Here is a 71,930-nt window from a genome sequence, read left to right on the forward strand (position 1 = left end):
TTGCTGACCAGGACCCAAGCTTCAGCAGAACAGTTGTTAATTAAATCTTAATAGCAGTCCATGTAGGTAGGAAATGTTGGGGATGATGGATTAGCCAGAGCTCAAAAGAACCAGTTTGGACTTGCATTTATGCAAAGAGGAGGTTCAGGGCAGTGCAAAATTACAAAAGACGGAAATGGCTTGACAAAAACTGTGCACACTGAAACAAAGCATTGAAATCTGAGGAAGTGAGACACCAGTAAAAATCAGAATCACAGTAAGATATATATTGGAGGGACTTTGATGGTACCTCAGGACCAACCTCCTGCTCAAAGAAAAGCCAGGAGGTATGAGAAGCCAGAACTGAGAAGCCAGAACTAGAAAAGCCAAGCTGAACAGGAAGGAGCAGTCCAGAAGTCCAAGCTGTGAGATGTAAAGAAAATATTCTGTATTACTCAAAAGTCCTGAATCAAAATGCTGCAAAAGTGCTACTGGAAATGAGGAAGGGGGATAGAGGCAGATTTAATATCTGAATTTACCTGGCTGTTTGTGGTGGTACTCATCATTCAGCAATGGTGTTTCAGAGCCCAGTGTGCCTGCTTGCCTTCCTTCCTGCCGCTTCCCACACACACACACACAATACTGCAAACTGGTATGTTAAAGGCACAAGGATCTCTGAGGTTTGGCTGTGGCACCCACCTTACCACAGAGACATGGTGGAATATTTACCTGTGCTTAAATAATCTCAGCCAGAAATAGCTCCAGAGCTCTCTCCAGACCCTGCAAACCACAGCACCCCTGATCACAGGAATGAAACCCAGAAACCCCAACCCTCCCTCAGCATGGCTGACAGCATCCAAACAAGCTCTCAGCTGTTATAATGTGCAAGAATAGAAAACAGTAGATATGCCTGGTTTAACCTGGGGAATGAAGCCCACAGAAATATTTTCCATTTGATGTCTGAGGTCAAAACACTCATAAATTAAATGCACACAAGCACAGCCTCACAGATCCCTGTAACTGTGATCTGTGATCTAGTCCCATCAAATGCACCATTCAATTAAAATTTCTGGGTGTCTATAAGTACATGGAGACTTCTTCTACTAATCCTGTAACAGGATTCACACAGGTGCATCCTTTTGCTGCACTACAGAATTCAATGAGAAGTTCTGGGGAAAGGGATATATATTTGAGATCAGCACAGTGAGAAAGACACCTCCTTCTGAAGAGTTTCCCCTGGTCAGGGCCTGAACTTGCATCAGTAATTCAATAGATTGAGCCAGTGCTCCTCAGAAAGGCACCAACATATTCATCTGCAGCCTCAGGGCATGCAACTCTTCCATTTTTCAATTTTCCACATGTCTGCATTTCTGCAGAATCAATCTAATTACTCAGCTAAGAAAATGTGGTTTCCATTACCTTTGCCCACTGGCAGAGGGCTTTCACCCTGTAGGATGCTGTGCCATGGAACAAAGCATTTAAAGCCCTCAATGTTCCTGCTAAGGACAGCAGAGAACCCAGTGGGGATGCTGAGCCTCATCCTGCCGCTGGCTTCACTCAGAGCTGTGCCTGTGGCTCTGCAGCTGCCCTGGCTCTCAGGGACCTGCTCCCCATCACCTCCATCAGCCCATGGTGAGAGCAAGGAGTGCCTGCTCAGAAATACAGTGCACACCCTGAGGCTTCCACTTCTGCCTGCAGCAAAGCTCTGCAGCCTGGAGAGCAACAGTTTGCACCGAACAGCCCCAAAAGACGCAGCTGGGATCATGGAGCCCCTGGAAGACTGATGAAATGTAAAGCACTGCCCTCAGCCCATATAAATCACTCTGGTTTAGTGCCTGTCCTGTTTAAAGCCTCTCTTTTCTCAAACCAGTGGCAGATTTCCATTCTTTGTTGGCTGGTACATGAAAGGCCATGTCAGAGAGGCTGCTCTGGGTGGCAAGAGAAACACAGAGACTCGCAAGTGGGGAATGCAGCAAGCCTCAGCTCATTTGTTAGCTTGTCCAATTACTTTTCACCTTGAGTTTTGTGTTTGCACAAGTGAAAAGGACCCTGAAGAGGAGACTGTAAAGCCATAAAAAAGCAGCAAAAAACCCCTGGGCTCTGCTCTCTTCCCCTCCACAAACCCAGGCCACCCTGTCATTCATTCTTCCTGAGCCACTGAACTATGATCCAGAGAGGATCATAATGCAGAGCTGGCACATAACAAGAAATATCAATCCAGACTGGCATAAACTCCTGCAAGTATGACAGTGCTCAAAAAATAGACACCTGAATTGCCTTCCTGTTTTCCTCAGCAAGCCTTATGAATTTTTTATGAGCTGCAAAACTTCCAGTGCCCGTGTGAAACCCTGATGTATTTCTAATAGGGACTAAAACATTCTCCTCTCCCATACCTCTGACCCAGTGTGTGTATATATATATCCCTTATTTGTAAGGTCTGGTTTGGCTTTTTTTTTTTAACCTAACTAATAGTGTTCCTCCTTTCTGGTGGAGCTTGGCCTGCATGAATTTCTGCTGCAATATTTTTGTGTAGGGCTTTCAAATAAGAGTGAGGAGCTGAGGCCCTGACAATCTGTAGCCCAGAGGCTTCCAGCAATCCAGCTGGGATTTTTCCAGATTTTTCCCAGGTTTCACAACACTGACCTTGTGACAGTGTAAAGTGGCACAGAGCCAGTGCAAATGTTCTGGGTCTGCTGGTCAGACCATCTGATGACCACAACGGTGATAAACAACAACACTTTAAAATACTTTAAAATACTCAACTGCACAGACCTCCACTGGAAGGTTTGGGACCACCAGTGGGGTTGCAACATGCAGCTGAGCTTTTCCTGCTTTTCCACGGTGACAAGTGGCTCTAAAGAACTCTTCCTGCCCAGGGACATTGGCCAGCACCAAAAGGACTGCCCAGATAGTTAATGTTTTCCAAACTATTGTGAAAATACAAATAGGAATTCGGCATGCCAGGATTGCCACTGACTGTGGGGAGTCACTGGGAACATAAGAAGGAATGCAATGTACTCAGAGGAGAGGGAAAGGGGGGAAATCGTTTATACTAATGGAACAAAGTCTATTATTACACCAGTAGTGAAACAAGAACGGGAGCAGGCCTGCAATTTCCTCAGTAATAATCTCACTCCCTCCATGGAATAACAACCCTGCCTTTGGCTTGGTAATTTATCCACCAGGGTACCAGCCCACCATAACAGAGCAACCTCCTCATTACCCCTGAATGAAAGCAAGTGCCCCCACGTTATTAATGAGCTGCCAGACCCCCCAGCCTCAGGAGATGGGGGGGATCAGCAGCAGCAGCTCCTGCTCACAATGCTCAGCCTGACAGGGAGGCAGGCAGAGAAAACACAGGGCCCAGCTGCAAACATGGGGGAAAGGGATGACAGGGTCCAAACCTGCAGCCTTTCACTCTCTGTCATGCCAGAAGAGGCTTGGGTAGCTCATGGTTTGGGTGTTTGTGTCAGCAGGGTGTGGAGAGCTCCTGCTCACCCTCTGAGCCCTGCTCCTGCTGCAGATCCCTGGAGAATAACTGCTGGTACCTGCTCATCATGAAGCCTGATAATTATTAGTCTCAGCTGCTTGGTTCAGGTTTGGTTTTCACCTACATGGGCTGAGAAACCCACAGACCACAGAGCCTTCCTCAGGCAGTGCTGCTGAGGACAGCATGGCCACAATGGGGACAGTGGCAGTGAGTACATACCCCAAGTGACAACCACAGTCTCAATTGTCCTCTGACAGAGCAGCTTCCAAAGACCTGTCCACACCTAAATCACCCAGATGCCTTCTATTAGTGGTACCTTACATTGCAAATAATCAATTTTAAATAAGGAGGCTGAAATCCAGCACATTCCGCAGCAGCTCCACAGCTAGGCTGGCCCCAGAGATGACTCATTTGCTTCCTCACAGGTGAGGAGAACAGCCAGTTCATTTAAGGAGTAATGGCTGCAGCTCCAGCACAACCCTTGTGAGGTGATTCATAAGCCAAGCATGGGAGAAATTGTCTGGACAGACATTATTGATTCATCAAACTGGTCAGTCCCGTGTGCCTGGGCAGGGCTGGCACTGCATTCACTGGGAAGGTAGGGAGGGCAATGATGCACTGCAGAAATCCTCCCTCCCCTGCACCCACCAAGGGTGCCCTTGGGAGCACAGGCACCCTGACCTCCCACCTGAAACTCTGGAACTTGCCACGGCAGCAACCTGATGTAAAAAAAAAATAATAATAAAAATAAGAAGAAGAAAAACAAAGCAGACAAGGCCCAAACTTCAGAAAGACAAAGTGCTCTCTTCCTTATCCAGCAGTCTTATCTGATCAGTGCTCTGGCATTTCAATTTCCACATTACCCAGCTCAGATGCTGCTCCTGCAGTGCAGGAGGAGCCACAGACCAGCAGGTCCCAACCTGGGGCTGTGGCCAAGGTCCTTTGTGTCACTCTGAGTTTAGGCAGTTAAATCACCTCTCCTGCAGAGGGACAGCACTCAGGGACAACCCCAGCTGCAGGTTTGGATCTCACCCTGCAGCAGATCACAGCTCAGACCTTCACGAGGTCACAGCATCTCAGTGTTTGAGCTGCTCTCCTGTGATTTCTTTAGCTGCCCTTTTGCCCTGGCAGGACCGCTGGCTGCGATCCCTTCCATCACTGGAATTCCAGCTCCAGGACAGGAGCTCCCTGTGTGGAAACCCAGAGCACTGGGAATATTTCTGTGTCTGCTCTGGGGTGCCCTGATCCCAGGGAGCACTGAGTTGGACCCTCATTCATGGAGAAAGTTTCCCAGACTTCAAGATAGACCAGAATCCACAAAAGTGTGAAATAGATTATAGAGAGCAGTGTAGGTGTGTCACTGGGTGAGAAATTGAGGTTTTGGGATTTTTAGTATGTTGTGGATGGCAGCAAGATGGAGGGCACAGGATGTTGTCCTGAATTTCTTCTCCATGCTTCTTCTTCCTCCTTCTCCATGGGTTTGGGCGGCATTTTGTAATTGGGCAGAAAAGTCCCCATTGCAGCTCTTTGGGATCAGTTATTGGGTTAAAAGGGAAAAGAATCCAGATGTGAGCTCTTAATTGGATAGTTTAGTCTTAAAAGACCTTGTACCAAGAGATTGCTGGCCATTTTGTGCCTTCTAATGAAAGGCTGCTGAACTCACAGCAGTGAGACTGTTTTACTGATCAGAAATAATAAACACCTGAGTCCAAACATGAGCTACTGTCTTAGTGCCTTTAATCCAGACCCAGAGAAACCCACAGCTGGCACCCCCACATGGCTGAACATCCATTCCTGGAGGTCAGCAGCCCCTGGTTACCACTCTTAACATTCTGCTCCAAACCTGGCCCTGCCTGCTGGTGCTCTCCACAGGGCTTTGCCCACCCTGGGACCCTGCATTGACCAAGGGTTCAGTTACACTGCAGAGCCCATCCTGGGGCACTAGAGGATAACAGAGGACCACAGGTCCTGCTTTCCAATTCCACTGCAATGCTCTGGGACAGGCTGGCATCTGGGGGAAGAAGTTTTCACATGTTTGAATTCCAGTTGGGGGGAATGGATTATAACTTACTCCTTGGCTTAACACCATTAACAACCCCCCAGCCAAAACTCTTCACGTCCTTCTCCCTAGTTCTTATTAATCTTGGTTTTTATTAAGACTATCACATCTCTATTACTGCTGCCTGGTGACCTTGGTAGCTCCAATGAAGGGCAAAATGATAAAGCTTTGTGACCAAGTCCACGAACACAGAAATATTTCACCTGAACCTACAGTGCTATTATTGCTTTTAAGTAGAACAGAGCTATTTAAAAAAATAAAAAATACAAGCCCACACGTGGTGACCTTGCATAGCTGGAGTGCTCTCTGAGAGTCAGGAGAAGTATATGAACCTGCAGCACCATCCATTACAGAAATCAAATCATTCCTCATGCAGCTTTCTTATCAAAACCTGGGGTTCTAATGGCACTGCTACCCAGGGATTGCCCCTGCCTGGGGAGGATGATGGGGTGGGACTCCCAGAGATGGAGAGGGTAAAGAAAAGGTGAATTCCAGCATCAGGCAGCTCCAGGGAGCACCTGGCAGGGCCTGGGCCAGGATAGCAGGATGCTGGATATCCACAGCACTGTGAATAAACAGAATTATCTTCCTCCTTTTGTTCCAGCCTCCACAAAATACCCAGGTGGGAAAGCAAAAAGGGAAATCCTGGTAAAAGCCCCACTGGAGAATGAGTGTTTGTTGAACCAGCTGACACAGGTGAACATAACTTTGTCCTTGAAAAAACCCACCTCCCTCCCATGCCTCAGTTTCCCCTTTTAGTGCTTCACAGCCCTTTGAAGGCAGCTGAGATGGGTGGGGAGCCCTGGGTGGGGTTTTCTGGAGGCAGAGGAGGTTTTGATAGAGCCTGGACCGGAGCAGGAGAGAACATTGGCAGCTTTGATTAAGTTAAAAACTGCAGAATCAAACTCATTATTAATATAGCTTTATGCCACTGCATGTTGTAAGGTTCTTTCTAAACCTGTCACTGCAATTTATCATGCTAGCAGTGTAATAAAATACAGCTATAAAATTTTGGATTAAATGTTCAAGGTCAATGGTGGACTTTCAGCTTCCCTATCTCTTCCTTGCTGCTTTAGCAGATGCTCTATTAAGCACTTACAAGCTCTGGGAGAAAGTTTTTTTTTTTGAGGAAAAGATTTAGTTGTGGAGCATTTCCAGAATTAAATCTTCAGGTAATTTGATCTTCACCAAATTACAAACCAATAAATAACAAGACTAATAAACACTGGGTGGTTTCAGGTGGAGGCTTTTTTACCAGAAGCACTCTCATTTTTATTGTGTTTACAAAATGTGGCTCTCTGCTGCTGTCTTTGTAAAATGGACAGAGATTCTTTAATTTTAAGGGGAATTTGGATGTGAGAGAGCAGCACCCTGGGGATTTTGGGGGGAGTTTCACAGCAGGGTATAGCAAAACTGAGACAAGGCTCCACTGCAGCACATTCTGAATAAAAACAATGATGGTGCTGATGCCAGGAGCCTGAGCTTTCTATGTATTAAAGGGCAACAGAAGCAGCACATATTTACACCCACAAGCTGTACATAAACATGCACAGTGATCACAAAATAGTGAAATTCTCTAAATTACTAAAAAGAAGCTCCAGTGTGCCCTGGTGTAGCCCCAGCTATTCAAAGCAAGCAGCTGAAATGACTCTGCAGGAGGATCTGCTCTCTGAGCTCCCCTTGGATGATTCCTGTTATTCCATTATAAAGATGGAGGAGGCATTTGGCCACACAGTCACCATTTTTAAAAAAATTTAAAAAAGAAAATGCAGATCCTGTCCTGGTATTAAATTATTCTCTCCATTCTGGCACATGTGCCAGGAGGCTGGCTCGTTGCTCCAGCTCTAACAGTTGGCCATAATAAAGGATATTACTTCTTCCCACCATCCCTACCTCTCTTGCAGCCTCACAGGAGACCATAAGAGCTACAAGAACATTACTGCTATTAAATTAGTGGCATCACTATTTCTTATTTTCAGAACATTTGGCTGTTTCCCCTGACGCTGAATAGGACAACTAATTTACTAGCAAATTAATGCTGCTTTATCTTTTCTTTCCTGAGAGCTCTGCTGCTTTCCCTGCTTTCCCCAGGGACACCTCTGTGGCCTAGCTTGAAATTGTCACCCTCAAAAGTGGGACAAGGGCAGCTCAGTTTGGTGAACCTGGCACCACCACACAGCCCAAATCAGGAGGTGCCAAGGCCAAAGGCTTTTGGCTTTGCAATGAAATTGTTTCCTGAACAAAACTCACCCCTATATCTGAGGAAAAACCTTGGAAATGTTGGTCTTGTGTGGGCCAGAGAATCATTAAAGGACCTCTAAGATCATTGACCAGATCCTTTTTCCTTTTTTGTTCCCATGCATCAAAGACTCTGCTCTGCAAAACCTTTCTCATTTGGGGTAAGGAATGAGCTCTTCACCCATGACAAGAAAGAAAAGTAGAAACACTGTAAAATAAATCCTTCTTTATCAGATTGATAGGGCTTCAGCCTGTGGGATTTGGGCAGAGAAAAGCAATGTTCCCTCCTGCTCCTCACTCCCAAACCTCCCAGCCTGCCCTGTGCAATTGGAAATGTGGAATTGCTGAGCAGGAGCTCTGGCAAGAGCTACAAGTACCCCATCATAAAGTCCAGGCTATCCACTTTACTGCACAGTAATCTGTTTTACTGCTTGTATTACAGTGACAGAATTGTTTTCTGCAACCTAGTTCAGATTAAGAAACTGGGGGATAAGACACATTAACTTCTGTAATATATATTGCCAGAGCCCTGGCTGGTGTAAAACAGCCTCCTGGGGGAATTCAGCAGAAAGCAAAGGGCAGAAACAGTCCTGGCTGCTGATTTTCAGCTTTAGTCTGAAAAACTGGAGCTCCTTTGGTGCTACAAGCAAAGCCTTAGGTGGTCACTGTAAATCTGCAACCATGCTGTCAGAATCAACACAGCTTCTCCAGCGGAGATTTGGGTTAGTTCATGTATTTTCAGAAAATAAGCTTCATTTGCATTATTTATGAAATGCAAACGCAAGCTCTGCTACAATGTGAGCAGCACAGTCCAAAACCAAGTCCTTAGACCAAGGAGAACACCAAGGAAACCAGGCACTGTGTCACCACCAGCTGTGGCCAGTGGAAACACCAACCTCTGAGTGCCCTGCAGAGCACCAGGCTGCCCTGGGGCTGCAGGGGCGGGGATGGGGCAGGGATTGCCCTCCATGGCCACAGCTGACACTGCAGATTGGCCCCTCCACACCCCAGGGACATGTCCCCCCCTCCAGGGACATGTGCCTGATGCTTCATGTGCTCAGTGTCCCCAGTGTCCCCATAGGGCTGCAGACAGCATCACCTGCACAGCCTGTGGCCCTTCTGCCTCACTGGGGAGAGGAAGGGAAGGGATGGATGTGCTCTGGCAATAATCATCTGGTTTGGTAGCTCTGTTAGCTGCTCAGGAGTATGTTGAAACCTTGGTGGTTTAAAAATTTCTTATTTTGGAAAGATGAGCAAAAATGTGTTCTGGTTTTTCAGCAGGGTAAATCAAGCCTTGCATGCTCACAGTTCCAACAGGCACTGCCACAGAGCAAAACCAGAGGGTTTCCAAATCACTGGAGTCATGCATAAGCTACACCCACTGTGGTGTTAAATGCCCACTCAGTCACAGCAGAGTGTCAAACACACTCTTGGACACTGGTGTTTCACTGCTCCAAGCTCCAGCAGCTCCCACCACGCCCTGTCTGCACCACCCAGCACCTCAGCCAGGGGCACAGGGAGCATCCCAAGCACCCAGAGCACAGGAGGGGAGGCTGGAAACTGGACTTAGAGCAGCTGCAAGCAAGAGATTGTACAAAGAGATTGTTTGGAGGATTTTTCACTAACAGGATGGGATGCTGGGGTACGTTCCTTGAGCTTTTATTGCAGCATCAGTTTCACTACATGGTTGAGACAATAGAAAGATGACAAAAGCTCACATACAACCAGCAGCAGCCAAAGATTTCTTTGTTACAGAGCATTTTTAAAACTTTCTGGCCAATAGCATATTGCTAAAGCTTATAAACAATTGTTCTAGCCAATCACTAAAAGAACACATACACCTGCTGCACACAATGCTTCCTTGTATGCCATCTATTAACAACATGTAATACACTATTATTAAGCTTAAAACCTTCTACTATCCTGCTAAGCATATTTTTCTACAGCCTTAAGGTCTGTCTTAACCAAACTTTAAACCCAAGCTATTGTTTCATGTCCTTGCTTGCTGTACTACTGCAACTTCTTCTACTTTCAGACTTTGCAGCTGCAGCTAGTTCTATGTTTTCTGCTCTTTCTGTTTCTAAAACCTACTTTTACAGCTTTCTAGAAATCATTTTACCTTTACTATTTCCCTCAACAGTCACCTGCAATTCAGCTGTATCGTCCCCCACATCACTGTGTAACAGCATCAGGGAGAGTGAAGCTAAAGCTCCTGCAGAAAGGCAGGAGATGCTCAGCTAATCAGGATAAAAGTCCTCTGCAACATCCCAGGTACAGAGCACACAGCACTGACTTGGAACACTTGGAGAGACAGAGAAGAAGGTGGGCTGGAAAATGAGCAGCTGGAAGGAGGCAGAGGGATCAGAGCAGCATTTCACCTGCTCCAGCACCTCATTTGCCATAAGCTGAACCCCAAGAGGCTCAAGCTCCCCATTGAAATCCCTGTGAGTAACTTGAGGTGCTGCCAGGTGCAGGGTTAATGTGCCTCACTTGGTCATGGTCAGGCACAAAGCATCTCTTCCATATCAAAGGAGGGGACAACATTTTTTTATTGGAAGACACAGCAGCGCTGGCAACAGCTCACAGAGGCATCCACGGAGCCCACAGGTAAATACTTTGGCGCTTTTATTGCAGTGTAATGGGACAGCCAATGGGACAACAGCACTGGGACAAGCAGAGCATTTCTCTCTCTAAATGACTGCTTGCGTTCTGCCCTCCAGGTGCTCCATTTGTGGGTTCTTATATAGGAACTAATATAGGAGCTTTAGAACTATAGGAACTTTGCAGAGCTCATCTCTGTAGGACCAAGTCTGGGTTACAACAGAGTGGATTACAATAGGTACTGACTCAAGCCTCACTTCTACCCTACAAACTTACACAAAGCAACTTTATTTTCATTAGCAACTGTGCTCTTGCACTATAGTGCATTATTAAGGGAAAAATAAAACCATCTATGTAAAAACAAAGATTATTCTCAGAATGTCTTTAATAGACAGGATAAATATTGATGAAGCTTCCTGCAATTGCAGAGTGTGGTTCCTGTCCACCTCCAGCTGAAGATTTAATCAAGGGCAGCCCATGTATTTCATTCAGTCATGAAAGTGATATTGAAATCATAAAAAAGAGCAGAGTTACAAGCACTGCTTTACAACTGATAGGGATGACTGGTGATTTCATTGCTGTCTTAACCAGCTGCCACAATAAACAAGCAGCTACTTCATTTATTATTCTACTCCACACTTAGCCCTGGCTGAAACCCAGACCCAGTTATTTCACACCAGCCTGTTCTCAGGGCTTTTTCCCTGATGCCCATAGAAAGTTTCACAGGTAATCTTCTGATTTCTGGTAGGAGCCCCTCAGGCTCTACCTATGACTTGTCTGCCTAAACAAACATTTGGAAACATGATCAGAAAGTGAATCTGTGGATGGTGGCCATAGAGATGGACACTTGGTGGCTCTGCTCTGGCCCAGAGTGGAGGTTTCTGGCTGCTCTTACAGGGCTGGTGCAGGAGCACTCACCTGCACCGTAGGTCGTGGCCAGCATGATGGACGAGACCCAGGCGATCTCGCTATAGGACGTGCCAAAGAAATCCTGGATTTCTTTGAAGAAGATGGCCAAGCCTTTGGGGAAGGCGTAGGCGAAGCCGATGGAAACGAAGGCGCCGAGCAGAACCATCCATCCCCAGCCGCCGTCCGGCGGGCCGGGGACACGCCCTGCCTCGGCAGGGGCCGGCATGGCCGGGGATGGCTCGGGGAGCCCTGAAACAGAGGGGGCCACAAATAGTTCTGGGCTCAGACCCGGGATGCTGCTCCTCCTTTGGAACCGCTGTCCCGGGATGCTTGCTGCTCCTCTAGACCCCAGTCCTGGCGTGCTGCTCCCCAAAACCCCGCAGTCCTGAGATTCTGATCCCCTGGACCCCCAGTCCCGGTATGCTGCTCCCCTGGACCCCTTCATCCCAAGATACTGCTCCTCCAGACCCCAGTCCTGAGATTCTGTCCCCCTGGACTCCCAATTCTGAGACTCTGGATCCCCAGTCCCAGGATGCTGCTCCCCTGGAACCCCAGTTCCAGGATGCTGCTCCCCAAACCCTCAGTCCTGAAATCCTGCTCCCCTGGACTTCTCAGTTCTGAGACTCTGGACCTGCAGTCCTGGGATGATGCTCCCTTGGACCCCGTGTGCCAGAATACTGCTCCCCACATCTGTAGTCCTGAGATTCTGCTCCTCTGGACCCCCACTCCCGGGAGTCTGCTCCTCTAGACCCCCAGTTCCAGGATGCTGCTTCCCTGGAACCCCAATCCTGAGATTCTGCTCCCCTGAACCCCCAGTCCCAGGATTCTGCTCCCCTGGACCCCCAGTCTCAAGATGCTGCTCCTCCAGACCCCAATCCTGAGATTCTGCTTCCCTGGACCTGCAGTCCTGGGGTGCTGCTCCCTCAGACCCTTTGTCCCAGGATTCTGCTCCCCACATCTGTCAACCTGAGATTCTGCTCTCCTGGACCCCCCAGTCCCAGGATGCTCCTGCCCTGGAACCCCATTCCCAGGATGCTGCTCCTCCAGACCCTCAATCCTGAGATTCTGCTCCCATGGACTCCCAGTCCTGAGACCCTGGACCCCCAGTCCCAGGATGCTGCTCCCCACATCTGTAGTCCTGAGATTCTGCTCCTCTGGACCCCCCAGTCCCACGATTCTGCTCCCCTGGACCCCCAGTCCTGGGATGCTGCTCCCTCGGACCTCTAGTCTCAGGATTCTACTTCTCCAGTCCTCAGTCTTGGAGTGCTGCTCCCTGAAACCCCAATCCCGGGGTGCTGCTCCCCCCGAGCCCCCTGCCCCCCGCACACACCTCGGCTCAGGTGGGTCCCGTGTGCTGCTGCGCCGCCCCTGAGCCGCTGGGGCTGCGCCGGGGCAGCGGACGGGGCAGGAATGCCACGTGTACCGGGGGAAACCTCAAACAGCGGCTGCAACGCGCTGCTCTGCCCCGCCCCGTGCCTGCCGAGCCCGGGGACACCGGCGGGACACGGGTGGGACACTGCAGGGACAATGGCGGGACAATGGCGGGACAATGGTGGCACCCGCGGCCGGAGCGGACCCAGCTGCGGAACGCGGCTCTGCCTGAGCGGGACCGGCTCCGAACCCCCCGGCTGTCACATCCCTCACTCCAGCTCCTGTCCCCTCGCCTTTCCTCGCCCCCAGCCCAGGCAGCAGCACCCCTGACCCCGCGGGCGTTAATTAAACCACCCTCAGTTACTTAAATGCAAATTGTTCTTTTTTACTTCCCTGTGTTTCCATCTACATCCTTCCTCTTTGCCGTACTTTTCCGTTTCCATCTACATGCTTCCTCTTTTCTACCCCAAACCAAGTTGTTCGCTGCTCTCCTGCCCCTGGACCACATCATCATTACAAAAGAAAAAGGAGAGTGATTTTTTACACCCCTGCCCCTGGACCACATCATTGTTATAAAAGAAAAGGAGAGTGATTCTTTACACGGGTAGATGCTGATAGGACAAGAGGGAACAGATTTAAACTGGAAGAAGGGAGATTTAGTTTGGGTGTTGGGAGAAAATTCTTCACAGTGGGTGTGCCAGGGCATTGGCACAGGTTGCCCAGAGAAGCTGTCTCATCCCTGGAAGTGTCCAAGGACAGGTTGGACAGGGCTTGGAGTAACCTGGGATAGGGGAAGGTAGCAGGGGGTTAGAATGGGATGGCCTCTAAGGTCCCTTCCAACCCAATTCAGAATTCTGTGGTTCTGTGATCACTGCAGACTTCTGCCCCCCGTTCATGCTCACCAGTTTGCTGGGTATTCTAGTTTTCACATGGGGCTCTGCTTGGGAAAACATTAAGCAGTGTTTGCTCTGGCTGGGAAGGTGCAGTTTCACCATAGACCTTTTATCTTTCTCAACCTTGCCTCCCCCTGCCTTAGCTAACAGTTAGCCCTGTGTGTGCCCCATTTTTCTACTTGCACCATGAAGCAACTGAGACAGGAAAAAACCAGGGCCTTACTCTGAAGTTTACCTGGCACAGTTAATCTGGAGCTTTGAAATCTCCTCACAACACAACTGTAAGATGCTTTATTACTGCCATTTCTCTCTTCCTATAAAACTGTGTAAACTCAAAACGACCAGACACCTTTACCCTCAGCTGTGGGGTCACAGTGTGATGACTTGGGGAGTTTTATTTTGGTACAGCCCTGGCCAACTTCATGGGCTGTGAGGATACCAGCATTCAGTTGCTTCAGTGTTCTGTTAAAAATCAAAAATAAGGCCAAAATGGAATAAACACACCTAAGACTGAGCTTGGCACATCCTTAGCAGGAGCAGGGAAGGTAGGAGGACACATGGAAAGCTCAGGGAGCAGAGGGATGGAGGAGCAGGTACAGCTTCAGCCATGGAAGCTGCAACAGCTCTCAGCTGAAGATGAGAATTTCCTCCTCCAGAACTACTAAATTGTGTGTCATGCTAAAGAATGGCCCCTGCAGCCAGCCCAGCAGGGCACCTCTGGGTAAACTTTCGCACAAACTCAGAACTGGAGCAGGACAGCAGTTGCAGCAGGTGATATTGGAGGCAAACAAATGATTTCTAAAGATGTCAAATGTGGTGTTTGCACTGCTGCTGCTGCTCTGAGGAGGATCACAAGCAAAGCAGAACAGCCTGAGGGCAGAGGGCGGCAGTGACACTGGAAACCTGGGCTCAAAGGTCAGAAAGGATTTCCTGGCAGTTTGGGAGCCTTGGGCTGCTCTCAGAGCAGCTGCCTGTGCCAGGGCTCCCATCCATGTGGGGAGCAGGCTCTCCCCTGGGACCAGGCTCTGCTTTCTCATCCACCGACAGCAGACACTTCCTGGAGGGCAGGTTTTTTAATTTGCTGGCAAGCAGCAACAAAATTGATTAAAATTGCAAAACACCTTTCCAAATGACTCGTTTCCCTATCACAATATTCCATGTAAATAAGTGCCTGCTATTGTAATTCCCAGTGCTCCAGAGCTGCTCAAAGAAGAGGGGCATGCAGGAGCAAAGCAGAATCTGAAACTCTTCCTCTCCCCCCATCTTCCAATCTTCACAAAGCTTTCTGTGACAGTTCCCAGGTGAGGATTTTCTAATCAAATGAACTCACAGCCTTTACTTATTGAAGCCCAAGGTCTGAGGGGCAATATTTAAAATTAGAGAACCACAGAATGGCTTCAGGGAGCATCCCCCTGGCATGGGCAGGGACACCTTCCAGCAAACCAGATTGTTCCAAGCCCCATCCAACCTGGCCTTGAACATTTCCAGAGATGGGGCAGCCACAGTTTCCCCGAGCAACCTGTGCCAGGGCCTCTTTTCACTTTATCCACATAGTAGAGCACTTAAGTTCCCCCAAAAAAAGTGACTAGTGAGGACAACTTGAGTGGTTTTTCTTGTTTTGGAGAAATTGAAAAAAAAAAAACAGCGTCAGGAGAAAACCTCTGGACCCCCTCAAGAATCAAAAACATTTCTATTTGTCTTCAGTGAACCACTTTGGCACTTGGAAATAATTTCATTCAAAGCCTTTTATGCAAAGCAGTTTGTAGCAGCCAAAGGTAAGAGCTACAACTCTATAACTCCAACAGAGTTTTTCCTTCATGGAGTCTTTGGAAGTCAATTAAAGACTTTAGAAATTGCTTCCACATTACAAAAAAAAAAAAAACAAAAAAACCAAAACCATACCTAGCTCTGCTGCTTGAAAACAGCATCTGGTAAATGCCAGAAGAGGTACCTCTGCACTTCTTTAAAGGGCCTTTAATGGCACACCTCATTTCTTAAACCTGCTCTATTGTCATGTTCCATTTGCTCATAAAGTGCAGCAGCACTGAAATCCAATCCACAGCCAGCTAAAATGGAGCTCCTGAATTAATGGATGAGAATATAGACAGCAATTTTCTGCAAAACCAAAGGGCTGGACCCATGTGATAGCATCACAGGAAGATGAGAATTCCCTTCTCCAGGAGGGAATGGCACATAAATTGGGTGTCATTCTAGAGAACATCCCCTGCATTTGCCTTGTGTGACCTGTCCTAGGAGAGAGACATCACATCCTCAAAAAATAGGCCCATTTATTTGTGCTCCTAATAAAATTCTTAACTTTTTCCAAGGGATCAATCCATACAGATAGAGAGTAACACTCGAGAATAGATTTTAAGTCACCAAAATTCTTGGCTCTGGACTCCAAGCTGATGCCACCACAAAATGCCAGCTGGGGGACAAAGCATCACTTCCCTTCCCAGTAGCACAGAATTACCCTTGTACCTTGTGTTCTCCCCACCTGAGCATGACCAGGCTGATAAAACACATTCCTCTGTGTTCAGCCACAGGACTCCAGCACTCAGGGATTTACCGCTAATATTTCCATGCCTGGGTTTTCAATTAAAGGGAACCAAACTCTGAATGGTGGCTCCTGGGGCACTGAGCAGCAGGAGGGGAGCAGGCAGCACCCAACCAACACGTTCCAAGTGGCATCTGTTGGTCAGACCTGGTCAGGCCACATCCCCTGGCATCTCTTTGGCTATTTGGGAGGGGAGGGAACGTTTAATTTCCATGCAGCCTCTTTACTGCTGTGTGAGAGGTTCTGCTGCAGGCAGAGCCACCAGCCCCTCACCTGGTGATGAGGTGACACTGCACAGAGACAAGGGACATCAGTGCTGGCAGCAAAACCACCTGAGACAATGGCAGAGCCTCCTGGCTTTGTTTTTCACTGAGCAATATGTTTTACAAAGGGGTCGAGGAGAGGCTGAAATAGAAAGTTATGAAATATCAAACTTGCTTTTTGCTAAACCCCAATATTAGTAACAGACAGTAGAGGGATTCATGACATGAAATAATTTTCTCCAGAGCCAGGAAACCTCTCAGACAGCCCCAGCCCTGTGTCTGTGCCATGAAACCAGCTAGGTGCATGAGGCATCACTGCAGGATGTGCTGGTTTCCTGGAGAAATCAGAATAAACCGAGCAATAACATCACTTCTTCTGTTTTTCCCTTGTTGCAGGAGTTTAATCAGCAGCTCAAACGAAAACATTCTTGTTGGTAAAAAGATGGTGACAATTAATCTAGATCTAATAACTGGAATGCTTTCACTGGGGAATTAAAACAAATTATTCCTTTGCTATTGCATCTTTGTCTCATTTACATTTTAATCCCAGAAGGATCTTCCTCTGTTATATTTGGCAAATGGCTGCACAGAAAGGGAAAAACAACATGGTTGAAGTACTCAGAGATGCTGCAAGAATTTAGCTACTAACTTTTATGGCAGAAGTGTGGTTATGCCAAGTCCTAAATGGCTGAAAATGAGGAGAAATACTGCGCTTTTTCCAAACACTGCTGAATGCAGTGCCTGAAGGCATTTAAGATTGTGCACACAAAGACAGGCAAACAAACAGCTGGGGCAGGAGGTTGTGTTGAAGGTGCAATTACACATTAGCCAGAGCAGAGCAGGTCACTCTCTGTACTGAAAATAAAGGGGACTCCACTGGTGACAGGGGGAAACCTCTGCCTTCCCCACCCTGTGCCTCCCCAGGTCCACACTCAAGCCTTATCCTTGCTGTGAGGTTTTAGCACAGGATAAGGAGTCCCTGCATTTTTGCCCAAGGTAAACACTTAATGAATAAAGATTTCTTAGTGTGCCAAAGTAAAACCAGTGTGGATCCCACCTTGTTCCAGCCTGCCTTACCCTCCCAGCCTGCCTGTGATTTCTGGTGGGAGTATTTTTGTGAGGGTTTCCTTACTCCCTTCAGTGAAAAAGAACCAGGTTAGCAAAGATCTGAAACTTAGACAGATCTAATCTGGAGAAATGTGGCACATCCAACTCCTCCACCAGCACCACATCCAAGGCATGGCCCTGAGCAGCTGTGGCACATCTGGCAGCAGGAAACCACTGCGGTCTCCAGCAGACTCCCAAGGAGCTGTCAGCAGGGCAGAAAAAGGATCAGCTGCCTCAAGGCTGCCTGAATAACTCTTCACCACGCTGGAGAGTTTTAGATCTCATTAAAGCCTCATGGTGTCTGAGAGAGGAGAGATGCTGCAGGATCACCCTGCAGAGTGAGCCCCACTCCAGAGCAGCAAAACCTGGGACTGCACAATGCTGACTGAGCCTGAATTGGGGGTCAGTGACCTGGGGACAGGGGGAGGTCACAGCAGTTTCCAAGCAGTGTCTGGAACACCATTGTTTGCAGATCATAGTACTCCTAGCCATTACATAATCCAGGTATTTTCCAAAAAAATTACCCCCACCTCAGCCAAGTTTTAAGATGATGGAGGGATAGTCAATTATAAGTACAGAAAAATATCATAAAGAGGCTTTGGTGTGGGTTTTGGTACCTCACCAAATAAAATTGTAACTCCACAAGGGTGTCTCCTCCTGACATGAGCTTCCCCAGGAAATCTCTCTCTATGACTGCAGTGTTCTGGGAGCAGGAGCTGCTGTTTGCTGCTGCATTTAGGACACCTTTGGTGTGCTCCAAGGACAGGCATGGTGTGAGCAGCAGCCAGTCTCAGCTGGCACCTCACAGTGCTGTCACCAGCGAGCTCTGGGCAGGGCAGGAGGGCAGGTGGGAGGCAGGAGAACAGGATCCAGCCTGCAGCTCCTTGGAACACAACCAGCTCCTCCTGATGGGGTGGAGGAAAGCCAGAAGCTCCTCATTACCCTTCAAATCCAGTAAAACACTGGGATGTGGAAACAAGAGACAGAAACAAACCTGGGAGGAGCTGAGTGCAGACTCACAGGGTGCAGGGAGCTGTGTGACACCTCTGTGCCCTTCACACAGGCTGGTGCAACTCTCAGGATTGCTGGGGGTGAGCCCAGCAGGCTCCTGGCTCTGAATTCCCCTCTGGCAGACCAGCACAGTGCTTTAGCATTAATTTTCAAGGTCTTACACAGAGAGTTCTTAAGGAACTTGCTGAACCTCTGACATTGTACATCCCTGTTACACCACAAGGACAAAAACAGGAGGTTTTTTGGTCCAAGTGCAGTGTTTACTCAAACCTGCTGTAATCCCAAGTTTACAGGCTGGCCAAGAGCCCCCTGAGTTCCACAGAAATGACTCCCTGTAGGATGTGCTCCAAAGAGGCACCTGTTACCTGGGTAAGGTTCACAGGGCACTCCATTGCTTCCTATTCCTGAAGGCCTTTGTGAAAGCCACTTTTCCCAAAATGCTTGAGGCTGAAATTTGCCAGGCTTCCATTGCTCCAGTTCAGCAGGTCAAACTCAGCAGCTGAAAGAGGAAATCCTGGCTCCACTAAAGGTGATGGCAAGGTGCCTGATAACCTCAGTGCAGCCCAGGCTTTACCCAAAAAATTATACTCAATGTTTGTTGAAGCTTTTTTTTTCTATTTACTCTAGTGCAGGCTGTCCTAAACAACTGTTTTTTATATATATTATATATTTTTTAATATATATTTTTTTATATATATATTTATTTATATATGTATATCTCGTGTATATATATCTAATATATTTAATACATATACATTATATATTATACATCATTATGTGTGTATATATATATATATATGTCATATATATATATATATGTTTTATACAGATAGCTGCAGCTTTCCTTAATGCTGTAAAATAAAACCTGGTGTTTGAAGGGATCCCCTGCATTCCTCCAGCCATTCTGGGCAGGCTTTGTTGGTGCTTTCCTCCTTCCTCAACCACAGCATGCAGCTCCACTGGATGCTACAGAATTGCTGTAGAGTTATGCTGCTATAGCTGAAAGGAAGATCAAACTGAGTATTCAATTACTTATGCACTCAAAGGTATTTATTCCCTGAGATGAAAGTCCTAAATCTGTTATTATTGCCATTCCCTCTTCTGTTGCTATTAGCATGCTGCTGCCTTCAGATCTATGGAGATGTCAACACCAGTTACTGGCAGCAAAACTGAAAGATGAGAACATGACAGGGAAATGTTTAGAATTATGAATCACGCTCAAAAACAGATGAGACACTTGATCTCCCTTAATTCTAGAAGAGCACACAGGGATTTTTTCCTCAGATTTATGTTTTTCCATTATCTGTTAGGGATGCTGCAGGGATTTAAAAGCTGAGTGAGGTGGAGAGCAGCAGGTACTGCCTGGGGGACAAACCCCAGAGAGGAAAGGTGCTCTGGGAGCAATGAACACAGGGGTTTGTGACAGGGACAGGACCCCCTTCCCAGCACTGAGCTCTTGGCCCAAAGTCTGGGTGAATATAAATACAATGCTGAAAAGGAAAAGTTTACTTTCTCTACAGCATCTCGTATTTTCCTGCTTGTGCTGCACCCTCCTGTTGTTACAGGTGGCATCTGGGAAAGCCAGGCACTTGCACACACAGTTCTGGTTTATAGTAACAGCTCTGCAGCAGGATGGTGTCAGAAAAGTGTATTTAAAGATGGGAAGATCAGTGATGAAAGCCACAAATCTGATAGTGTCAATACCACAGCCAGCAGTTCCCTTGCTGTCCTCTCCTCTGTTTCCAGCCAGATGTCAGGGGCCCTCACTCAGGGAATGTGGAGAATAAAACACCAGAAATCCCCACCACTCTGAGACATGTGCAGTGTCTGGTGCTCTGTTTCAGACCTGCAGCTTCCAGAGGGCCCTGAGCAGCCACCCTAAGGAAATAATCCCTCTAAATGAATCTCTCTCCGGTGTCTCTGCCTCTGTCAGCCCTTCCCAGCTCCTGACATGAAACCACCAGGGCCAAACAGCAGCCAGAGGACACACAGCCATTGTTTCAGGGGGAAATCAGCATTCAGTGGAGCTGCTTTTACTTCCAGGGATTTTAAATCCAGGGATTGATTCCCCTTGGAGGTGAACCCTTCTGTCCATCTGCAGCAGAGAGCACAGGGAAAGAGCCCAGGGACTCTGCCTCACTGACAGTCTGATCCACTCCAGCCACACCTGAAGAGGCTCTGTCATCCCTCACACCCCTCTGGTCACACACATCTCCTTTCACCTTAATCCATCCCACACCAGCTCCTTTTTTATTGCCATGTAAAACCAGTTTCTAAAGGGTGAGCCTTCTGTGCCCAGAGTGTACCCCTGATCTTTGCAATGGGTGACCCAGGAAGCCTCCAAACCACCCTGTCCTGAAGGTCGGAGGGTACCAAGAGGACCCCTCCATCTACAAATTTTTTTGCAATAGCCTTCCCCAAAGAATGTCAGAGATTTTTTTGGGGAGAATACAGGTTTGGGGAGGTATGAGGTCACTCACACTTGGGTGGCCATTCTTGTGCTCTCCAGTGTTAATCCTTTTACCTTTCACCCTTGCAAAACCAGCCCAGAACCAGCAGGATCTGCTGAGAGCCCAGCAATGCCTGCCAGCAGCTGCACCTCACAGGCACCAGCAGCCTGAACCAGCTGATCTCCACTAACCATTAACAGCAAGATTGACCTGCTGCTCACATCAAAGTGGCAGACTGATAACCTGGAGACATCCCTCAGGGAACACCCATTTGATGATTTCATTATGAGGACAGGACATACCTTCCCACAGCACCAATTTTTGCAGCCAATGTACAGATACCCAGTGAACATTTTAATCTGAAGAAACCAGTGAATGTATTTGTTCTTTTAGAAAGATTCTACAGAGAAAAGTCTAAAACATCATCCCTTACTTATTTGAAGCAAGATTTTAGCAACAGATTTAGGGAAAAACCATATTTCAGTGTTGTCTCAAGATATACATGCACACATTCCATGTCTGTACATCAGCAAAACTTGGGGTTTGAGTTTCAGTGGTTTCTCTGCAATCATGAGTACAAGTCACACACTTTTTGTTTCAAAAGGAAAGACAAGAATAGGAGCAGAACAAAAGACTAAATATACTGAAGTAACTGCCCAGACTCAAATAATTCCAAGCCTCCACTCACCCACTCCTAGCAAGATTTCTGATGAAATAATAATTGATGGCTTCATATATGTTGGCAATAAAAAGCTCAGCACTACTGGTTTTCTCAATTTTGCCAATATGTGTCATCAGAAAACAGAAAGTCAGACTTAGAGCTTCCCAGGAACTTTCTCAAAGAAATGCATTCTACCCTTTTGGTGTAGAGCTCAGTGCTTCTCTTTCCAAAGGAAGATCCAGCCTTGCTTCACTTACCTCCTCCGTAGGTGGTGGCGCACATGATGGATGTTGTCCAGGCAATCTGGCTGTAGGAGATGTTGAAGAAAGCCTGGATCTCTTTAAAGTAGACTGTGAAAGCTTTGGGGAAGGTAAATGCAAACCCAATGGAGATGGAGGCTCCAAACACCACGGCCCAGCCCCATCCTCCATCGGGGGGGACATAGCCCAGGTCTGACAGCACTGGAGGAGCCATGGTCAGGGCAGGTTCCAGAGCAAACCCTGCTTCCCAGTGTCCTGCAGGGCAGAGGAGAGGTGTGTTGTACACATTGCTCATAACATGTGGTCAGGCATCATTTTAAAGCAAATTAAAATGATTTAGAGGTACAGAGAATCACCTGCTCTTGAAGCCTCAATCCTTTTGCTGCCTTTTAACAGTTGTACTGTTCAATTCTAGCACAACCAAGATCACCCTTCCCTCTGCAATAACCCTGTCCAGCTCTTCCACCTGCATTTTAAATACATACCCTCAAAATGCTCCTATGGCCCCCATGTCCAGGAGCAGAGCTCCGTCCCAGGTGAAGTCAGTGCCTCCACTTTGTGCTCTGTGCCACGTCCAGCCTGTGGCTCTGTGTCCCACCTTGGGAGATGGCTCCTGGAGGTCACTCCTGTCACAGTCCCTCTGGAGAGATCCCAGTGCTGTGGTTGTACCTTTTTCAGGGTGAATCCTTCATTGTGTATTTCTCAGACATGGGTGGAATCCTTATGATTTCAGGTGATTCCTGCTGGAAAGAACAATCCCCATCATGTACGCAGCAGGTGAGCAGCCCCAGAGTGGGCCCAGCTCCCCTGTTCTGCAGGGCCACAGGGCTCTTCTGGCTGTTGCTTCCCTCAAACCACAACCAGACTGAGAAACTGCTTGCAAAGGGGCTGAGGTTCCTTCCTGCTTATGGGCAGCAATTCCACTCGTGCCTGGTGCCTGCCAGGTTAGCAGATTATGCTCAGGAACAGCCCAGATCAAAGAGGGCATTCACTCATTTGCATTCTTCCCATTTTCCCTGGTCATTAAAATAAAATGAGGATAAAAAAGAAAAATAAATAAAACATAGATGTCTTTTCTGTCAATCAGGGATGAGTTTTGGAATCCCTTTGCAAAATAGTCAGACCTCCATTGAAAACTTTGTCCTGTCCTGAATGACAATCACTGATTTTTGTTCTTGCCATAGCTTCTCTTCACTCTCTTTTTTTACTACAGACCAAGACCACTCATCTCCACTTATTTTTAATTGAAGGAAATTTATGTAAGCCCAAGTTCAGTGCTCTAGAGGCCCTCAAAGGGTGAGAGGTTACACTGGAAGAGGATCTCCACCCCTGCTCCATCCTCACCCTCATCCCTGGGCGTCCTCTCCCAGCCTCTGTGGGTGAGGAGCCCTGGTCAGACCCAGCCTAACAGGGATTGATCCACTGAGAGCCACGAGAAGATTCACTGCCATTTGCACACAATCCCAGAATGGTTTGGGTTGGAAGGGAGCTTAAAGGTCATCCAGCTCCAACCCCTTCACAACGATTTCACTAGAACATGAGAAGAACTTGACTGTAACTGGAAAAATTGCTAGCCCAAAATGCTAATATTTAATAAATCCACTCTAATTTCTATCTGGATAATATCCAGGATTGCAAGTTGTTGGGTTTCCTGAGATTTCTTTGCTATATCAAGAGGTGACCAACTAAGTCTTTTACAATGAAATTATAAATAATAAGGAAAATGTTGCATTACACTGTGAAGGATGCTATGTTTTAATTTCAGGATCAGCGAGATTGTACTTGCAAAGTTTCTCTTGCTCTGATATTAGGTAATAAAGTGGTCTGATAGGTATTCATGAAACATTTTTTTCCCTTACAGTATATGGAACATTCTGATGCAGAGTTTGTTATAGCCCATCATCTAAGCCTTTCCATAAAGGGAAATAATTTTCTTTTTAGAACTACATTAACTCAACTTCATTACTGTGGGGTGAGATTTTAAAAGGAAAATCCAAGTTAAAAAGTAATAGTGGTGATGTTGGAATGCCTGTCTGTTGATGTTTAAGAGATCTTATTATTCATCAAATTGCATTTCACTGCACTGCTTCTTTCATTCATGGTTATTCTACCCAGTTTAGGCCATTCAAATATTATGGAGAATACCAAGCTCCTAAAAATATTGACATATACTAGTGCTTCTGAAATTAGGCAAAATAAAACTGATTAAGGGGTGGTTAGAGTGAGGACATGTTTCCCTATTTAACATTATGTTTGCCATTCAAATTTAGGATATGCAAAATTCTCAGGCCCTTCAATTTCAAATTTTTTGGTAGTCCTTTAAAAAAGTTAAACCTGAACATTATAAATGGGATTTAAAAGGCTATTTTTTATTACCACCAATTCTAAAACTGTGACTAATCATACACCACCTTTAGAAGTCTTACATGATGAATATATTTGTGCATTTAATTTGATTTTTTTGTTTAATGAGAAATATATTGAGAAGACATTAGCATAAAATCAGACCATGGTATCAGATCATTGTCAAGCTTTTCTATATCAAGGCAAATAAATACAGTAAACCAAAGAGAGAAACCAAAGTTAAATGAAAATGTAGTGTACAGTCAAAAATAAAAATCACACCAGCTGGCTCTTACTTCTCCAACTCTAAAACAAGGCTTCTAGAGGAAGATTTAGGGGAATCCAATTTTGGGATTATGAAATTTGGGATTATTTTTAGAGGGTTTAATAGCCTGAGCAATCAGCAGGCAGTGATGTGATACAGTCCCAGTCTCCCCTCATTTCTCCTTTGACATCCCCTGAGGTTTGTGAGACATCAGCACCAAGGAGGGCCCAGGACCATTCTCCCACAGGCATTACCCCTTCTGTTAACACCTCTTAACCACAACTTTTTCATTTTGAAGAAAGAGTTGTCTGTCTGGCACAAATTTACTGGTCAGCTCTCTCACTTTGTCCCAATTTCCTTTTTGTGAAGTTAAAGTCTGGATATTCTATTTCTACACTTAGCACTCCCTCCAGGCTTCCTGCTTAATTTCTGACAGTTTATTTAGACTTATTCTTTAGACAGGTATTCTGGATCTTTTCTCCGCTATCATTCAACCCTCTTCAAGAATCTCTCTGAGGCCACTAGCAACAACTTGGAAATAAAGGAATTCCAGCTCTCTTGCACAATCAAGGCCCTTACATCTCAATCCAGTTGACATTTACCATCCTCTTTCCTTGATTTATTGCACCAACAAATACAATCACAACCTTCATTCAGTAACCCAGATCAACTGGGGCCATTCTTGGACTGTGCAATTTGCTACAGCGCTCGTTTTACTTGGTAGGGGCTGGGTTTTCTTGCTAGATGACAGCACCTTGAAAAATCAAACCTGAGTCTAATGAAGCTTCACCTGCTGATCCAAGGGCTCCATGGGGCCAAGATTCCCTCAACCCCAGCACAGCATCACACACAAACACTCACTGACCACTGGGCTGCTCCCTCTCCGGCTCGGACGCCGTCCCTCTCCGTCCCTGGCTCCTCTGGGAGCAACCTGCTGCCTTTTAAAGCCATCTGCTGACCTTGTCCCCCACCCCAGAGGAGATCAAAGGTTCTACTCTCACTTGGAACAACCTCTGCCACCTGTTGGACCCAAAGGCTGCTGTATCTCACATTAACTCCTCTTGAATGGGGGTGGCCCTCCACAGCAAACTCTCCATCCGCTGTGCTTGGAATGCTGGCATGTCTCAGCTGCCTGTGGATGTTGATGAATTATTTGTCAGATATCGGTTTTCCTTGTACATATTAACTTATTCTTTCTTTAAAATGTATTTTTGCAGGCTCTGCTCCCACTCTGCTCCAGGGAAATTTGCATATGGAGGTCTTTGCCCATCCTGCTATGGGCGTTTTACCCCTCTGCCCAAAGTTCCCTGCATGACTTCTGGGTCACCCAAAATCCTCCAAAAGATTGGTTTTGATCACCCAATAAATGAAGGAGTTGGCAAGACACAGCAACCCTTATCCAGGGGTAAATATCACCCTGGAGTGAGGGGAACAGATACAGAAAATTCCTGAATTTTTTACCAGTAACCAAGCAGTTGACTAGGACTATTAAATGAGCAATGTCCATGCTTTGTAAAGGTTAATGTAACCCAGTTTCAGCAGGAATGTTTCCACCAGACTTATGTTGCAAATCCCCATTTGGGGGATTTAAAACATTCCCCTGCGGTGTTTATAATCCCAATGCTGCAACACGCTACTGAAGCACAAAAGAAAAATAGGAAAAATATTGATTTTAGGTGGGCCAGGGAACTGTTTTCAGCCAATCTGAGTAGAAAATTAATCAGAAAGGTAAATGGAGATAGGAAAATGATACATCCCAGTTAACTTTGCCAGTCAGCATCTCCTGTAGCCTGTATTTCCTGTAGCCACATGGAGTTGTCTACACTCTTCCATAGCAGATATATCTTCCTTGCAAGGACACAATTAGTGTCCAAACCCACACACAAGTTCCCAGTTTGCATCAGCACAAAAGGCTGCAAATGGTGCTCTCCCAGCCAGCTCAGATGTTCTTCTCACAACACAGGACACACAATACACATCTCCCATTTTAAAAGATTTTTCTACCAGGCACTTGTAACAGCTTGATAAAAAAAGTCTCCAAGGCTCAAAAGACAGCAAGATAAATTCTGGGGAGAAATTCATTGAGGGCTATTAAACACAGAGATGTCACCTCTGGCATTGCAGATGGCAAATTGCTGGAGCTTGGGGAGTATTGACAGGCACTCCACGCTTGTCTCCCCAGGCACTCACCATTAGCTCAGAGTCAAGGAACAAATTCCAATTGCACGTTCCTTGGGCTGATCGATCTCGTGGTCCTGCTCTTTCTGCCTCACCAGCCATGGCTCCTACCAGTTATTCTCTCTAAAAATGTTTCACAGCCAGAAATCTAACAAGCATACCTGGTGCCTTTTCTGTCTTCTGAAATGAGTAAATCCTTGAAGGCAGTTGTGGGTGCTGTGGGGATTTGTTGCAGGTTGCTGGAGGTGCATGTGGTCCTCTGGGAGGGCACCAGGAGCTGCCTGTGGAGGAGAATGCAACCACTCCAGACTTGGAGTTCATGGGAGTCATTCATTCCTAAAGGTGTGGTGTTGGAAGAATGCTACTGTAAAATAGAATGGCATTGCAAGAGATGAAATTCCTCTAGACTTTCAGAATTAACTCACTCTACACTTCCAAAGATGTACTTTCTGTTTTGCTTGTGGATACCCAGCAGTTCCCTTGACACTGAGCCATTTTAGACTGGTGCTTTACCAAATCAAAACATGGATTTGCCTTTGTTAGATATTGTCCCTCCTTCCATCTCTGTGTTAACAGCAACTGCGTGATTTATAGAGGTTTTTGCTGATAGTTACTGGCTGTGACCATTTCTAGTGCACTTCAGACACAATAGCAACTCACACTATTGAGACTGCTCTTCAAAATCACTTCAGAAAATCTTGGACACCTCCCTTGTGGCTGAGATGGACAAAAGCAGCAGAAACTCTACTATTTCAAAACATATGAAAAATTGAACTTAAAAGACTAATCCAACTGCTCTTCTTAACACTTCCTCTCCATACACTAGCTTTGATATAAAATGTGGCATAACTTTTACTTAAAATGTAAATGTTCAGAATAAAAACAATTTCAGCACTTAATTTATTGGCTGTTGGAGACTGTTAATTTGATATTCACCAATTATTCCTGCCCCTGAACTTTTCAGAATCTATAAAGAAATCTGTTACTGAAGGAACAGGAACTGAATCAATCTGGAAGGGTTTAAGGTAATTCAGAATTTACCTGCAAATCTTTTTCTGCAACTGATGTGTCACACAACATCCTGACTTCAAAATAATTGATCTAATGGAGTTTAGAACTGAGTTCTTAGATAATGAAAAATTAGATATTTATCATTAAACAAAAGGATGAAAAGCTGGCACAAAGTGAGCCTACAGTTCACAGTCCTTACAAGTTGTGTGACAGTGAGGGCTGCAAAGCAGAGGTCATGTACACATCCTAAGGAGACAGAGGGCATTCCTTAAAACAGATAGATTTGGTGCCATTTAGGTTGATGTTTTACAGGTATGTTTTCATTGCTAGCACTCAGTGACACTTAAAGGTCTAAACAGGCACATAGCATGGTAAATTGTGGAGCTGATCTGTTAAAAGACAGCAGCCTGAGGTCATTTGGGCACAACCTCCAGCCCTGTTACCCTGGAGTGCCTTTGGGACCAGGCTGTGCCCTGGCTCACAGCCACAGAGAGAGGGAGGGCAGAGGAGAAAGCTGTGACACACTTGTATGAATTACACAGAGGTCCCTCCATGATGGCAAGGTCTCCCCATCATCCAGGTACTACAAAGAGTAGGGCATAATGCTTCACCTATTTTCCTTTTGTTCCTCTTCAGGAAGATCTAGGCCTTCTTCAGTCAAAGCTTGTGACATGCAGGAATACAGCAAAATCCTTCAAAAAGTCAAACCCAGCACTTTTTCCATGAGGAAATACAATATTCAGGATTCTGTCCATGTGCTTGATCACTCTCACTGTCTGCTTACTGCCTCCCAACTCCTCAGATGGAGGTTGCTTTAAATTGCATTTTTTAGAGGGTCAAAGAGACCTCCCCCAGCACCTTCTGAAAGAGAAAGCTGACAAATGCCTTTGTTGTACTTCAGAAATTCCTCTTGGAGAGATGCTAGAAATCAGCTGGTTTTGCTGCACCTAAACTTGATCACATAATCTTTGTACAAGTTAATAAATACCTGCCTCTTAGAGTACCTATTTATACCATTATTTGTGTAAAACACAAAAACCAGCAGGGAGGCACAGGGACCTTAGTGAGATATTAAGAAATGGGGGAGGTTCCAGCTTTGCTGGTCTCACTCTTCCATCTTTGAGAGGCCCAGGGGGGAGAACATGTGCAGAGAGATAAGGAGAAATCAACATCTGGATGGTTATTTCCCCACCTCTTGGCTGCACACGAGTGCCAAGCTGGCAGATATTCCCCTGCATGCAGCATGCACTGCACAGCTCTGGGGCACAAACACAGTGGATAAATTCATTTAATTAATGCTGTTTTGCTTTAGGGGGTGTGCAGGGGTTTGTGTGTTTCTGTCCTTCAGCAGAAGCTTCTAAAATAACTCGCTTCTAAAAGGAAGTCTCTGAAAGAAAAAAAATGCCCAGCAGATAATTCCATCCCCAACCTGCACACAGGAAGAACCTCTCAAGGGCTCAGCTACTTCTCTCTTCAAAAAAATACACTGGAATTTACTTTAGTATCCAAAGAAGGAAAATCCTTATTGACCCTTAGAAGAGTATAATCACTTGCAAGCCTGTGTCTCCCCAGCCCCCTCAGTTAGCTGCTCACCCTCTTTGCACCTGAGCAGGTTAACCTGACCCTGCCAAGTCATCCTCCTCTGTTACAGCATTGGCATTGTAGCACTGAAAGGATTTCACAAGAGCTCCACAGGAACTTGGGGCACTGGGGGACAACCCAGGTATCTGCTCTTTGCCATGACAGCAGAAGAGAAATTAGGGAATCAAAGAGCATGGTTGAAACACTCCTGTCCCTCTCTTGTTCTGATCCTGCTCCCATCTCCAGTGTATTTCCTGCTTATGCAGGAACTGAATTCCTTTTTCCCTCACACAAGTGTCTTGCCCCTTTTACCCAATTTCCTGTTCACCAGCTTGCATCACTTTAGACCCTGAAGGAAGTGATCCTTTAATATCAACCAGCTCTCTTGGACTCCTGTTCCCTGCAGGGCCTGTTCCTATGGGATTGCTCCAAGATCCCTGAAGAGGCTGCATGGAGAAAACCTCACGCTCTTGTGCTCAAACACCCACAGCAGGTCAGACTGACCAGACTGCCCTGAGCAGAGCCCTAAGTCTTGACTCACTCATCACCCACCTCAAGACACACTTTGAAACATCCCAAGTGCTGCCCCCAGATCCACAGTGCCTCCCTGGCCTGGCTTTCCCAGAGTGCAGCCTCCAGAGCACCATCCCAGGCACAGGAGCCATCACAGCCCTGCAGTCAGAGCAGGATCAGAGCCCCTGATGCACAGAGACAGTGCCTGCAGAACCTGACAATGGCAGCACTAGAGAATCAGCACAATGTCCCCAGCAAGAGAATCCCACGGTGTTTTCCCAGGCTGCCATGACTTGGCATCTCCTCTGGTCATGAGAGCCTCTGGAAGGGAACAAAGGCGCTCAGCCAACCAGTACCATGTACAAGCAGTTCTGCTGCAACCATCACTGCAGCAGTTTTGCTTTGCTTTGATAGCCAGGGGCCTCCAGTTCTCAGCTCTGCAGCAAGGGTGCTGGGAAATTCAGTGCAAAGGGGTTGGGGTTTCCCAATACAGTGTTCTCAGGCTGGAAAGCCCCACTTGACACTCCTGCTGGAATGCCAACTGCAGCCAAAGGCATGGAGAAAGGGAAGGCAAAGACCACGATGCCTGTATGTAAACAAACCAGAAGTTACACCTGAACAGCCACAAGGAATGAGACAAAAGAACAAAGCACCTTCCACATTAAAAAAAAAAAAAATGACATTACACACAGGTGAGGCACAACTCCAGAAATAGAAGAACTGAACAAACATCAAAAGTACATCAGATTAATTTTCAGAAATTTACTAAAATGCACACAGATTTGCCACAAAAACAGTTAAACTCCACTGTATTTCAACAATAGGTTTATTTTAAGAAACATAACATGACATTAAGTAAAAATGCAAAATTGTGCAATTATGGCAAAATGTTTAAAAATCCACACATTTGCCCTCATAGGACTACAGTACTTCTTACTAACATACCTGAGCACTGAATGTTGGATGTCACTTCTCAACAGCCTCGCAAACAGGGAGCTCTTGGATCTCTTGTAGAACATACACACACTGCATGTCTGGTGCACCAAAACTGCTCTGAGTTATTCTAAATTTCATTGATGGAAGCAAGTGGAAATTACAAAATGTTTCCTTCTAAAGTAACTAATAATTTTGGAAGAGATTTACACTCACCTAAGTTCTTACAACACTAGAAATTCATTTCATAAAGGGAAATAAACAAATGCAAAAAAAAAACAAATTCCAAATGAGCAAAATGTACAGATCACTGTTCAATATTATCAGTACCTTTGGTGCAATTATTTTTTTTTGTGCTGTGCAAGTTTACTTAAGCCTGACTCTAAAGCAAAACTTTACCAGGAATCTGACTTTCAGCATAACGTAGAAGCATTTAAGAATTGGCAAAATGTCACAGCTACATTACTGTCTCAACAAACTCCTCATGCAAAAGATTTAGTATATTCTACTCCCACAGCAATTTCCAGGATTTAGCTTTCAAACACACGACAGACTTGGATCACACCCTCAGTTTGAATGGTTAAACAGAATGGAGATCTTCGTACTTTAGTGCAGATAAACAAAATTAACAAACCTACTGCAGAATTAACCACAGCATATTGTACTTCTATACATCACATGACCAGTCAACTGCTAACTCAATTCTATTTCATAGTTTCAAGTAATATATTGAAATTTGTTCTACTAAATAAATATAGATTGTCAAAAAGCAGCAAGAAATCTTGTAAATAGTCAACCAAGCTAAAAAAAAAAAAAAAAAAAAAAAAAGAAACACAAACAAAGAAACAAGGAAAAAGTTACATAACACTTTGCAAAAAAAAAAATGGTTTTCCACACAAATGCAACACTGTTAGGGAGGGTGCTTCAGAAAGCTTGCAGCTAGAGCCTACAACAGCGCAAAGAGAGCTAGCCAAGGACTAAGGATCATTAGTTAAACATTAAATTAGATGTACTTTTCAGAAAACCCCTTATTCCTGGCTATGCATATAGATAAAACTACCCAGAGGAAGAAAACTAAACAAAGAAACAATACACCTCAACACTGTTGGAAAATGCAGTCTTAGCAAGAATTGCCAAATTCAGGAAAAAAACCAAAATGCAGGTGCTCGCATTGGAAGAAGAGTTTGGTGAGTCTCTGGAAGATGAGGTATGTAATGCAAAGAGGCATTTTTATTTTGCCTTTCATTTCACAGTTTTTTGTTTGTTTTTGCCTCTCAAACATTTTGTGCAAGAATTAATAAATAGAACCAGGCGAGTATTTTCATGTGTTAGGAAGATTCCATTTGGGAACAGGAAGACCACGTAGTAAACAAACATTATCCAAATCCTCAGCCATGCCAGGGGGATAAACAATGAGCTAAATATTTGGCTGACTGAAATATCAGCTGCTAAGCCAGATAATGGTAAGCACTTTCAGGCAGTGATGGCCAGTGCCATGTCCAGTTAACTGGTTTACTCAGGTCAACAGGAAAAACAGCAAAGAGTAAGATAACTTAAAGCTCTGCAAAAAGTAGAGCTGTAAGAAACCTGGTAAATTACAGCTGATGCAAGTTTTAGGAGCCCTCTTTTCCCTTTTAAATCCAATTTTTACTACTGAAGTAGAGGCTGAAGGTCGAAGTTATTTACTTTTTAAAAATAAGTTAAATGTTAAATACATAAAGACAAGTGTTGCAATATATTCCTTACTCTGTATTTCCCCTAAGATCATTTAAGCCATGGATGCTTATTGTCAATTTTGCTTTAATACACTGGATAATGCTGACAGCTCAGTAGTGCAACTTTTCACATTATAGATCAGAAGGAAAGAGAAGAGAGTTGGGGGCTTGACTGCAAAGAGAAAAGAAAAACAACTCGCAAAGTTAAACCACACTTTTCCAAATCACCAGAGCACATGCCAACTCTGCACATAGCACTGTACTGTAGTGGAGACAGAATGAACACTCCACACAAAGAGCAAAATGAAAGAGAATCAGTATTATTAAGGCCATATCCTGTCACCATTCTGTGCAAGAACACCACTGCAGTAAAAATGTTATGTTAGAAAAGAATCTGATGACAGGACAGGGCCTGAAGACAGACACACACTCCATGGAAAATAACAGGCTGTCTTAAACAGTAGCAGAAGGCTGGCCCAGTTCAGACAAACAAGTATTAAAAATGTACTAGCACCATCAACTTTTGGGTTAAAGCCCTTTACGGGGTGAAAAAAAAGCTTTAATCAGTGTTAAAAAAAAAAAAAAAAGTTTTTACAGCACTACACCTATGTGGCAAAAAACAGGTTTGGGGGTATTTTCCCCGCTATCATTAAGCTCAATCTCAACAAAAATCCACAGACAGGAACTGGTACAACAATATGAACAGGCCTCCATCCGGGGCAAGGTACTCCACAATCCAATTCTGACTTGAGTTTTTCTCCCAAATTGCAGTGCACAAACAACATCACAAACATCTTAGCAGACTTCAAAAAACAGTACAAAAAGAAGAGATCATTATGAATCAGGATCTACCATTCCTTTCTATGTACTTTCAATCTAAATTAAAAAAAAAAAAAAAAGCAACAAAACTTAGTGATATTGCCTCAAATTTTACCCGTATTAAAAAAAAAGAGAAAAAGAAGAAAAGTCACTTCAACACATCTTGGACATCCTTAACTATTAATGCTAGATTTTCTTTCACTGTAGTGCATAGTTATCCTGGCTCTTCCACTTAATTTGCTTTTACCACAAAAAAAACCTTTAGTATGACATGATTAAGTGTATACCAGAAAAAAAATGCTGATAATTGCACTTTGTAACCTCCTTCTCATTTCCCAGGAAAATACCAGTGAATATGAAACTGAACCAACAAGTCCCTCCCCGGACTGCAACCTTTAAAGAGCACCCATCCCCATATACAAAAAACTGTCTGTTTCATCTTACAATAAATACTGACAGAATTTCTTTGTTTTCTTTTAAGACATGTTTTCTCTAGCATCAAATTACCACTGAAATCACTAAGGCCTGTTACTGAAAAAAAAAAAAAACCCAAAAAAAAAAAAAAGAATTTAAATAACTTTCTGAAGACACTGCGGATACAATTTAGCAACAACACATTCAAAATGCCGGCCTAAATCCCAGAGCCTGTCTGGAGTCTCGTAGACTTTCTGCCACTGGTCAGTGACCTCATCGTACTGGTAGAGTGAATTCTTCCTGCTGGTTCTGAAAACGTGCTCTTCAACAGTGACTTGAGTAGCTCTGACAAAGAGATGGAGTTTGTTTTTGAGGAGAACCAGTTTGATGTAGGGATTGATGGACTGGTCACAGGGGAAGTCTTTCTTTCGAGTCCACTTGTTCTGCTCGATGTCGTAGGCCTCGACGGTGAACATGCGCTGGTGGTTCCCGCAGGTGCCCGCGATGTAATAGATGGAGTCGTTGTACACTGTGGCCAAGCCTTGGATTCTAGGCACAGTCATTGGGGTCAGGAATCCCCAGTAATCCTTCTGAGGGTCATAGCAAAGGAAGAACTCCCCTGGAGAGAGAGGGAAAATAAAACATAGCTCATGCTTTGTTTCCAGACAACAGTTCTGCGGTAATTGAGCTCTCAGGTATGTCCTTCCACAGACAGAACACTCTCAGTTTTGTAAAGCTTGGATCCCAAAACCAACACCCCAGCACCATCAGCTGCTCTCCTTTTAATGCCTTACAAAAAGATTAATAGCATCACTAAAACCTACTTTGAATTTCTGATTCAGCTGAAGCAGAGAGACTTTGAAACATATTTTACACAGAAATATGTGCAAACAGATATTACAGTTTACGCAGTGTCTAGGTATCCTAGAAAGAAACACCTTTTACACAGTTTCCAGGTATCCTAGAAAGAACCACATTTTACACAATTCCTAGGTATCCTAAAAAGAAACACCTTTTACACAGTTTCCAGGTATCCTAGAAAGAAACACATTTTGCACAGTTTCTACGTATCCTGTATCATTTCTAAACCATGCTTTTTAATTTGAGAAAAAACCTTTCAAGATTCCAGTCTTGAAATATCTGAAGTACATTTGTTTCACCCTGTAACATCTTCACAATGTGTCATCTGCAGATGGGGAGTCTCACAATGATTTGCTCAGGTTTAGCAGCTTTCAAACCCTGAATTCTGTCTTATTCTGCACTCAGATTTTGGAGCTACTGTATCAGGTGGCTGGGTTACACATTCAGGCTGATGTGCTGAAATGGAGGCCAGGTGAGAACCTGCATGAAGCTACTGATTCATGGTTTGTGGTTAGGTTATAAAACACTTCTGCTGCTCAGTGCACAGAGCAGCAGCTACAGACTGCAGATAAAGGAAGTTCAGGTGACCAAAAACTCATGCTCTGTATATTTAATGAAAAGAACATGGATAAAGACTTCCTTGACTTTTGTAAAGTCCAGTGGGAGAAAGGCAATAGCAGCAGAATTAATCATACATGATTTCACATGGCTATCTCAAGAATTTTAACCAAGCTGTTGTGTGACCAAACACCTCCAGAATAACAAAGAATGCAGAAGTGAGACAGTAAAATTGGTGGAACAGAGTTTAAGTCTTACAGATAACACTAATTTTGATTATCTAGTTTTGTTCCACAGTGCAATCTCCTGTGACTGACCCCAGCATTCCATAGGCATTTTCACACTCTCATTGATTCGTATTGACTATTTCTAACACAGGAGTTTTCCCTAGAAAAATTACTAAAAGCTGACCTCTTTGTACTACAGCACAGCTCAATGTAGTTTTTTCTAGCCACCCATAACACCACTCTTTAGAATTTGCTGGTTAGCACAGGAAGCAGCTTATTTGTGTGAGCAGTCAGTTGTCACTTAAAGCACTGAAGCACAGAATCAGAGCAGCTAAAACTTGTGAACAAGGTGCACTCTTGTTCTATAGGATATAATATCATCCACCTTTTATCAGTTCTAAGAAACACTAAAAGAACAAATACTAAGTTCAGTATTCTTCAGCATTCCTTTCTAAACACCTAAAGCAGACACCTGACCCAACAGAGATTTAAAGAACTTTTCAGCACAACAGAACTAATTAAGGCCACAACCAACAAGAGTAGAACATGATACAGAAACAATGGAAGAAGAAAACTGCAAGTCACATGGAAGATCATGAATGCAAAGTCAAGAAATAATGTTAACTTCTTCAGGTAAATAATAAAGATTTTACAGTATTCTCTGTTTTTCTCTGTGATCCAGCTTTGTATGGAAGTGACCCAAGAAGGAGCTGGTGTGCATCTGAGACCCCAGCTCTTGCAGGTGTTTACAGAGGTGGCCCTCAGCAAAGCAAAACTGGGACACCTCCCCCTCCTTCCTTCTTTCCCACTTTGTGGGTCTCTTACCACAGCCTCAGAGCAGCCTCAGCACTTTTCAGTGTGCACTGAGTGTAAAGGCAGTACTGTAATTACTGACCAAAGGAACAGAGTTAGCTAAGAGAGGTGCTTTATCTCCTTCCAGTTTCTAACATGACTTCAGAAAGTGGGGTAGGACAGGACATGAAGGCTTAGAAGTCATTAATCAACTTTTACAAGTCACTAAGAATAAGACACCAGGAATTTTCTCAGCTTTAGCTAAGTAAAATGCAAAGTGCTTTTTTATAGGTCAGTATTTTTTCTTCAATGTTGGTGCATTTCATCCAGGTAAAGATTTAATGAAGAATTTTCAGAGTTAATTTAAACACAGAATACCACCAAAAATGCCATCTTTGCAATAACTCAGCACTACACCTTAGTGACACATTCCCAGGGCACGAGGATTCAAACACCAACCTCCCTCTTCCTAGTTCCCCCCCTCTTCCCAAGGGATTTTTCCAAATTGCTAAAGAAAACACAGTCAGTCAGAATGAACAATCCCCACTTCCAATAAAGCACCAGAGAGGCAGTCACACCACCTTACCCTGTAAAACATAGATGTTATCCTTGTACTCCACAGCGCTGTGGAACTCCATGGCCACGGGCATGGGGCACACGGCCGTCCAGCAGTTCTCCCGGCTGTCGTAGCACTCCACAGACTTGAGGGAGTTCCTCCCATCTCCTTCATACACTCTGCCCCCGATGGCGTAGAGCTTCCCACAGCAGTGAACCAGCTTGCAGCCTATCCTGGCCCGCAGCAGGGGAGCCTTGGGAATCCACCTATTGCCAGAGTGATCGTACATCCAAAAGTCACTCTCGGCCCGGTGGTCGATGGAGACCTCGCTGCTGCTGGGCCTGTACCCGCCCGCGATGTAAATGTCGTTGTCAGGAGACACCAGAATTCCCACCTCCCTCAAGTCATTGGGTGGCTTGCATAGTTTGAACACTCTCCCTGTGACCGAATCTAAACAAGGCACTGTTTGCTTCTTTCCTGAGTGTTTGTGGGCAGCATCGAAGCAGATGATCATTTCGGACGCGGTCATCCCGAGCCGCTGCGTGTAGCCATTGGCACTGGGCTGTCCCTTTTGTACACAGCTTTTGGCCATCGCCTGTGCAAACGCGGGAGGGATTTTCTCTAAAAAGGTCTCGTCCAACAGAGGCATACGGATGCATTTGGCAAATATTTCTGGAAGGTGCGCTTCTCTCTTATTTTGTTCGTGCTCAAACCACCTTATAATGCTCTCATAAACGTGTTCTTCCTTATCTACATTTAAATCATCACTGTTGAGGATACTTATCAGTTGGTCTTTTCTCAACTGAAGAAACTCTTGCTCTTTGGTGACACTCAGGAACTTCTTGCGAATGTAGTCTTGCGACCTGTCCTTGAGTTCCTGATGACCATAGTGATCAGCAAAGATGAACACCCCGATGGAGTTCTGTGGGTCCAAGTGACTGATCATGTATTTAGCACACTGGTCTTGGATGGAAGGGATCTGGAAGATACTGGCTGCAGTGAACAAAGCTTGAACGTTGGCCTCTGTCAGCACTACTCTGGAGGTATATGCATAGTTCAACACTAAATGCATCGACTCTGCCTCGACGCCAACGATCCGAACTTCCTTCTGCGTGCTCTCGGTAAGGCCGCTCGTGAACATCGATCTGCAAGGCACAAACACCCAGCACCTTGGCTGCAGTTACCTTCACCAGCCTGGCTGCAGTTACCTTCACCAGCCTGGCTGCAGTTACCTTTGGCTACAGGCATAAAATTAAACATATTGTACAGCCAGCCCCAATGCGTTTGCCCCTCTGTCAGCACAACATTTATCACAGGTGTTACACTCTCCTGTTGGGGTACCTCAATGTAAGATCATTTCTACACTCACTGGAAGAAAAATGGAACTTCTTGCTTATCACTAACTTATCACAATTATCTCACTAACCCCTTGTTAAAATTCACTGAGTTTACCAGCAAAGGTCTTGACATATCCAAGTCTTTGCATTCAACCTTCAACAAGTTATTTAACATGCATACTTCAGCATGCTAAAATATGTAACTTGAGAAGAAACAAATAGTTTCAATATGTTCTTACTGTATCTCTGATACTCTCAGTACTAGGGGCAGTTTTGCTTGGCTTAAAATTGTGTGACATTGTCTCCAATGAGACTTTCCTTTGAGAAACAGACACTGTTAATTCATTGACCTTAAGAGAACAGTAATCTTTACTTGCTAGGTGCACTATATTATCTATAAATACACAGAACTCATTTTCATTAAATGAAAATCTTAAAAAAATCATACCTATACTAATAGTCTGTCTGCTTTGATCCCCACTAGAACAAGGGATGGCTGTACCTGAAATAAGGACTGATTGCAGCAAGAACATTCCTATGACAGGAGAATGTTTTCCCATGATCCACTTCCACCACAATGTCTGTCAGCTGTCCTTCATCATACATGGTCTTCAGCTGTTGGAGAATACTACAGGCATGGAAGGGGTCCATTCCACTGCTGACTTGGTTTGAGGGAGGGACTCCGTTCAGTGTTTGTGAAAACTGACTTGGTTCTACAAAGCAAAATTGAAACTTTTACAGACAACAACCAATAAAAAAAAAAAAGCCTCCAAAAAAATTCATACACGAGTCAAAAACCCCATGCCTGACCAAGAATTAGCACAAACTGATATTCCATACTTCCTCAGCATCATCATCCTTCAACAGCAAGCCAAACATTGACAAGGGTGAGTAAATACATAAAGTGACCTCAATACTTTTTTTTCCATTTCACAGTGTCAGTTACCATTCAACTATAAAGTTTATACCCCTATAAAGTTTATCTCCATTAAGGAAAAAAATACAAATACTTCATACAACTGGGGAAGGGGAAATCAAGTCAAAAAACATAACACTTATTGACCTGTAAAACAAAAAGGGACACAGAGGAATGAAATAAGTCCCCAAACCACCCCATCATTACACAAGCCTGTATGTAAATATTTAACTTCACATTGAAACAGGAACTGGCTCCTGCCTCACACAAGGAATGGTTGGAGCTCATGAAGAAACAGCCCTACAATAAATCTAAACTTAAACTTCCATAAATTTGTAGATACACTTACATGTTTTCTCTGCAAATAAAATAGAATTTTAATTTGAAATTTCTCAGGTGTGAAGGAGCTCATATATCACCGTGGAAACATATTTAGCTGAGCATATGCTACTAAATAACATGTGATAAGCCTAATGAAGTAAATCCCAAAGTGAAAATTGAGCAATAGCTCGAGCACAAAAATCTGTTTCGTAATAGCACCAACATTTTTACACAACAAAAACAACAAAGGAGAGCTCAAAAGAAAAACATTAGGTGGCCAGAGCTGCAAATCAGGTAAAGCTGCTGACTGCAACAGAGTGCTTCCAACAAAATTTAGGCAACACAAAGGGGCAAGGAGGAGAGAGAGCACACCCATTTTCAAGGAAGCCTTTCATCAACCCCTCTCCCTCTCCCCTCACACAGCAGGGGGGTCCCTCCCTCACCCTCACGGGACAGCCTCACCCAGCACAGCCCCTCTCCCGCACAGCCCCGCTCCCCTCACGCCATCACTCCCACAGCCCAGCCCCGCTGCCCTCGCAGGGCGCCCTCACAGCCCGGGCACCCCGAGCCCCTCACAGGGCGCTGCCCCAGCGCAGGCCGAACCCCCTCACAGGGCGCTGCCCCCCAGACACCCCTCAGGTCCCGGTACCCTTCACCAGGACCCCCCTCTCGCCCCGGGCGCTCCCCCGTGGCCCCGCACCGACCTCCCAGCGCTGCCATCCTGGGCCCCGCTCGGGCAGCGGCTCCGGGGGCGGCCCGGCAGGAAATGTCACCGCGCCGCTTCCCCCGCTCAGCGCCGGCCGCGCACCCCGCAGCACCGGCAACACCGATTGGTCACGGCCCCCGCTGCCTGCCGGGATATGTAGTGCGGGCCGGCAGCCCTTGGCGCGCGGGGCCTGCCGGGAGTTGTAGTCCCTGCGGAGCGGGATGCCTGGGAGTTGTAGTTCTGAGGGGGAGGCGGGCCCTGCCGGTCGCGTAGCAACGAGGAGGCGGCGCCGGGGCCCAGCCGCCATTTTGGGCCCCGGGGCAGAGCCCGTGGGCAGCGGCGGCGCGTTGTCCCGGGGTTTGGAGCTTGTTCCCTCCCCACCAGGGACACCCGGCAGAAATGGCCTCTCCAGAGGGGTAGATTACCCCCTCCACCCCCAATCCCTGCCGTTCTCCTGTGGCAAGCCTTGCAGGTGTCCCCCGGAGGTGCTCGGCGGAGCTGGCGCCGCCGGCAGAGAGGGGCACAGCAATGTCTGCCAGCGTCCTGGTGCTGCAAGGCAGTGCTGAGGGGCAGGATGAGAGACCCACAGCTGTGCAAGGCTGAATTCACCTTTAACATAAACCAATAATCTCCTACTTGGTCTGAAAGCTTATTACACAGGAATTCTGAATTTTTCCAGGGTTGGTAACCCCAGCACGCTGTGGGCAGCCCGATCAGCCCTACCTGTCCTATAGAGCTGCTGAATGGCTGCAGACACAAGTGACCATTTTGTTGTCCTTGACCCTTAATATCACATTTCTCTCTCCATCCCAGAGGTCAGATGGATGACAATCACCAAGTTTTCCAGTTTTCTAAAGCAATTAGCCACTGGTCTTATTTTTGGGGATGGTGTCATTATCAGGTGTTTGCTGTGGAAGAGGTTTTGAGGTTTTTTTCATTTGTGAAACACAATAATTAAATAATGGAAGCATTGCAAAATCATGTCTCTTTTTCCTGGTTTTATGCAAAATAGATTTAATACAGCTTCACAGCTTTTAGCTGGGAAGTTTTGTTTGGGAAAAAAAGCAAACAAAACCAATTTGGATAATATTTTTAAATTCATTTCCCGTTAACTCCCAGAAATTAGTAACCTGACCACTTCTCCAAAGCAGGTGAATTTAAAGGCAGTGCCACCCCACTAGTTTTACCTTTGCTTGCAAGGCACAGCCTTCCCCTCAGTCAGCAATTATCAGTGGTGTCCAGGCTGCTCCGATGATAATGCTGCACGAGGCAGGAGTGATGGAGACTCTGATGAAGGAGGTGTACAAGAAAATAGAACTTCACGTCTGCAAATCGATTCTGCAGTTTTCCAATTTCCCCATTCAGCAACGGCATGGCCTGTGAAATTGTCCCTAGAAATGTGAAACGAGGGGATGGAGAATTCCTCTGCTCTCACCCTTTAGCAAATGACATTGCCTGATACAGTTCATTTCCTTCGGTGTGGGTGTGTGGGCCGGGCTGGATTAGTGTTAAAATGCAGAAGCCAAATGTAGAATGGTTTTTAATACAAATCCCACACTGAACTGGCGCTTTGGAGCACTTGAAATAGCTTACCTTTGTATGGTTTCTGGTGAAGCAAGCAAATTGCCATACAAACAGGTTTAGATGTGCTTTAAGAGGTATCAATAGCAGCACTTTTGCTGAGGCTGAAGCCTTTCTCAAGTGGAATAACTCCATCACCCTCTCCCCTCCCTGGAAACCTCCATCAGCTCTCCTGGGATGCAGCACCATGGAAGTCTGGAGGTTTTCACCCAGTTTTTCACCCAGTTCTGCATCCTATTCCCTGGAACTCTGAAGGGCAGAATGGGATGTGCTGCCTGTGCAAGCTGCTCTGAAATCCATGACAGTCACATACCATGTTAAAGCTTCATATAAATGGCATTTGCATTGCACACAAATATTTGAGCCTGTTCTTTCAGAAATCACATGATTCTTAAAGAATTCCATCTCTCTTCTTCTGCATCATTTTATTTCTCCTGTTGTTGTTTTGTCTGTGGAGTGATGCAGGCCCATATTTGAGTGTAGAAGTGGAAAATTGAGTTCTTAGCTTGATGCTGCTACAAATTTCTTCATGTTGTTGATCAAATAATTTGATTTCATAAATTCTGGCTTTCCAGGAGACAATGGGGAGCTGTGAATAGACATATTCATGTAAATCCTTTTATCTTATAATAGTTTTTGATATATATTTTAATAATTTTTGGTACTTTTACATTTTTTTAGTTCTTCTGGCAGCAATGCACTGAAACCTATTTTAGGATTTTGCAAGGATTCAAAGCCCTTGTTATTGAGGGACCAGGATGCTTTCACTTGTGCTTTAATTTCACACCTAATTTATCATTTCTGGAGATAGAGCTTGGAAACATACACTTGGTGGCGAAATTTTCCCATTTGATATTCCAAAGGTTCAAAATAAAAATGAAATTATGTCAACTGATAAGGAAAAAACAGTCTGTCTGTCTTTTAGAAGTGATTAGAGAGATTGGACTCCTTGTAAACTCACAATTGGCACTGTGAGTTCCGGGGTTCTTGCCTTCAGAATAAAAATGTCTTTGTCATGAGCTCAAGAGAGAAAAGAGGGAAAGGAAAAAGTTTCAGGAGAAAGTGGACAAAATACAAACTCAGATATTTGAGAACTTAGAAGATACCCATAAAATGAGTTTGGGTAAACATTGAAGTTATTGAAAAGGTTTTCCTTTGTCATTGCACCTGCAGAACGAGTTAATTAGCAAACTGGTTCATCTGGTTGCCTTCAGCATAGGGGCAGAGAGAACATCATATCTCTGAAATGGTTGGTTTGGGTCACCTGGGAGGGACCTGCCCCAGAGCTCCTGTGCACAAGGGAGGGTGCACAGGGCACTTTTGGAAGAGGCAGCTCTTGCCACACAGTATTTGGTGTGTAGGAAACTCCCCATGTTTTCTGCTGTCAGTAAAATGAAGATAAGAAATGCAACTGGACCAAAATTCAAAGAAAAGGTGAAGCAGGGTTGCAGCTTTAAAAGGGAACAAATTTCAATCCACATGAATATTCCCATTTTCGTTTTGGATATCGTGTTTACTTTAAAGTTGTAGGAAGAAGTCGCTGCATCCTGTTTTACTTTGTTTTCTTTGCCCTTTTTTCTGGTTTTTTTTCACTGAAAAGAGGGCATCATGAAAGGAAGGCACAGCCTATCCCCACATATAGCCTGCAAAGAGAGAACCAAGGGCTGCAGAAGCTCTTTAGCTTTTCCTGACAACATTATGAATGGTGACATTTTTCATGACTCCTGAGTTTAAACAAGCAAACAAAAATCCCACCAGAATAACCCCACAGTGATTTCCAGCAAAATTGTTTACCTATAAAATTTAAATACAAACTAGTAAAAAAAAAACCACAAACAGTATCACTTGCTAACTTCCAAATATGTCTCAATTACTATTTCCAGTTTTTCAGTTATTTGTACCTGTTAATTTGCACTGTGACACTGTGAGAAGCAATAGAGCTGATGCAGCTCCGAAAACCCCTCATATTTTAATTGGAAAAATCTTGATATTCACTGTGGAACAATCTAACCTTGAAAAACAATCTTTTACTAGGTTGTCTTTAATGCATAAAACACTGCTCATTTTCTGCAGTTCTGTCACCGAGGGGCACATTAATTTAGCTGCACAATAATTTAATACATCGATCCATTGATTGGAGCAGAGAGGTTTTTGTTTGGCGGTTCCAAGAAATCACACATTGCCTGCAGAATCCGTACAAAGACACTCCTGGCTGCAGTTTAAGTGGGGGGAATTGCAGATCATGAGGGAAAGCTGCCCTTCAAAGGCGATCGATCCCGCCCCACGGAGCACAGGGGGCGTTCCATCAGCAGAGAGGGCGGCCTGGCAGGGGGCAATTAATGGGGCAGAGATGGGAGCGCCCCCCTGATTACCCCATGCCAGACGTGGGCTCGGCCATGCTGAGCCAGCCTGCTAGAAACAAGAACCCTGATGAGATATGGCTCTGCTAATGTCAAGAAGTGCCACTTCCTAGCAGCAGGAGCAACTTTATTGAAACCATCTGTTGTTTTGGAAGGCACATGCTAGCGCACACACACACACACACACACACACACACGTACTGCCCTCTCCCAAAGTCTTTAACCTTTCTCTTAAGGCTGACTGAAATCGCAGAGCTAATCCCTCCTTAATCTCACAATGACAGGCTCTGCTGTGCTCAGCAAGTCCCAGCAGCTGCTACAGACCGGGGTGACTGGTGCCATGTGGGTGATGTGACAGTGATGTATCCTGGAGTACAAAATAGCCATTCTTCCACTATCAAAATAAAGTTTGGCAGGAGTAGTGTGTGATTACCAGGAGCCTCAGAGAGAAGGCTGGGGTACCTGCACCGAGACAAGAACTCTGTTCTCAGCTGGACCTCACTGCTCTGTGCAACACAGGGAACGGGAAGAAGAGATTCAGTGAGTTTGGTCCCCCTGAAAACCTCATTTTTCAGCAGGTATAACCCAAAGCCATCTGAAAGGACACAGCCCTGTTTCAGCTTGTCAAGTCTCTAATCATCAGTTTTATGGTGATCCTTCCTTAAGACACCAGGACCCTCAAGCTTCTCATGGCTGTGTTAGAGGTGAGCAGCAGGTGCCAGCAGAAAATGTGGCATTACCAGAGCATCCTCTAAGACTGAATTACCTCCAGCCTCTTTGCAAGTAAAGTATTTTTGTTGGTCTTTCATGCATATCTGTGCGCTTATTTCTTATTCCTAAAAATGTTTTTTTTTTAAAGCACCACTTAAAAAATAACCAGCTCCCAGCTCTTTGGAACAAACACTGCATATGAGACCTGGAATCTCCAAAATCCATCTTGCCACAAACATGACCCATAACCCCCAGGCTTCCTGGTCACTGTAAAACAAACTACACACACATATCAAATAATGCCCCATCCAGAGCAGGAGAAGGTGTTCCTGTCCTTGTCTCCAGGGTTTGAACAATTGGTTCAATCTCATCTCCAAGCCCTTCAGGCTGTGTCCCCTCTACTTCCAGATAGCCCAGATCAAACAGACCCTTGCAATGATGGAAGAGGTGAGAACAGAGAAGAGTAATGATGTCTTGCTGCCCCTTCTTTCCTCCACCCATTTTTGCTTCTGCCTGCATGTGTGTTACTGAAACTGCAGCTTGCATGGACAAACCCAGAGCAGCCTCCACAGAAATCTGTCACTGCTGGCCTGACAATGACAGCAAAGAACTGGGACTTCAATGCACTGATCTCACTGTGGTCAGAATGTGATTCAGCTGTGGGAAAGGTGCAGCCACTTCCTGAAGAGCAGACATGGATAGAGAAAGGTGACAGCAAAAATAAAGTGCCATTTCTGCCTGGAACAAGCCAAAAAAGGCAAGAGCAAACTAGGTTCCCTCCTCAGTTGTAGGAGCCAGTGAAGCCAGAGCCAGTGAATTTTAGCAGAAATTACTCAACACCATCCTGTACCCCTGGACTATTCTGAAGTCATCACTCAGAGCTGGTGTGTTTTTTAGTTCTTCCTCTCTTCAGTAACTTTTTTTTTTTTTGTATTTTGAAGAATTTGAATATAAAACATAGAATCCCCAGAGCTGCAATAGGAAGGAATGTAGCATTCCCCTTCATCCTTTCAGCCTAAAGAAAACTGGAAACTTAATACACCAGAGTTCTTTTTATATCTCAGAAGTCCTGTAGCTTAAAAACAAACATCTCAGACCTCTAACTTTTAATGGCTATTTTGAGTCAGTACTATCTGAAAAGATGGGGCAGTGTGGTGTTACTCAGATTGCAGAAAGGTAACAAGCAGAAACAATCTTAACATCCTGGAGAAGATCATGGATAGTGTGGCCATTTTGATAATAGAGGAAAGCCCCATTTGTCAACTTCTATAAGAGAATAGTTTTAATACAAGGAATTAATTTATTTTTTTAAATAATGAAATAATGGGTGTTATAGATACCTCAATTGCTTTCCTTGTTTACTTGCCCCATCCAAATTCAACTGCATAATTTATATTCTATAGACTATGATTATATTCAATTTGGAGTATTTGACTGTAAAACTTCAGTTTACATATTTCTGTTTATTGGCAATTTTTACTTTCTCCCTGTGATCAGTATCTTTATTGAATGAAGGGACACTGAGCTGAGGTCCAGAATGAATAAGATAACTGGAAGTCAGACAATGGCTGGATTCCTAGAAATTATTTGCAAATACTGCATTAGAATGTACAAAAAGGAAGATGACTGATTCTGAAATCTAAAGCAGCAAGATGGATAATGGGCTTTTCCATCATTTGACCCCCAGCACCCACAAATTAGCCACACAGGTTTTGCTCACTCATTCTTTTCCCAGGTAAGGCTGTGTCCAACTGCAGTCACTCAGCTTTAGCCTCACCCAGGGAGATTCCAGCAACATTTGAGCTGTGGTGATGCCAGCTGGGGGGATGCAGAGTTGCCACCCAGTTTGGGCTCAATTTTGTGACGAAGCTGCTCTTGGGTCCCTGGGCTTGTCACAGTGTGCCTGGCTGCACTTCCCCTGCCACTGCACCTCTGAAGCACAGGAGCCCTTCCAAACTGAAATCTTCTCAGTGTTTTCATTTCTCCACTCCAGGTCTGTCTTAATCATCTATGGGAGATAATTCCAGTTTAAAAGGCCATTTGGAAAAGTGCCTTTTTGAAAGTCCTGACACAGCACAGCTTTAAAGCCTGGAACTGTGTTCCACATGCAGGAGGCCTTGAACTCTCCCTGGGCAGCCACTTTCATATCCTCTTGGATGGAACACTTTCATATCCTCTGAGCTTATGTATTTCATGGTAATAAGCTGTGGGATTTAACTCTGCTGAGACAACATGCCTGCTCCTTAACCTAGCAGAATAAAGAAGAGCTTTCTAAATAAAAATAGTTAAGATGAAATGGTTTATATTATACTGAGACCTGGCAGAGCATTCACTTTTTGCTGTTGGGTGGCAAGGGGAAGGCTGTCCAAGGTTTCAATTCTGAGGTTTTAAAAACTACACCAAAAACCACTGCCTTGACTACTGCACATCCCTAGAGTGTTTTGATAAACTGATATTTAAATAAAAGTAGAAATTCATATAGAGATATCTGTATTATCCTGCTGTAACATCCATCCATATTTAAACTTAATTATTTTGGTCTGCTACACAAGTTTAAGACCAAACACTGAAGTCCACATTGGAATTGAAAATCAGAATTCTTATTTATTCATTTGCCCCAGCTCACATGCCAGGCAAGCACAGGACACACAATTCCCACAGGAAATCCAAGGCAGCCACACTAGGAATCAGGAAAGCACCCAGCCTGGAGGATCCATCCCTGCTACATCTGCACATTTCTAAACCCTGCTGTGCCTCCAGGACTAAACCTGCTGATTAGCCAGGGTACAGACTGGTCTGGCTGGGCCAGCCCTGTGTTCCCATGGGCTCCTGCTGAAATCCTCAGGCCACTTCAGCAGCTCCTCAGCCTTCCCTGCCCACACCTGCCTTGGGAAGGGTTCCTCTCCTGCAGGGAATGACCTTTCCTGCTGCCCCAAACTAACAGGAAGGGAAAACATGAGGAGCAGGGCCAGGAAGGAATTGAAGGGCAGGGAAAAAGGAAAGAATGTCTTAACTCATTTTCAGATTTGTCGTGCTTGCTTGTCATGGGCATGAAAAACTCTGAGTTTGGTTCTCTTTACTAATAGTAGCAATAGTACAAATGGAAAATAGTGGTAAAGGTACAAGGTACAATAGATACAAAGGTACAATAGTGCTAAAAGGGAAAGTCATTTATTGCCACTTCCTTCTTGCAGAGACTGTTCACATTGCAAGCATGCGCTGTGCAGGCAAGATCTCAGGGCAGTCCCTCTTATTCACCACTCCTTTTACATTTCAAATCAGGGGAAATTGAAATTTTCCTCTATTTGCCAAAGATGGCAATTGCACTTTGGGGACCTGGTAAGGCAATAAAGTACCATTTTTAGCAGCCAGCATAGCCACTCAGCTAAAAGATTCAAATCTATATAAATAAGGATTTTATAAATTCAGATCTGAAGAAAGGTTCATCTGTTTTATCTTTAAAAAAATTTAAACTCAGTTCTGTCATAGTCAATATGAATATCCCTTGGAGGCAAAGGAAAAGCTGGGAGAAAATTCACAATAAGCCAGATACTTCTCCACAGAGTACTGGACATGAAACTTGGGACAGAACTTAGTTCCTTCAGTGACTGAAATATCAACAGTTGGGAAAGCAAAAGCATGTACTTGTTCAGGGGGCTTCTGTCTGCTAATGGTAGCAGTGCTCTCTGTCCTCCTGAATTTATATGCAGATTATTGATCTTGACATTGCAGCTTTTATGTCAGGAGTAATGGCCCAAAGCATACACACATTATACATAATATACATAATTTGGGCATATATGTAATACATTATTATTCCATGAAATATATAGGCCTGTCATTCAGCTAAACAGAGATAGACCTGGAATTAGACACAACACACATTCTTAAGTGTAAAGCATCTGTTTCAACTAATATATTAAACCCCCTACCTTGGAGCCAGGGGCCAGGCTCACCTCCTGCCTCATTGTTCTCCTCTCGAGCTGAAATGTGGGATTAGTTCCACTCTCTGAATTCAATGCATAGCTAAGCTTACCTGATGTGACTTGAGGACAGCTCCTCAGCAGGGAGGTTTGAAACCTGAGAGTGGAACAGGAGCAGAGAAACTCCCCAGCGAGGAAAGCGAGGAAAGCGCAGCAGAGGGTGAGAGACGGAGCTGTCCCGAGTCCGGGAGAGCTGGGGATGCTCCTGGCAGGGCACACACGGGGGCAGCTGGGGATGCTCCTGGCAGGGCACACACGGCAGGGCAGGATGCAGCTCCAGGAGAAGTGACTGGATCACGAAGGCAAGGAGGAGAAACTCAGTGCCAGCATTTTGAATAATTAGTTGATTAGAAAGTTCAAATTGCAAAGTTTGGGATTTAACACAGGAGTCTCTTCCAAAAGCCTTTTGGTGTTTCAAGAGCATCCCAGTTTTCTTAAATGTGACAGCGTAGAGATGAACACAAAAGAATTAGCGATGGCACAAAGGAGACGAGCCAACTCTGAGTGCCAGAGGAAGGTGTGAATGTCACACCACAGCACTCCACACTCAACAGCTGGGGCCATGTCCTGATTTCTGCCACCTCATCCCCTGCCAGACCTTACCTGGTGTGTCAGATGAAAATTCAGAGTGAAAGAAAGAGCATGGAAAATAAAGGGAACATGCAGACCAGCAGAGATGCCTTGCAGAGACAGGGAATTTGTGTCCTGTAGCAGTGATCTCACTCCAACCTCTGCTCCACCAAGTCTGCCCGCAGAGCTGCCCATATCAGCATTTCTCTGTGAAACCTGTCAGCAGCACTGCCCAAACACTCTCCCTTCAGTGACACTCCTGCCAGCAGGGCTTGGCTGCTGCTGCATGCCAGTGATTTTAGTTTGCTCAGACACAAAGGGCTGGTGCAGATCCACAGACAAAGGGGATGTGTCACCAGTTTAGTGACTTCTGGGTCAGGAGCAGCTCCCAGACAAGAGGCCAGGACAGTGAGCTGCCTGCTGTCATCATCCCAGCAGCCAGTGCATGCCAAACCCCTGGGTTACCTCTGCTGGGCTTTTTCCATGAGGAATACAGGATGGATGCTTAATGGCATCACTAATTCAAATTTTCACTTTTCATTTACACAAACAAGCAAAAAAGCCAAAACCGAAAAAACAAAGACTATTTTGCTTGACCCTAAGGTGGAAGCAAAGAAAATAAACCCCAACTCTGTATTGCCCAGGCTGGCATTGCCCCCTGACTTTGCCCTGAGCCAGACTCTTGACTTTTACCTCCATCCTGTTGATTTTGAGGCTGAGTATTTCTGAACTGCAACTGTGCAGCTCAGCATCACTTCAGAGCCTAACTTTGCTGTTTTACAGCAGTGGAGCATCCTTAATCAAAGAAAAAGCTCAGGAGAACAGCAGCATGTAATGAATGCAGTCCAATTTTCATCCAGCAATATTCATTTCAAGGCCAGGATCTTTCAGCCTCCCTGCACTGCCACACATTACCTGCCAAACCTTCCCACACTTGTGGACTGGAACAATACCAGAAATGTTGATTAGAGTTAGTCAGTAAATAACATAGGATGAAAACAAATTAGGTAGTAAAAGGACCCTTGAGAAATTAGGAAAAAAAGCTCTCTAGCCTTTCAGCTTATTCATGATTTACCAGAAAGTTGTATAATGTAGCAGGCCTAAGAGCCAGCTAAAATACTTCTAAGACCAAAATATCCCAGTTTGAATTATTATGGTACCTACTGAAAGCCTGGGGAAGTATTTAAAGTAAGTTAAAAAGAAAACTGACACCCTCCCTTCCCCCCACTCCAAACCTTTGATTAAAAAAAAAAAGGCAACAAAAATGCTAATCTTCTGTGGTTAAGCAGAAAGGCTTAAGAAGTGGCTGACAAACAACATGAATTATTCAGGGACAAGGTTACTGCTATTCCATACACATTGCTCCAGAGTGCCAGCACAAAGCCACACAAGCTCAATAATTTCTGCGAGTGTTACAGTGATAAAATAGTTTCCAGTAACCTCCTTTAATTGCATCAACATAATATAGCCTTTCTGGGTCTTTAATGCTCCATGAAAGACTCTCTAAAAATGGAAGGCCTGATCCCAGCCAAAATGGAACAAGTTTTATAAATGATGGGACTTCAGGAGGGCAAGTGTTGCACTGTGTTGAATGGGTATGGTCAGAAGCAGCTCTATTCTTCCGTCTGTTATCCTGACTCAGATTTAGAGTTTCCATGATCATGATCATTACCTTCTTCCCTGAGTCCACAAGAAATCTTGTCTTGTTGCAGACTGCAGTCACATCTCTGTATCTGCACACAGGTACATTTCTTTAGCAAGAAAAGGGGAGGAGGAGCAGGCAATCTGGTTTTAGAGATGAATGACCAGGGCAATTGCTCAGACCTCAAAGCACAGGAGGGAACCTGTGCAATGCACTTGCTGCACAATTTGGGAGGAGGCATCAACAGCCTCCACAAGCCTGCTCGTGGCCCAGCTCCCAGACCAGCAGCTTGGGCTCTTGCTGAGAAGCACTGGAACACCTTTGTCTCCATTGTATCTTACTTTGGGACTCACCTGCAGAGCTGCAAACCCTTTGGCCTGCTGCCCCACAGAGCTCACTAAGGAAACAACGTGAGGTCTGGCTGTGGGAATCAGAATCAGGAACTTATTAATGAGCTTATTTCAAAGAGGGCTGCACAAGACCCCGCATCTCCAAAGCACAAAGCAGGATCAAGTCTGTGAATGTATCTCTGACCAAACACCTACAGAACCAAAGGCCAGTCAGAACCATACAGTCCTGTTAAGGAGCCTCTCAGCCCAGAAATTCCCTTTATTGTCACCCATCTCTACACAGCTGTGATTAGACTCTTAAAGGGCACACTTGGTGCTGGTGGCACAAGGAACATCATCTGATGCTGCAACACATCAGGTTGATGAGGAAGGCAGTGTGGTTGCAAACAGCAATGCTGTTGACTGCACAGCTGTATGCAATGATTTGTCTTCTGCCAGTGAGTTTTGGAAGAGGATGGGAAGTAGAAAAACAGTTCCAGAGAAGCTCAGTTACAAAAAATCCAAAGGTAAAGCTTCAGTTAAACGCATAGCAGTCAAGTTAAAATTATAGGTGACAATTACTGTAACTTGATTAGGCACAATAGCAAATTCACTTCCCTAAATCACTTTCACAACTCTCCTAGGAGGTCTGAAAGATGTAGTATATGAGGTTCATTTAATTTCTAATGTAGTAATTATCACTACTGAAAAAAAAAATTGCGGTGACAGACCCAGGAAATAAATTTAGCACTTGAGGTTTTAATAAAATTTTTATGTGCAACCCCGTTGCTTAGAAATTGTTTAATCAATCTTATCTGGTTCACAGACTTTCTGCTGAGCTTTTGCTTCATATTATTACAAGGCAATATGCTGCAGCACCTTCTCAGCATCCCAAGCTGCAAAGCCACTGTTGTATCTAAAGCCAGTGCAGGCTCCTCTTGCAGTTGTGAGCACCCACAGTTTTGTTCATGTGCCACCAGTTGTTTTCAGGTTTCAGAGCTGGTTTAAGAGCTGGTAACACCAGAGTAGGGTCCAGTCCACTCTGCCTGGTGCTGGAAGGGATCCCTGCTCTAGGCAATAAGAGATATCTAGTGAGATAAATCAGGTTTTCAAGGCAGCAGTGTGTAGGAATCACAGTCCTGTCTGAAGGGGCTTCTCCAAACTCTGACACAGCCCCTTGGGAGGAATCCATTCCAGCCTCTCCTGCCCCTCCAGGCTCATCCCATGGGCACACTGCAGACCAGCCCAGTGGTTTGCTCATGGGTAGTGAAGACAAATAAAAGAAACTAAGCCTGCAATCCAAGATTAGTGGATTTTCTGAGGTTTTCCTGACTCCAGAGGTTTTTCCTTAAAATTTGAATTTTCCCAAGCTCCTGGGCACAGGTAAAGAGAGTACTGAGCCCAGGTCTCCTATCCTGCTACTTGCAGGGTCACTGCCCTGCATAAATTAAGCTGTAATGGTTTGTTTCTGTTTGCAAACCAGGTCAGTGAGAGTAGCAGAGAAGTTAAAATGCAGTAATTACTATCTGGGAGGAAAAGCCCAGCAGGACTCCTGGACTATATCAGTATTTCTCTTATTTAACTTGAAAATGTCCAGCTCCTCTGTTGAACCAAATGATTCTCACTGCTGAGCTGCTTAAAACTGCTTTAAAGTGTGCCAGGTGAATGACTTAGCACCACTTTAGTTGGTTTTGGTCCCACTCCAAAATCTGAGGAACGAGCATGGCACTTACTGGGGTTTCTCTATTTTTGTCCATCACTAAAAGTGATCCCTCAGTCACTGGGATTTGGCTCTGTTCTTTCTGTTTGCTGGAGCTCTCTGCCCAACACACAGAACAGTCAGTCATCCAGGCTGGGTATTCTCTTTTCCTGTTTGCAGTTAGTACAGTGATAATCTCTGGAGCGGCTAAGAGGTAAATTGATAGCCTCCAAATAAATTAAAAGAAATTCAATAAATGTTTGGGCATCATCATAAGCAAAATGCATTCAGGGCCTCATATTCCACTCCTGCAAAGGAGGTTTGTTAGGTGAGAGCATCTTAAAAAGACGCAGCCTGTGTGTGCTGGCCCAGCATTTGGTCCCTGGCACAGTTTCAGTGCTGACCCCTCTGTGGGCCTGGAGGCAGGAGTGGCAGTGCAGGATTGGTGCCAGGGCACAGAGGACAGGAGGCTCTAAAATGACAAAGCCAGAGCCATCCAGCATCTTCCAAAGCCTCATGAGACCAAGGGCCAAAGATGCAGGATGGCACAAATCCTCACTTACCAACACTGGCAGCTCCTCAGATGGTCAGTGAGCAATCACTTTAACCAGGTACCCTGAAGTTCCCATGACCTTCAAAAATCCTGGTCTTTGCTTTCACTTGTCAGTGCAGCATCAAAGCCATGAAATTATTAATTAAAGCACACCTGAAGATAGGAATTCTCTTTCTTGACTTTCTAAGTTGGTCTTTGTGTGTGATTTCGACACACTAAATAACTACAGCACGTAGATGCTCGGCGCAATTCCATTTTGTGGGCCCGTGCAAGAACTGATTGAGCTGAAGGAAAGTACTGAGGAAAGCTGGGATGCAGAGAAACATTTGCCAGCATCTTCCCCCAGAGCTGGATCCGAAGGCCACTGCTGCCATCTGGTGTCACTGTCACCCATGAGGAGAGCTGGGACATCGCAGGCAGAGGTTGCTGCTGGATAAATGAGAAGCGACTTGATCCCAGACACAGGAAGGACAAAGACTTCCCTGGCAGAGGAGGCTCTGCACATCCCAGCTGCTTCATGTTCCTCTCCATCTCAAAGGAACCAGTTTGTGTGTTGAAGGTTACAGCAGGAGACACAGGAAAGAAGGGAAATTGGTTACAAGACTTTTTGCTGACAGGAGACACAACCTGGCAGTGTGAATTATGGATTAGCAGCTCTGGACATCCTGCTCCATAAAAAAACACCAGAAAATGCTCATGAAAAGGGGAGGTTTGCAAATTACAGAGCAGAGCAAGAACTTCAAACTGGAGCCATGTGGGGAGGAGGAGGCAGTGTCTCTGCCGTGACTCCAAGCTCTTCAAGCTTGGCCTTAAGCAGTTTTACATAAGAAGGCAACATTCTCTTAAGGCTAAAATGCATCTCACATTTCCCAGAGGGTGGTGTCTAATTATGGCACCCACCTCCTTGATGGGTTTATGGCTCCAGGGATTTTCTCAAGTAGTAGTCATGGTGCACAGCAGTAAAAACCCCACAGGGGATGGGTTTCAGAACTCATCAACAGGCAAAGCCCCCCAAAATGGCTCTAGGTTTGGACAGCTGAACTTTCATCATGACCTGAGTTTTGGTCCTCCAATCTCACCAGGGTTTGCCAGCCCGAGAGCCACAGACATGCCTGCCCTTGCATAGAGAAAAGTAAAGGGATACAGCAGCAGTGGTCTGCTGCTGTAAATCCTATAAGGTTGTAAATCCCACAAGGTAATAAATCCTACAAGGATTTAGATGTGGACTTGACTTTACACACTGTGAAGAGCTCCAAAGAAGCTGCAGGAGGATGATAAATGGGGATTGGGGTGTTAGCCGCAGGAGGAGCTGTGCTCAATTCCCTGCTTTGGCAGAAATCTCCTGGGCTGTTTTAAGCAAATCATGTAGGCTCAGCACCTCAAAGCCTCATGGGAGTCAGCCTTTTACACCCCTGGAGACTTAGCCTGGGAGCCACAGCTCTAAAATGAAATTCCCCTGCCTTCCAAAGGTGCCCTGATGCTAAATGTCATCATGGTACTCGGGTGCAAAGCTAATGGGGAAAGAGCGACTGTTAGTCAAGAGGCCTTGGGGAAGATTGGAAAGGCAAACAGCCTGGACAGACCTGATCAAACCATGAAACTGCTTTGAGAAAAGAAGAAATTAATCTCTTGGAAGAATCTGTATGGATAGAAATGTGATTTTTGGGATCATTCCCTAGCTAGTTTCTGCATCCTCCCCAGTCTTGGTGTGGCCACTTCCCTGCAGCATCTCCCACTCAGAGCCCAAGGTGCCAGAGCTGGGGCAGGATGGGACCAGGATCATTCCACCCCTCCACTGTGCTCCCCCAGGGCTGGGTGAGCTCCAGGCTCCCCAGCCTCTCTTGGGTACAGCAGAGCCAAAAAACCCCATACAAAATTTTTCAAAAAATATTCTTACATTCCCTTTGCTGCAATTCCTGTTCTTCTTCAGTCCCTGTCCCATTAAAAAAGGAAAAAAAAGGATCCAGAAGTTAAGCATGAAATAAAATCAGCAGTAAGGGAATAGTAATTATTTGATCAGCTCCCAGGGTATCAAAAGGCAGTAAATTGAGCTTCAGTTTAAAAAGCAGACAATTTTCAGTGTCATACCACGACATTTTTCAAAGTTAATTTAACTATTCCATTAAAAAATGAAAACATATTCAAATGAAAACACCCATAAGATATGAAAAGGGGGGAAAAGCCTTGTTGGAGAGAGGACATGAAATGCATCAGTAATTTCCCATCAGGCAACAGTTCCCTTAACTGACCATGACAGTCAAAGATGAAATAGAAATTTCTATATCAAACAGGAACACAAAGGAGAGCTGACCTTTGATCAAATGTCTGTTTGTAGTTTTGACAAGAAAATTTGCATTAAAATAATTTATGCTGGACACTTACAGGAGAAGTTAACTCCCAGCATGTAAAGGAAGAGAGAGGTCAAACCATCCTTAAAGAGCCTGTCAGATGAAAGCCACACTCTCCCAGCTGCACAGCTATGTGAAGTCTCCATCCATTCAGGCTCTTTTTCTAAAATCCCACTGCTGTGGGTTTTGTGATGCAATTTTTCAAAGTGCTATTTATGCAGGGCTGGGAAAAGCCTGCTTCAGGCAAACAAAGGCTTTCTCACACAAAGAAAACCCACTTTTAGCATAGCAGCAGAAGGCATATAAAAAAATCACAAAGCACCAATTAATTATAATATTTAAGCTATAGGTTTAGCTAATCCTCCTTGTCTTCCAGCAAGGAAATTCAAATTTTAAAAAAATATAGAAAGCAAGCTGAGAGGGAGATGTGGATCTGTTTGGACCCAGAGCTCTGTTTTGCCACCCAGCTTAGAGCTCAACTCTGCTGAGAGGAGCAGGTGTTGAAATATGCAGCTGAGAAATATCAGTTGAATGAGGTATTTTGAGATGGTTACATAAATAAGAGGATTTGTAGACAGCCATAAGAATAGGGAGATGTTTGGCTTATCTTGTCAGCAAAATTACTGCTGCTACTTATTTGAATTCTTACTACAAGTGCACAATAACCACAACCATTTTTCATACAGGTTTTTACAGATGGCCCTACATGGTGCAGCTAAGAGATTTACCAGATCCCTTCAGGGAATGATGCCCTTTCAAATACATGTGATAACCTCTTGGATTTTCTCCTTTCTCCCTAACACTTATTTAATATTAAATAAGTATTATTTAATGTTATTTATTATTAAAATATATTTAATTATTTAAATATATTTAATTATATTAAATAGATTTATTATTATTAAATAATATTTAATATTAAAGTATTTTCTCCTTTCTTCCTAATACTTATGTAATATTTTCCAGGTTGCCCAGTTTCCTCATAGGCATCATTTTACAGCCCTCAGTTTGACCCCTAATTTTTCCCTAGTGAGGACTGTAGGACTGAGATGGATTTTTGGGTGCTTCCAGGTCTCCTTTGTCCCTATACTGTGATTTATTTCTGCAATAATAACTCACTATCACAGATGCTTTTAGTTTGTTAAAGACACCACAGAAGATCTCCTGCATGTCCCAGAGGGTCGGTTCTGCCTCTTTTGTTGCCTTTTAACTGGAAGTTGTGCAGAGTCGCTGCTTCTCAGCAGGAATGTGTTCCCAGGGATGGTGCTGAGTTGGGTCTGGCCAGGAGAGGTCAGTGGACACCCACACACAGAGCCCAGGGGCTGCAAACCTGCCTGGAGACTTCTGCATTCCATGGACAGGAGCATTTGGCTGGGCTGCCAGCAGTGCAGGTGAACAGCTCACCCCAGGTCTGCCAGAGCCCAGTGCCCATGGAGAGGAAGCACTCAGCATTTGGGAATGCTTGGGCTGCAGGGGAGACATCTCAAACTGATGTTTTCCAGGACGGCGTTATCGCCGGCCAGGGGCTGTGTACAAATCACCAACAGGATGGCACTGCTGTGGAACGTGTCTTGAGCTGTTTTATTTTCCAGCATCACTCTCATTACATGGTTATGACAATGGCAAGATGCCAGCAGCTCACATCTCAGGCAGCAGGCCAAGAACTTTAAGTTACACCTTACTTTATAAGTTTTTTGACCAATCACACAAAGCAAAAGCACACTGACAGTAGTTCTATCCAACCACTATAAGAACAGGTATCTTTGGTTAAACAATGCTTGCTTATTTCAAATACAATACCTGCTTGCAAGCCTTAAAACACAATGCACAGAGCTCCATTAATAAGCTTAAAATTTCCTAATATCTCACTAGATAAACTTTTCTGCAGCTTAGAGAGTTATTCCAGACAAGTGTTAATACACAGACCATTTGTTCCATTTGTCCTTACTTTTCTACTTTTTACATAATTTTTCTGCTGACCAATCTCATGGCTACTGCTTAGCTCTAATCACAGTTCTGCTGTCTCTGGGGCCTGCCTTTTGCAGCTTTCCCAAAACCCTCTGATTTTATGGATTCCCACAAGTGTTTCTGCTTCCCTCTCTGTCAGCCCCACCTGACTGAGCTGCAAGAGCCCAAATGTCCAACCAGACAGAGGATGGTGACAGTGGCCTTGTGGTGACACCAGGGGATTGCCCTCCAGAGAGGGGTGGGAGTGGGAAGAGAAACTGAGCTGGAATTTACAGCAGCAGCCAAGTAACCAAGCTTTCTCTGCTCCATCTGTTCCTTGGGAATCACTACTTTCATTCCTGTTCAATTAATTTTATAGATTTTGAGAACTCTCCACGAGCCCAAACCAGCTATTTCCTGAGCCTGTTATGGTGTGCTGCTTATTTCAAATGTTCACACTCTTGGTGTTTCCTCTCACTGAGGTTTGAGATTTAATTAAAGATTTCTTCTATTTCTTAGTAAAAAAGTCCTTCAAAATTAGGGTAGCTTTTTAATAAACTTCACTTTGAATCAACACAGGTCCTTCCTTCCATCATGAGGCCCTTTAAAGGACAGGGTTACAAATATCATGTTGACCCTTTAACATATGTAGGTAATAGATAGCAGATACATGCTGATAGCAGGCACATGCACTTGTCCTGGGGACTGCCAGGATATTAAATTAGTGTTTCAGAAGTGCCCTGAAATGCTTCTGCTGGGAGCAGGTGCACAGCTCAAATGCTACCATGGCATTTAGGTCAGGAGAGGAAATCTCCTGGTAAAGCTTACAGGCAATTTACAGCACCCACAAACAGGGATGTTGGGACTCATGACTGAATTAAAATGAATTTAATCCCAGAGGGTGGGATCAGGGCTGTGATCCCCAGGAGCAGCACAAGCAGATCTCCCTTCACCACCCTCTTTCTGCTGCTTGCTTAGTGCCCAAAAGGAAAGACTTCAGCTGAGCAACCTGAGCTGCTTTTCCTGCTGCTTGGAAATCAGAGCATCTCATTTCAAGAAAATATTATCTGACTTCATCTGAGCTGGAGCATTTCATGCCAGCAATGAATCTTGTTCTCTGAATCAGAGCTGCCATACAAGAAGGAGATTCTTGCCCTTGTCCACCTGCTTCTTTTACTCCAGGGCAGGGATTTTCGTTCTGTGGCATCTCCACAGGGACCCCAGGGATATGAATGGTGCCTGGAAAAAAAAAGCCCATATTCAACCAAGTGAGAGCCTTCCAGAAACCCCAGGATAAAATCTTTGCTCACTGGAAATCACCTTTTATGAGTGTGGAAGAGTCTCCACCTGTCCCCTGAGGTCTAAGTATGCACAAGGGTGATGGAAACCACATGCTGAGGTTCCTAAATTGTGCAGCTGATTTTCTACCATAAATAATGAGTGAAACTTACGGGTGAGAAATTACCACAGTGCTTGGAAGGCAAAGTCCAAGTTTGATGGCTACTGCTTGTCCACAATAAAAAAAGAAAAAAAAAGTTTTCCACCCAAACTCCTGACTATGAGCAGAAAGAAGCCAGAAATGGCTTATGAGTTATTACTTGCTGGCCTCTGTGGCACAAGATCTTGGTGCTGCAGGAAAGCAAAACCTCCTGGAGCAGAAAGGTGGGAAGGGTGAGGCCACCTGAGTCTAGGGCGGCTCTCTGCAGCAAACCATATCAAGCCATGGGAAAAGAACATGTTCTGCTAAAAAAAACACCAAATAAACAAAATGAAAATAAAAAGCAAACCCACAGAAAAAGCACTGAAGAGGCAATGCTCCCAGCTATGCTCAGGACATGTGGCCAGGTGTTTGGTCCCAGCAGGTGGATGGAGCTGGAGCAGCTTTGCCTGCAGTGCTTTGGGGACAGTGAGCAATGTCACAGCTCCCAGTGCCACCCACAAGGAGTGACAACCTGCTGGAGGTTCTGCCCAGGATGAGCACAGGGCTGAGCACAGCCTGTCTCTGCCAGCAGCAGCTCAGAGCAGTCTGGTTTGGGGCTGAGCTGTTCTGGCTGTCAATACCCAAATATTTCACTCTGGGGAGGTGCTGTCTGCTCTTCCCCTGTGCTCTCTGTGCTCTCCATGGTTTGATTTGCAGCCCAAAGCCACAGAAGCTGTGAGTGAGGACAGAGGGGTCTGTCCATCTTATTTCAAGTGCAGCCTTCTGCCCCCATAAAGGCACACCATAAATCCCTGCAGCACTGGGAGGAAGCAAAGGAAGGTCACAGGAGGTGGAAGGAAGCAGGTGGCCTTCTGTCCTGCCACCCACCCCTCCTTCCCCACCGGGACAGGCACAGCAAAGCCAAGGCAGAGTCAGAGCTGCTTTCATGTCCTGCCAGCACAGTCCCCCAGCTCAGCTCCCTCCAGAGAAGGGATGGTGGGCCCAGGAGCCCTTCCCACTCTGGCACCATTCCTGGGGGCAGGTCTGGGGCTCAGCACCCCTTGGCAGGGCTGTAACCTACTGGTGTGACTTGTCCCCACTTTGTCCCCTCCTGTGACCACTGAGAGCATTTTATTTTATTTTATTTTCCTCCCTTGGATAGTCCTTGGCTATATCAGCTCTTTTCCTTGCATGTTTAGGAAGGTGGCCAGAGACTATTAAACATAGAAAAGTGTCCAAATAACTATTGTGTTTGCAGAGAATGCCTCGATGAAGGCAGGGATGATGCATCTGACTCCACGTTCTCACAAGGCTGATTTATTACTTTATAGTACTATATTATATTAAAAATACTATACTAAACTATACTAGAGAATACAGAAAGGATACTTACTAAATATTAAAAAGATAATAATGAAAACTCATGACTCTCTCCTGAGTCCCGTCACAGTTTGCCAATGAGTCAAAACAACTCACAGCAGAATCCAATGAAACAATCACCTAAACAACCTCCAAACACATTCCACACAGGAGAATCAAATGAGATGAAAATTGTTTTCCTTTTCTCTGAGGCTTCTCAGCTTCCCAGGAGAAAAATCCTGGGTGAAGGAATTTTTTCAGAGAATGTGAATGCCACAAATAACCTCAAAAATTAAAGACTTCCAGCACATGCCTTCATAAGCAGTGGTTGGGAAGAGCCTCATTAACCCAGGAAACATTCAAGGACACACTTAAACCCCTCTGACCCTGCAGAGGGGCCACAATCCCAGAGCCAAGGTGGAAAGCTCTCAGCTGGTCCCGGGCTGGTGTCTCCAGCAGGGTTTTTGGGTTCCATTCCTCTGTTACCTCATTGCTACCAAAGCAAACTGAGCTCAAACAACCCTGAGCCTGTCACCTTGCTGGTGCTCCCTGCCAGTGCCCTGTTCTGAGCCTGCTGAGCAGTGACAGGCATTGCACAGGGGCTGCAGCACAGCGACAGCACCAAAAACCACAGCAAAGGTGAGGAAAACTGGCACATTCCTCATGTTCTGTGAGAACTGGGTTCACCTGGAGGAATGCAGAAAGCTGAGCCCCTGCCAGAGGAATAATCTGGTAAAGTTCCTAATGAATATTTCTGCAACACAAAGTCTCTTTGTGGATTTAAATTAATCTGAAGCACATTCATTAATTCATAGCTAGGAATTGAATTATATTTTGTTGCTGACCTCCATGTTGTTTGTCTGTAACTAGATTTCCCCTAAAAGGCAGCAGCACTATTTAATCATAATGCCAACCTTTGGATCTACTTCAGCAGCAATTACCCTGAGCTTTGACTTTGATATAATTTATATTTCAGAACACATCATAAATAACTCTTTCTTCTCCTTTCAGCAGAGCTGTGTGAATGTGCACAAACCCATGGAAATATGAATCACAGCCTATTTGTCTCATTCAGGCTGTGTGAGTAAATGCTGCTGCCTTGGCCACATGTCCCTGGCCACCCCTGTCTGCCCCATGGTGACATTTTCATGTTCTTGTGGTGTGAGATGAGAGCTGTGTGTGCTCATCATGGAGCTCCACCAGCAATGCCACCAGGCAGAGGGTCCTGAAAGTGCCATAAGATGGACCAAACCCCCTTGCTTGGATACAGAAGAAAGACAAATTCAGTGCAGGTATCAGTTAGGAAGAGCCTAAGAGCAAAATTTGAAAGCCAGCAGCATGAGATTCCCAACAACCCTGATAAAATTAACCCCAAATCATCAAAAATCCCATGAGATTGCTGCTTGGATGTGGTACAGATCTGGTACAGCTCCAGAGCTGCAATTATCAGGAGAGGTAACTCATGCTAGAGCAAACCTGGTGGCAGTGGACACTTTGGATGCTGGGTTTGCACCCACAAGGGAGTTAATCCTGCTGACTAACACTGCAGCTGCTGTGGAAACACCCTCAGAATGCACAGGAGGGTTTGCAGGCCTGTGTTCATGCGGAAAAATAACAGTGAAGGTGCAGCACGAGCTCTGTCACACTGCTTTTCAATCTGCTGTCAGTAAAGTGCAGGATTTAAATGTGTCTGTAAGACTGGCAGGAAGAGAGGGAAAGCTGAAAAAATCTTCAGTGTGTAATGAGCAGAGTTGGGTCTTACAGAAGAAGTGGGTTTTTACTGTTTCTTAGTTTGTCCTGGATGAGTTTCACCCAAGAGGATGGCAGATTGCAAAAATCATTATGCATAGATTTTATTTTTTTTTTTTTAGTTTTTATCCTAATGTGAAAATGAGACTACAAAGTACTTCTGCAGGAGTCCAACGTAGCCTTGCAATTAAATTCAAGTTGCTTTCATGAAGAATGACAGCCTAGTGGTGGGAAGAAACCTGCAAAAACAATGCCTAAGACTGTCAAAGCAATCAAATAACATCTGTTAACTTTTGCTCAGGAACACAACTCCTGGCATCTCCCAAAACCTCCTTAATCTCAACAAACATACAATAAACCTGCATGATGAAGGCACAGATTTCATAAATCCAGTGAAAACCCATGGCTTCCCAAATCCCAAAGTATTGTTTCACAGAAATGTTTGTCACATCCCAGTGGTTGGGTACAAACCCTGCCTTTTGGCTACCCTGGTGCATCCCACATGAGGCAGCCCAGAGGGGAACCTGAAACCCCAAACATCTAAGCCATAAATTCAGCTCTTTCTAAAGGATGGGAAGTTCTCATAAGTGTTTCATGTTGCTCAGCCAGCACAAGAGAGGAGCTGAAACTTGAGGAACATCACGATGCCCCTTGGCTTTGCAATGATTTTTCAAGGCAGTTTCTGTCCATCATGTTTTCCACATTGACCAGGTGGGCCCAAAAGAAGCTCCCTGGCAGCTGCTGTGATTGTGAGCAGTTCCTCTCCCATCACTGGGACAGCTCAACCAGTGGCATCTGTGTCAAGTTTAGCTTTGTGCATCAGGCTGGTGGGTCAGGAACCCACCCTGAAGGCTCCAAGTGGAAGAGACATCACTGATGCTCATCCTTTCAAAGCAAAATTCCTGTTCAAGTTTCTGCTTCTCAGCTTGAACAAGGCTCCATCACCCTGTCAGGACATCAGTCCTGCCTGAGGAGCCTTTCCTGGTCACAAGCCACCCAATGGCTGCACAATCCTCTGCCACTTTTCACTGTCTCTCAATAAAAAACCTTTGAGGTAGCACCCTGTGTTTTTTTCTATCTGATTATTCTTCATTGGATGCTTATAAGTGAAGTGCCATCCAGAGACAGTGGCCATGGCCCATAAATTTAATTACTAACCTTTAATTCATGGGCTGCAGAAACAGTTCTTCAAGCATCTGAGTTAATCAGGCTTTGCTGACAGTGGCAATCAATTGTTCAGCAGCCTGCTTTTTGCTTAATTACTGTTGGACTACATTGCATTTTCAAAATGTCAAGAATCCTCTTTTAGAAAAGCAATAAATCATTTCCATGTGGTGTGCCAAGCTGGGGTAGGAGACTATTATTCTCTCACACCTGACCTTGGTTACAAGGAACAGAAATTGATCATTTACTGTACCAGTGAAATATCATTTAAGGAAAAGTGAGTATTCACTAAGAACTTCAGCTCACTAAAAGGAAAGAGAGTTACTTTCTGGCCAAGGAAGATGCTGGCAGGGGCATGTGGCTCCATTAAAACTCTTCTGTTAATGAGGCACCATCCACACTGGGAATCAATATCAGAGTATCAATTTCAGCAGGAATCCACAGAGCACTTGTGCCCAGGCTTTCAGGCAGAGACACCCTGGTTCCTGTTCTTCTGGTATGAGGCCAGGATATTTCCATGTCAGCCAAAGAGTTATCCAGCCCTCTAACTTTCAGAAAGGATGTCCCTGTGAAGGCAGTTTAGCCAGTTTGAGCTTGTTGAAGACAAAAAACTTGGCTGGTGGGGATTGCATTAATTAGAAAGATTGAGACACTTCTCAGAGCACATCTCTGGGTTCCACCAGCCTCACCTGGAGCATCTCATTGCTGACATCCAGGACCTCTGTGGGTGGAGGGACCATGAGATGGAGCTGTGGCCTTCACAGCAAGGGCCTGAGACAGAAAAAGAATCTTTCCAGAGCACAGCTCAGCTCCAGCTCCTCACCTGTCCCTGATTCTGCCCTGAGGGACTGTGCCAAGGCTCTGTCCATTCCCATTGTAAAAAGCAGTGAGCAATTTTTAATTGTGTGTATTTACATCACTAACACAGAAGAAACCTGTTCCCCACTCAGTCCCCAGAGACCAGTGGGGCAGAAGTAATAAATGAAACTTTCCTGGCTGAGAAATGGGAGGTGTTTTCAGCAGCAAGGCTGTGCTCAAGTGTGTTGAGAGCAGGACATGGGTTGTGGCTGGTGTCAGCCAGGATGAGATGAAGATAAAAGACATCCTCTGAGAATGCTGCCAGAAATAAGAAGGAAGAGGCTATGTGGAATCATATGGATCAAATTTCCTTTCTCATTGTGTTGAATAGAAAAGCTTTTCACCTCCCAAGGGTACCAAAGAAAATTTTCTTCAAGCTAGAGGTAGGATGAGTTTTTGGGCTTTCTTTTTTCATTAAACATACATGCATTCAGAAAATAAAAACCTTTTTTCCCTTCTAGAAAGCAGAGCTGATTAGAGCCAGGGGCCAACAACAAACAAACTGTGATCAAGGAATGAAAATGAAGCAATAAAATGTTCAACACTTGCAAGACAATAAAAACATTTCTTAATGGAAAAAATAAAAGGAAGAAAGATACAAAAGAAGTCTCTAGCTAAAATAACATTGCTGTTTTGCTAATTCAAAGCAGATTTAAGTTTTCTCCCCATTTTTGCCAATCCAGTCTCACCAGGAGTGTCGCTGTCATCACCTGTTGGTTGAAAATGGTGTTTTGGTGGTAGCAGAGGTTGTAAAGGAGCTTCCCAGCATGAGAGTGCCACCAGTTTGGAGGGATCCTTGCCACCAGAGTGGGGACATGAGGCAGCACCAGGAGAGGACATCCCTGCAGACCCACCACCCATTATCTGTGTCCTTCCTGTGATCCCCACTCCAGAACTTCCTGTGATTCCAGGGGAAAATCCCAGTTTCTAATGGGCTTTCCTCTGTGTCTCACCTCTCCAGTGTCCCAGTTTCTCCTCACCACTGGCCACCAATGCAGCTCCTCCAGGGACAAGGGCACCCCTGGCCACCCCTGCCCGGGGTGCTGGCAGAACTCAGGGATTCCTGTCCATCTGTCTGTGCCAGCCCAGAGCAGAGCTTGGTTTTTCTCCTTATTTCACATTATTTGCAGTCTTGTGCAAAAGGCAGCAGCACTAGAGGGCACTGCCTGCCCGTGTGAGAGAAGGGGACACAGCTCCAGCCATCCCCCAGGACACCCAATTTTGGCTGTTTGCTGGCACCTTCCCTTCTCACCTGTGCCCTTTCTCTAGGGAAAAACACGGAGCCAGCTGGGGCCGTTCATTTTCCTGGCTGCAGATGAGGCTGGCAGCACAAGTGATGCACAAGATCACTCCCGACAAACAGATCTGGGAAAGCCAAAGTGAGACATTATCAGGCAAGCTTGTTCCGAGGCCAAAGCAGGCAGTGAAACAGCTGCACCCTCATTCAGGCCAAAAGATAAAGTCATGCTGGGGGGTGTCCAGGAGCACAGAGCCTCACAGAGCCCCTTCCTGGGCTGGCCAGCTGTGCTGGGGGGATCTCACTGCTGCATCCCTGCTCCAAACCCCTCCTGTGCACAGAAATTCAGAAATTCCCTTCTGGATCCAGCCACAGGGGTTAAACCAGCCCATCCTCCTGCTGCAGCAGAAAAAGAGTCATGTCTGGAGAAACTGCTAATTCAGATTAACCCAAAGTACCTGAGGCAAAGCCTTCAAGCAGAGCTGAGCTGTGCAGGGCTGGCCTGGGTTACAGGGAGCTTCTCTCAGCCCAGGTGAGAGGGGACCTGAATCCTTTCTGTTGCCAAAAGCATCTCACTGAGCCCACAAGGAGCCAGGCTCAGCACTCAGCACATGTCACAGGTTCAGAGTGCTCTGGTCCGTCTTTCTCCATGCCACATCCATCCCCACAAATTCCCACAGGCTCCCTGGATGCCACTGCCCACACCAAAAAGCCATCAGGCCTGCACAGTCTGCTGTGTTAGACAAAGTCCAGACAGAGCCAAACTCCTCCAATCTCTCCTCTGGGGCCCTGTGCAGCTGAATTGACACTGCTGTGACTGATTTCTTCCAGTCTGAACTATTTCCCTTGATGATCTGCCCTAATGGAAAAACAGCTTTTCCACCTTTCAAATGAAAGCAAGATAAAAAATGCCTTCCTGGTTCAAAAAGCATGTGGAAATGCTGCCAAAGAATATGCATGTTAATAACATATCCTTTGTATGAGAAGACAGTGCTGAAATTTCAAGTGATCTCCCCAGAATACAAACAATACCCAGAGAATGGCAAGGAGATTAAAATAATCCTTGGGATGCCTTTCAGTTTTCATGGCTTTTGTCAAATAAATAAATAAGTACAAATTAGCAGTGTATTACAGCCTTCTGAAAGCTGATGTTTTCACCCCAAAGGATTCCTCTCTGCAGTTAATAAAAACTACTTGCATAGATAGCAGGTCCCCAAGGCTGAGGCGTTATTTCTAAAATAAATTGCTTATTTGAAAAATCACAGGGCAATCATTGTGGTTGGGATGTTTGAAGACTTTTCTAATTAATCCAGGAGCATGAGGGGAAGGCATAGATTCCCTTGCCAGAACAGGATTTCTCCAAGAGCTCACGGTGTAAAACTGAGCCTGCAGCCCTGAGGAGTTTGGGGACTTGTTCCAGAGGAAAATGGCTTGGTGATGCTGTTCAGACAGTTTTTTCCACCATCCAGCTGTTTGTTCTGCTGGAATCAGGATCAGGGAATGCAGCACTGCAGCCACCTCCATAACAGGGGATATTTCTGATATCTAAGATAGAGAAGGACAGATCTGCCTTCTCTGGGGCAATGCCTGGGCTCTGCTGCAGGGAAGCATGTTTCCTTTTCCCACAGAGGGAAATGAGGCTGCCCTGACCCCCCTGAGCATTCCTTGGCTGGGAGCTGCAGGCCCAGAGCAGCTTCAGAAACCTGCACGAGCTTCATGAGCATTTCTTCTTTCTCCTGGTTAGAAAAAAGAAAGACACTGGCATTTCCAAGACAGGGAGGTGACACCTTCACTCAGAAAATTAATCTCCTGTGCTTTGTGAGAGTCCTTTCCACACTCTGGCACTTCCCTGTGGAGCTCCCCATGGGATTTGCAGCCCTGTAGAACATCCCTGGGGCTGTGGCACTTCCACACATCCGGATGAGTCCAGGAACCCCTCTAGGACAGGGCTGTCCCTTAAAGACACAATGCCAAGGCCCAGGGTGTCTTTTGGGCTTTGAGTTGTTGAAAAAAGAATATTCTGTATTAATTTAAGCCTGTGATGGACCTGCCATGAGATATTCCTTGCTGCTGGAGGAAGCCATGGGCAGCTTTGGAGATCAGAGAAGAGAAGAGAACACTCTCCTTTTGGCCTGGAAATCCCCAAGCTGTTGTAAGTGACCAAACATCCAGCCCCTTGACTGCTGGGCTGAGGCTGCCTCTGGGATTTTGGGAGATGAACTCACTGGGACACACCAAGGAGCAAACACAGCCATGGAGCACAAGGTCCATGGGCTGCACATGGAGATCCTGTGTGCTCCCACACAGCTCCTGTAGGTACAGGCCATTCTTGGCAGGACTCATCCCTCCAGTCCCTCCTGGATTTCCTACCACCTGTGAACTCAGCCTTCTGGAAAAGAAGAGTAAAGGGGAACACTTGAAAATTTCTATAGGATGGAGCAATTTCAGGATACTGATGTGTGGAAATGACTGTGAACCCTACTGTATTTACTTTAGAAAAGAAAACCAAAACAACCCCATCTTCCTCCCCCCCCAAAAAAAAAATCCCAAACAACCAAAAGCATAATAACAAAACCAGGGTTCCCATTTTTAAACTGATTCAATTAAAATATAAATAAATCTGGGGCCTTGCTTTGTAAATGTGTATTTATAGAGACCATTTATAGAGACCACCCTCTCACCCTCCATCTCTGCCAGACTAAACAAGCTGCTTTAGCTGCTTCTCTGACACACTCCCCATTGCCTGCCCATTGTACAGCCTTCCCATGCACCTCTCTAAGTCTGTGAGTGTTCTGCATGGTGCCTCACCCACAGCTCCTGCAAGCTTGATCCACCCTCCCTGCTCCTCCTGGAAACACTTGGCCTGCATCACTCTCAGAGCATTTTTGTGCATCACAGACTCTGCAGAACTTCTCTAAGGGCCTCACAACACTTTTGTGATTGAGAAGGACTTGAGGGCTTTGCTTTCCATCTTTTCCATCTCCTTCTGGAGCCCGGTCTCTTTTCACACAAGTGACAGCTGAGGAGCACAGCCCATCACAGGCATGGGTGAAACAGGAGGATGTGCCTGGATCTGTTCATCTCCCAGCTCCTGAAACTCCTGCCCAGCTCCTGGAGGCAGGCAGAGGGAGACCCTGCTGCTCTGCCATGAACACAGGTCATGAGAGAGGTGCAGGTGGACGGGATCCCCTCAGAATCCTTTTTATAAGATGGAAACCACATTGGTTTGCGTGGAGTGACAACTTAAATCACCAACCTTTACCCATCCCATTCCACTGGGTGTGCTGGCATTTCCCAAAATGTGCTGAGGTGCTGTGCCTGGAGGGACAGAGAGGAGGGACAATGAGTGTGCAGCACTGAGGGAGCCATGGCCTCCCCTGGTTAATGGCCCTTGCAGTGGGCAGCACAGCATATTTTCACTCATTAAATCAAAGTGGCTGCTCCTTGCCCTTCAAGTCCCCAGAGAGCAACTATTCCTGATAAAAGTCAGTCCCCACAGACTCATTAAGCTTTCTGGAAGCTGTTTGCAGAGGCAGGGTGCTAATCTATGGAGATAAGAAGTCAAACCTTTCACTACGAGGAGGTTTTTTACTACTTGTCTCCTGCTCTCCCTTGTAATTTCATCAAAGGCCAAACCTAAAAACCTATCTAATCTGTCAGAAAGGCCAATCTAATCTATCATTATTAAACACTTTTATGGTGAAAAATGGATTGCAACATTAGAGAACTTGTGATTTAGCACATGAAAGAGATGGAAAAAATGTCTCTGAAATGACAAACAATACAAAATCTGCTTTCCCAAAAGAACAGATTAGCTGGTGACACAAATAAATAAGTAAATGCAGTTAAAACTGCTCAGGTTTATGGCAAGAGGTGTAGAAAACGCCTGAGACTTGCCAGTGATAGCCTTTTATGGCAGAAGTAGATTTTATTGGACTTACATTGAAATGAACCTTCACCTACTCTGGGAGCTGTGGGAGCCAAGTGCCTTGAGAGCAAACCATGCAGGATCTGTCCTGGGCTTGGTAAACCATTGAAAGGTGGTGGGTGAGGAGAGGGGTGGTGTTTAATGCAGGGAACATGATGGGGAGAAGATTAGTACTCATATAGTCCGTGGAGAAAAATGGGCTTTTAAAGAAAGTAATCAAAGACAGGGACAAAATCCAGCTCAAATGTCCTTGTGGAGCAATTCCCAACACTTCCCTCTCCAGGGAAGACCTGGGAGAGATGGGACTTTTTCCTGTAAACACAGAATTGATTGCTCTATCATTTCTATCTGATCAGGGAGGGCAGAGACCTGGCCACAGGAAGTTTGGATGCTCTGGAAAATTCAAAGTCAGAGCCCTCCTTGCAGCCGCAAGGTGCTCAGTGAGGTTCAGAGCTGCCCACAGGCAGCAGCAGTAGGGCTCTGGGTGCCACACTGAGCCCAGGGCTTTCTGCTAAAAGAGTCTGATTTCAGCAAGAGGAAATTTGTCATCATTGCAGACAGATTAATTACACTTGGCAGGTGTCTCACTAGTTGGAAACGAGATCAGTAGCCATGAAAATGAGGGGGAAAAGTGGCACAGGGTGGTTGGTACAGGGGATGTATTTGCCTTGATTGCCCATGCAGCCTGGGCAGTGGTTGGGAGCATCCCCTGGAAGTCACAGGGTCCAGAGCTTGGTCTGTGCATGGCCAGGGCTGAGATGGCATTGGGGTGTAGCAGCAACCCCAACCCTTCTCCCTCAGCTCCTGCAGTGCTGGGGCAGGACCAGGGCTGGGGCTGACCTGGGTGTTCAGCCAGGCCTTGCATTGCTCCAACAAAGCTCATCCAGGGATTAACTCAAGCTCTGGCACATGTGAGCTGCCAGGTACCAAACTGAGCATGAGCCAGTGTGGCATTCACATTCACTGAAAAAATTCCTTCTCTTAGGGTTTTTCATCTAGGAAGTCGAGAGGCCTCAGAGAAAAGGAAAATAGTTCTTATCCCATTTGCTTCTCCTGTGTTGTGCTCGTCTAAAATGTGTTTGGAGATTGTTTACCACAGGTGACTGTTTCATTGGATTTGGTGTGTTGTTTTAACTCATTGGCCAATCAGGGCTAAGCTGTGTTGGGACTCTGGAAAGAGTAATGAGTTTTCATTATTATCTTTTTAGCATTCTGTAGGTATCCTTTCTGTATTCTTTAGTATAGTATAGTATTTTTAATATAATATAGTATAATAAAGTAATAAATTAGCCTTCTGAAAACATGGATGCATCATTCCTGCCTTTGTTGGGGCATCCCTGCAAATACAATAAGCCATGGATGGCATCATCCCCTGCAGAGCAAATGTCCCCAAGCAGGGGAGGGATGCTGGGCCTGGCTGTGCCTGCAAGGGGCTGAGGACAGGACCATCCCACCTGCACAGCAGGATTTGTGCCCTGACCCCTCCAGTGACATTTAGAAATCTGCTCTTTAACTGTGCTGAGCACTTCCAGATTTGCAGCATTTCAAGGGAGATTTGGCAGGGCTCGCTTGTGCTCGATTTTATTTCAGAAGCCATAACATTTGGGCCTTTTTATGCAGCTTTTGGCTGGTGTTGAAGCAATTTCTGTCTGTTTCTTCTTTCTCTTCCTCCTCTCCCTTGCCATCCATGGTGAGAGGCTGACAAAAGTCAGTGACTCAGCCCTAGAAGAGAATGGAAAACTCCAACAGGGCTTTGAATTGAAATGCAGGCAAGGAAGGAGAGACCCAAGGGGAGGTTGGAGAAAGGGAAGGAAAGGGATTGTAATGAGAAAAAACATGAAGAGAACATATAAATGCTCTATTTGAATAAGCAAGCAAGAATAACTTCTCACAGGAAAGCTACTTCTACTTACAGGCTGGGGAAAGATAAATTTGCACACAAAACAAATCTCAAATTATTTTAACAAGCAAGGAATTTCAGAAGCTGCAGAACTAAAGCCTGATTAAACACAAATTTGTGTCTTCTGTGCCCTTATGAGCACCTCCTTTCTCTGAGGCTCTTACCAAGCAAGAGACTGTCTTAGGGCTAAAAATGTGAGCAGAGAAAGAAAATAAGTATCCTTAAACTTCATGGGGTGCAGGAGACATCATATAAAAATCCAGCAGTGGGTTTGAATGCCAGTGCAAGGCTCAAGCACAGTCATCCAGCAAAGCTGTGCTCTCCAGTACATCCCAGTCTGCAGAGGCAAAGAATTCCCACATATCACACTGGGGCTTTGCAAGTTTTTCAGTCCCTCAGAGCAGCTTCTCTGCTACCCCAGATTTGTGCACACCCCAAGCATACACCGTGATGGGTATGAGGATATCCATGTCCTCCCAGGCCATCCCAACACCAAATTCCTCAGCTGTTTGCTGCTCTGGGTCCTTGACACGTCTGTGCAACACACCATGGAAAAATTTCCAGGTCCAAACGTGCCATTTTGGGCTGTGTGTCTCCCTCAATGCCTCATTGTGCAGAGGAAGGGTGACAACCAAGGCATTGTCCTGGCCAGCATTTCTCACTGCTCTGGGGCCCTGCCTGAGCTGGGCCCACTCTA

General features: G+C 45.3%; 2 protein-coding genes across 2 annotated transcripts in view; both read right to left on the minus strand.

The window, feature by feature from the left end:
* Window positions 1-11,502, minus strand: part of LOC128939618 (monocarboxylate transporter 2-like) — a 22,420-nt gene extending 10,918 nt beyond the window's left edge. The window contains exon 1 of the mRNA XM_054280703.1: window positions 11,286-11,502. Coding sequence (XP_054136678.1) covers window positions 11,286-11,502 — 217 coding nt within the window. The remainder of the gene's footprint in view (window positions 1-11,285) is intronic.
* Window positions 11,503-30,570: 19,068 nt separating this feature from the next.
* Window positions 30,571-39,949, minus strand: KBTBD8 (kelch repeat and BTB domain containing 8). The gene is made up of 4 exons (XM_054280701.1): window positions 39,894-39,949; window positions 38,455-38,665; window positions 36,646-37,760; window positions 30,571-34,240 (listed from the first exon to the last, which is right to left on the minus strand). Exons 1-4 carry the CDS (start codon window positions 39,907-39,909, stop codon window positions 33,777-33,779), a joined length of 1,806 nt encoding a protein of 601 aa, XP_054136676.1. The 5' UTR covers window positions 39,910-39,949; the 3' UTR covers window positions 30,571-33,776.
* Between the last annotated feature and the right edge of the window lie 31,981 nt (window positions 39,950-71,930).

The sequence above is a fragment of the Melozone crissalis genome, unplaced genomic scaffold (assembly GCF_028551555.1).
Source record: "Melozone crissalis strain CALT ecotype California unplaced genomic scaffold, PUWL_Pcris_2 ptg000029l_1, whole genome shotgun sequence".
Lineage (NCBI taxonomy): Eukaryota > Metazoa > Chordata > Aves > Passeriformes > Passerellidae > Melozone > Melozone crissalis.

Excerpts from the sequence above, each read along its gene's own strand:
- KBTBD8 (XM_054280701.1), bottom strand. Across the intron at positions 37,761-38,454 it reads GCAATCAGTCCTTATTTCAG|ATCGATGTTCACGAGCGGCC; the intron begins GTACAGCCATCC and ends TGTGCCTTGCAG. Across the intron at positions 34,241-36,645 it reads TAACATCTATGTTTTACAGG|GGGAGTTCTTCCTTTGCTAT; the intron begins GTAAGGTGGTGT and ends CTCTCTCTCCAG.